Below are 72,089 nucleotides of genomic sequence, written 5' to 3' on the forward strand. Positions count from 1 at the left end.
AAGGGTTTTTTACATTCATAATTAGCATGTCATTCTGAACTACAGCCAAGGATATAATAACATGAAAATAAAGAGAGAGAGTGAAATAAATAATTTAAAATTACATTTACATTCCTTTTTATTTGCTACTGGTTATATCAAGTGGCTCTTCTAATGTTTAAAAAATTTTAGTTGCTTTTTCAGTATTCTTAGTACTGAAGGCTCATTTCTTGGTAGTGAAGGCTCTTTCTGATATTCAAAATCCAAGCTATGGGTTAGGATTTTTTTTTTCTTGTTGTTGAAATGAGTATGCATGACATTATATCATTCTCAGCTGCCATCATAGAATTTTCTGACAACAGAATTTAGCTGTGAGTTCTGCCATGGCCCAGGGATGGAAAAAAGACTACACAAAGCCAGCCTGCCTTCATCTATCTTCTCAACAAAGCAAAAAGAAACATGGCTCCATTTTTAACAGAGCACTTCCATTGAAGTGCTTCCTTTGTCTGTTCTTTGTGTTAATCAAATAGACACATTTTTCTTATGATAGCTGAAGTTATTTTCTAATTACTCTATTATCAGATGATATTAAAAAATACTGTGTAGGTGTAAGAGGGGCACACAATAATTACAATACAACAAATGTCAAATAATTGTAAGCCCTCCCTTTGTACACAACAACATGATACTAATGTCAGAGACAAAAAATGCACTTCCACTTCTAATCCTACCTCAAAATGAAAAATTGCCAGCAATAGCATTGGCAGGGTTCCACTTTTGTGTTTTTCAAAGGTTTGGTAGCAAATTCACACACAGATTTTTTTCCTCTTTATTTTATTACTTTTCAGCAGGGATCTGAGAATCAAGCTGGGTTTTCCATCTCCAACATCACCATTAGTAATAAAGGCTATGTTGGCCAAATTATGATCACAATAATCTGTGTGTAGTCCCTCTGTTATCAAGAGATTTGCTCAGACATTATTGGTGAAGAAGCCCCTGATTGGTAAGTGGCACACATGGATACCTTGGTGCATGAGGAGGATGAGCCCTACAGGCTCCCAGGGGTTTAAATGAAGTAGAAAGCAGCAAATGTTTCATTTCTGTCATTCAGGCAGGCAGATATGACTGAATACTCAACAGCTTGGTTCATGCAGCCATGCACGGCAGCACGCCCTGAGAAACGGACGACAGCCAGTCACTTATTCCTCACTTTGGAGCAAAGTCCATTACGCTGTCTGGGCAGGTAAAGCCCTGTAGCTGCTTTTAGGGCAGTTTAGGGCATCACTCCCCACAGCTCACACAGCCATGGTGTGTGCAGAGGGCACACAGGGTGCTGCAGGAGCTGGCATCACAGGCTCAGAGCAGCCTTCACAAGGGCACAGGCATGCAGAGTGGCACAGATGCCCACACCGAGGTGCCAGCCATGGGAGGTAGGGACATATGGAAACACAGCTTCCACTGTGGAGAAAACATGGCCACCTGCCTAGGGCACAGGGAGGAATTAACTCTTAAATGACTGCTAAGAGATCAGCACTGTCCTGTTGTTGGAGGCCACTCTTCAAACCCAGCCGTCAAGAGCACCACTGGCAAGGCAGGACCAGCACAGCTGGTTGGAAGGACAAACACAAGCAAGTGTCTGGGCAGTGTGAGTTCCACATGGCTCTGCATGTGCTGAGTGACACAGGGCTGGGAAGTGTGAGAAGAGGTTTTTGAGGGGCCAGGTGTAAGCAGGTTAGGGAGGTTTCCCCGTGACCCCTTTAGACACTCCTGCCCTTCACTCTACATGACTACACCAGTCCACCTCCCCCAGCAGCTGCTTCCTTTTCCACCAGCCTTTCTCCCCTCTGTCAGGGGCATGCTGAGTCTTTGGGTGTATGGCTGCACCAGTGAGGTGGAAGAGCTGAATTCTGCACAGAAGTGACCTCTTTTACCCACCTTTTGCAACATAAGCATGCCTAAAATGGCAGAGTCACTAAGAAGACACAAGGAAATCCCACAGGTCTATTCCCCCCCACCAGCTCAGCTGGTGCAGGCTGCCAGGCTCCCTCCTTCACCAGACAAGCCTGTGTCAGCAGGGAAAGGTTAGCTGAAACCACAGTGTTAGGTCACCAAACCAGCACTTCCTAGCATGACTTCTCCCCCAGGAAATATTGAACTTCCCCATAAATACCTTTTCAAAACAAAATCCTCCCTATCTTCCAATAAAAATTAAAGTGGCTAAGGAAGAAGCTTTTTCCTTGCTGTCCATGACAGGCTGATACAAGACTTGTTTTTTAAATACAGACTCAACTTTTCTCCATATTTAACACTTAAAGAACAGGCTTCTTTATAACACTACATCACACATGCTGAAGTGCAGAGATGAGGACGAGCTGCCTCCCTCACTCGGGTGACAAGGGACATCTAGCGGCATCGTGGCTCCCAGCACCACTGCCCCTGCTTGGCCTGTAGGGACAGCAGACACAGCCACCTCACCTGTCCCCAAGGTATCCCACCCCAGTGCAGGGAAAACCCATGGCTGGTACAGGGAGTGACAGCCCTCTGCCTTCCCCAGCCTCACATCCCACCTCTGTGTGCAGAGCTACACACCTGTGCATCCTCCTCTCTCCATCAGCTCTGCCCAGCTTTTTCAGCCCTGCTCCCATTAATTTTCCCTAATAACATAATCATATATTATACATATAACAATTTATTTTCAGTAAGAGACTGATTTTCTCAGTGGCAAAGGCCTGCCATGGAAAAGAAAGCATGGAGCCTGCTCCCTTTATTCAGAGAAATAAACTGCTTCAGAATACCTGTCTGTGTGAAAGTAAAACAAATGAGGTCATGGTTTGATCAAGACTCTTGAAAATTGCAACCATATCTCCTGGAAAAAAAATCTATTTTGTTTAATTAAAAAAATAGTAAATAATGGCATTACATCCAGCTTAAGTATTTACATCAGTAACAAAAAGTCAAGGTATTGTCATTGGAACAGACAAGGACATACTGAAAGATGTGGGTTTGGATTAGATAAGCAGAAATTCTCTACTGAGGTTTCAGTTACACAGAAGGAGTTTTGATGGTCCTGTCTATCAAGGCAGCATCAAAATACTGCTTTCATTTATTTATTTATTTATTTATTTATTTATTTATTTATTTATTTATTTATTTATTTATTTATTATTTCTGCCTGGTTTAGATTTCCCTATCCAAACCCCAAAACACTGCATGATTGAAAGAGTAACAGAGGGCTGGAAGCAGTGCTAAACCTGCTGGCTATCCAAAGTTCTGTGACTTTGATTTAAGAGACCTCCTGTGGTTGTGGTCCACCTGTACCTCAACCTGGATTTGTCACATATGTTTAAGAAGAGCTGATTTATTAGTTTTCCTTTCGTGTTCTGTTCCAAAAATAATGAAGAACATTTGTGGCTGAGAGGAAGTAAAAAAATGGCCTTTTGGGAGATGCAAGAAACCCACAGAAACCCTGACTCATCAAACTCGCTTTTAGTTTGTTTGGCTGCCTCCTATCCCTCCCTTTTTTTTTTCCTCTGCAAAATTCCCCTGATCATCCCTGCCAGGTTTATTGCTTTACCCATTCACTTTCTCCTTCTTCTGAAAAGCTCTCTTAATTGTTTCCTTTTATACTTTTTTTCTTCCCTAGTTTCCTGCTCCCCATATATGTGTCCTCTCTACCGTCACCTCCTGCAAACATTGTAACCCCCTTCCCATAGGAAACATTTAAAGAAACAAACTTGTCTTTTCCATTTGCTATTCCTCTTGAGAAAAGAAAAACAAAACACAAACTCAAACTATTTTTTTCTATTAAAACATTTCACTGAAATTTGAATAAAACTACTCTTATATGTACAGCAGTAATTATCTCATTTTTCTTACCTCCCCTTTTTTTTTTTTTTTAATTGAGTAGAAGTGCTGTGTGTACTCTGTGCAGAAATAAATAAATCACCGTTTTGTTTTCCCCAGAGCCCAGCCCATTGTGGCTATAACAATAAGACTGTCCCAAATACATAGCTGGCAAATTGCTGCCACAGCTGAATGATTAAAGAACTTTCAGACAGCACTTCATGGCACTCCACTGCTCAGACCAGAAACCTCCTCCCCTCTTCGAGCAGCCAGCCCTGGGAGATCGGGAGAGACACACAGTTTTAAACCAACATGAAACAATTAGAAATGTCGCCAGCAAAGGTAACCTGAGCTCAAGAGAATATTATTTCGGTATGGAAAAAAGGACTAACAAACGGAGATACTATTGCTAAGTAGCCAGACGGTCAGCAGCGGGACACTGATGTGTTTTAGACAGCACTGGCCTCAGAATGAAGCTTAGGGGATGGCAGGCCAGGCGCAGCAGCCAGCAGTTGGCACTGTTGCTCCACTGCAGGAGGGACGGGCAGCAGCGCGGGCAGCGCAGCCCAGGGACAGATGTCCCCAGGAGCATCACCTGCAGACACAGTCACGGCACACGCTGCCTGCACATGAGCACGCCCACGTGAAGCACACGCTCTGTGCGGACATGTCACAAGAAACGAGAAAAGATTTCCATCGTGCATGTAAATACCACCCTCGCTCGCTCAGACACTGCAAGTGCAAAGCCCAATCTAATCTGTCGGTCAGGACAGCTGGGAAAGCAGCGATGCACCGCGAAAGAGTTGGGAAATCCAGACTGAGGTGTCACAAAGCAGCCAATGACAAAGTCCTTCACAAAAGCAACGAGATACTTTCAAACTCACTGCAAGACCAGAAAATAGAAACCTTCTTCCAAATAAGAGGGATTCCCTCTCCTCCAGATATTTGCAGTTTGCAGCACTGCCCACAGTAGTGACAGGTGTTGTAGATGAGTGAGGCAAGGCCAGAAGAGGGGGTGTCACAATGAAAAGACAGCCCTTGCAGAACATGCTGATAGGAATAAAAAGGCTTTTGGTAATTTTTCCCATCACACAGCTCTTCAGTACCTCACAAGCCTTGGAAAAGTCACAGAACAGCAAAACATAAAATTAAGTCTTGTGGCTTTACAACTACCTTACCTGCTCCCCCTGCCTCCTTCCAAAAACAAACAAAAAAACCTCCAACTGAGCAACCAAACAAAAAAGGCAATTAAACTACTTACACCTGTATGGCAGGGATGGGAGAATCTCACCGGGAAAAATACTACCTCCATCCACAGAACTGCTCCTCTGGGATTTCAGTACACATAGTACATGTCTTAGCACAAATGTTAAATAACAAAGAATATATAAAGAATTAAATAGGAACAAGTTAAACATAAAGACATGAGAACATAATCAATTGGAAACATCTGGGAGGTGAGAAGAAAGGAACTTAAAAAACCAAACTAAAACAAACCCAACCACATTTCATTGTGAATCTGTGGAAAAGGAAACCACTTCAGTACTTCACACTGGGAATTTTATCCACCTCCAACTGCAGGAGCATGAAAACTTGTGTGAAGAAAGGGTAGGTGTCTGAGCACTGCCTGAGCTCCCTGCTCAGCACCAGAACTATTTCCCCACTGAGGGTTGCTCTGAAATCAAGGTTATTACTGGCCTTGAACACACAAGACAGGCAGGCAGAGAAAAGTCTGGTCTAAATGGATTAGATGGTTAAGGGCAAGAGGTTCTTAGTCTTTCTGCTGGTCACTGGCTTGAGGAGGGGAAAAAGACTTCATGACAGGAAAAGGAGAAAGACACAAAGAAGATAAAGAATTGTTGAGAAATAGCAAAGAAGCATTCAAATAAATTAATCTAGATTTCCAAAAAGAAAATTGGCAAAGGTGCTAGAGCAGAAGTCTCCCAGTGCATTAAAAAAAATCATCCAAGAACAACAAACAGCTTTGTTTAATAATGTGCCATAAGAAAAACTTGACAACAGGAGCAGCAAAATCCTTTCCTGCTGTGATTGCAGTAGCAGCAATTCCAGAGTACATTCCAGGGGGGAGTGTACACACTGCATTTGATTAAAAAGCCTGAAAAATAAGTAATTAGCTCCTTTATATTGAGAAAACGATGCATTTCCTAGAGAGGAAAAGAAAAGGAGGCAATTTAGCAATGCATTACCATGTCTGCCTGTTGCAATGATCCTCATCAGGGAGGAGCAGTCCTTTGGGAGCTGCACCTGAGTTTCTCTACCTGCTATTGGCACAGCCTCCAAGATAATTTTGTCAGAGAGTTGTCTTTGTGTGAGTACATTCCCTCACAGAGTAAGCTATACCACCAGCCGTATAATTGTTGCCATTTTGTAAATTCTAAAAGAAAACAGGATGACATTAATTGAAATAATGTTCCTCCTTTAATCTCCCTTCAGCATTTATTTACTGGGTTGTCTTGCACTGCTACCTATAGTTATATACATTCTCCTTAGTCACAGCAGCACATGAGCATCTAGATAAAGCTGATCAGTTTTGTGTCTTTTAGTTTTACCTGACATCAAGGCCCAGTTATTGCCTGAGGGGAGGTGATACATTACTGCAAAAATCAATGCACTGCACTGAGAAATCAGCAGCTGACTTCTGCATGTCTGTGTCACACAGCATTGTCTAAGCCATGAATGCTTCATATATTCTTGGTATTCACATAAAAAACTCAAACAACAAGGCTTAAATTCCTTGTGGTTATTTTCTGGGGTCTCTACTTGCAGAGAGAGAGGCAGAATGAAACCCATCAGGCCTGTCAGGAAGACTGCACCAGTTTCCCACCACTTTTGTCCATTGAAGCCCCACTAGCATCACAGGGTTTGCTGTACAGACTGACATGAGCTTTGCCTGTATCCAGTAATAAAATTTGGCAGTTTGCTTCACAAGGGAAAAATGGCACAAGATGCCTTTATCCTCATTTCTGACTCTGCCTATCACTTTCAAGGAAGCTGCATCAGTTTTCTTAGTGGAAAAATTAGATGCCTCTAGTTAAAGGGAAACCTGTATCCTAAAATACCACCACTAGACATCCTGTTAGCTTCAGCCAACCAAGCAGAGGTGCTCCTCTAGCCCTGATGGCTTCTTCCAGTCACCCTATGCAACACCAGCAGACAGGGAAGCACAAGGACTCTCCAGGAACTCTACAATTTTATCGTTTCTGGACCACATTAGCTGCACCCATTATTTATGTGCTACAATCACACCCCGTGCTTAGGTGAGACATACCTCAAGTGTTCACAGCTGGCTGAGGAGAATGGGTCCATTCAGGCCTGGTTGCAGCCTGTCTTTGCCTTTTTGACTGCCTGGGGAAAGCCACCAAGATGGATCTGCCCCAATCCTGATTCCAGCAGGTCTAGAAATTTCCTCTGATCCCCTAATGAAGAAGTAGAGGTTCAATGGGTGTAAGGCAAAGCAGCTGTCAAGAGAGCAATGCCTGCGTAAGCTCTCTGTGAATGGCCCTTACCTTTCAGAAGAGAAAATCTTACATTCCCCACATCCTGCCTGTGACATGAGGCTAGATAAAATATGTTTAGGAGGCATGGTCTGGCCTGTAGCCCAGCTGTCTGACCATAGTAACCACACTCTTTCCTTATAAACAGGACACTGTTTCTTCTGGGTATCTGGGATTTGCCAGTTCAGCTTTATTCAGCTCACTAGAATGATTTTTTTTGTTGTTGTTGTATTGTTCTTCTTTATCAATTTTCAAAAATCAAAGCAATGGCTGTGGAACACTGTTCAAAACCACTGATTTTTCTGCAGCTTTGGTGGAACATGGAAAAATCAGCTTGAAGTGGGTTGATTAGCTACCAGCAAAGGTTCTCAAGGAAACTTCTCTGAGAAATGCAATCATCTTCTGAGACTGACACCCACTTGCAGCTTATGTCATAGCTCACAGAACGAAATCATCACCATCACTTCAGGCATTTCAAGCTGAGACAGAAGGACAGTTGAGAGCTGAGGTAAGTTCTGCTCTAGCAGAGTGTCAGGAGAATACAGTTAATGACCCCAGGGAGGACTTTCTTTCTGGTACCCAGTTAAAACAACAACCACTAACCTCCTGCCTGATAGTTTTCACTCCCCATTCAATAACCTCTATGTTTACATTACTCATCATGTAAATTGCCTGGATACAGTTACAAATATTCCATTAATAACCACCACAAGATCTCCTGCTGTCTTGCTGTGCTCAGGTATTCCACGGTTGACTCTGGTCCACACCCATAATTTCTCACCCTGACCTGAGTGAGGCTGCAGAATCGCTGCCGCTCCTGCTCTGGATGGATGGCAGCTCACAAGCACCCACTAAGAAAATACAATTTGTAATAAACCTTCTCAGATTCCTTCCATTCTCACATAGGGTCCAAACCTTGCCACCTATTAAATACCATCAGTCTTAGGTGCTTCTAATCTGTCCTGGTATGGTAAGAGAAGAGTTTTTTGTCTTTGGCCAGAAAGGCCTCTGAGTCACCTTCTGAGGCATGAGCTGGTTTTCTTCTGTGCTCTCAGGAATTCAAACATTCTACATTAGAGCATATATAAAGTACACACAGTGGACTTTTTGGAGGTTAGGACAAAAAGTAATAATCTTTAAACCGTGGGAAGGGAGGTTCAGAAGGGATTTCCAGCAGTAGGGATGGTGAAGCAGAAAACCTGGGGGTGGTGTGGGGCCTTGAACCCTGCATATCCTTGAGGACAGGTCATGAAAACAGTCATGAGAGACATCTGCCTGCAACTGATTCTCCTTCTGGACACATGCCCCAGCCCAGTACCTGTCTGTGATACCTAAGTGTCACAGAGGGAACAGTCATGCTCCTCGAATTTAAAATGAGATATATTCCTCTGGGTACTGTGACAATAGAACTTCAGGAAGATGCAGAAACTCTCTTTCAGACCCCATCTGGGCTTTTTTTACAAGGACAACTTTCCAATCAAATAAGGGGCAGACCTAAACTATTTCTCTGCCAACTCCACCCTCCATGAGCATATACCAATCTCTCTTTGGACTTTGTCCCTGAATTGGAAAGGTAACCAGAAAGCACCAGATAAGAAACTGGACACATCAAAATAGTCAAACAAAGCCTGAAGGACTTTGACAATAAACACACATGGAGTGAAGACACTTTCACACAGATTCCTTACTTCAGTGTGTAGGAGGATCTACAGGAGGAATTTCATTTAGGAGAACGAAGTACAACATTGAGATCTTTATAGCAATCCCTAGCCACTCTCTCTGGTACTTTTTGTACCACACACAGACTACAAGTTTACAGAAGCATCAGCTTTTGGGCACCATACCAACATGGGACGAGTGCAGGAACACCCTGAGTTGTAACGTAATACAAACAGATAAGGGAAGAGGAGCAACAGTGAGCAAATGCAAATGCACTCCTGTTGACCAGAAAAGTCCTGACTTGCTTCCTAGAGAAGCTGTGGAGGCACCTGAACCAAAGAGGCCTTCTGGAGCAGAGTTCAACATAGTGTTAGTCAAAATGTGTTGGCTAAATAAATTGAGTAAGAACATCAGCAACATGACAAAGCAAAAAATATCCAGAGAAGGACAACTAAAATGTTCAGTGTACTCATGCCATTGCAAAAGGCTACTTAAACAAACTAAATGTAAAACAGTTCAGCTATTTCAGCTCGTTAGAGGATTCATAGAGCAGTGCTGTGCCAACACAGCAAAGCCTGCCCAGGGCCTGGGAATCATCCCAGCCCCATCCCCTCAACAAAATACCCCTCCTGGCAGAAGCTGGGTCAGAGATGCAGTAGTGCTGGTGGAAATGGGCTCAGTTGTCTCAGCCTGTGTCTCTTGGAGGTGATGCAGCTTTGCTGGCTTAATGTGCCCACAGCACAGCACAGCTGGGCTGCTGCCACGTGAAAAACATCAACCCACAGCCACTTACACCAGGTTCCTTCAATGGACCCAATGAACTCCTAAATCAGTCTGTAACCACAATCTCCTCTGCATTCCCTCCTAAACTGAATACGGTTTGTGTCAGGTCCATCCTTCCTCTTCCTTCCCCTCTCTCAATCACATCCATGCAAACAGACACACTAGAAATATATGCAATTCATTGTTTGTTCAGTGTGATTGCCTGAGTTCCACTTCCTAGTGGCATTCCTCAAGGCTGCTAGTTCTTCTTAAGGTTGAAGTATTTCCATTCTGGTGAGCTCAGAAAAGGTGGAGTTACTGCTTTTCCTCCAGCTATGGAAATTAACTGAATTTGCACACTACAAACCCCACGTAGGTTTGCAGTTGTAGCACTAACACATGGGAAACGGTGGCTCAGCTGGGAAGCCTTTCAGCTTGTGGTGTCAGAGAGTAACTCTTGGATCCATGAAAGGAATTACTTTTTTCTTTCACCAGATCTCTTTCCTACCACTTGGATACCAGGCTGCTGTCTCTACTCAAGTATGCAAATCTGAGCAAGCCATCAAAACAGGCATTAAAAATCTCCCTGGGAATAAAAGTACTGTTTGTACAAACTCTCACATCCTTCTCCACCTTCCAAGCAAAGGCTGCTCTCACAGCTGGTAAGATGAGGCTCTCCTGGTGAGGTGGGAGCGGAAACACGACGGCTTATCGTTACGCACGGTCTTCGGTGTTTTGCTGAGTTAGGAAAGGACAGGACACCAAGCACATTCCATGGCACTCTGCCAAGCAGGGCCCCAAAGGGTAAACAGAAAGTAATGTGCAGGATGCAAGTCTTTAAAAAAAATAAGAGGGGCACCAGATGGTCACTGAAATGATCCACAACAGGGGAATGTGAATGAACATTTCAGGTTCTGTTCTAACACCTTATTAAACATATAGGGATGTGTGTCTTAGGAGCAGGCTGCATTCTGGGAGAGCCATGTCAGGAGTATTTTGCAAATAATCCATCTCCTCCACAATCCCCAGTGAAGTCACCACCTCAGCGCCCAGCTGTCCTGCTCCTTCCAGCACTACAGTTGAGCATAATCACCTCAATCATTTCTTTTTCGCTGATTAAACTGACTTCCAGTGCCATTACAGTAAATTACCACAAGCAGGTTTTGTTCATTTGCTTTTTAACTGCGGACTCATATAACACAGCGTGCAAACCCTAACGAAGGGCATTTGTACGCCAGTGAGGGTTGATACTGCAGTTTAACAGAGAGCAGCTTTGTAAAGGGAGAACAAGGCTACTGCAGTGTGCTCTAGGGCTTTTACTTCCTATGGCCAGCACCGGATCTCTGTTCCCTGTTAATGAACAGCTGCTGTTCATTCAGCCGTCGAGGTGGTCCGGTGGGACAGGCGGCTGTGGGACAATTCAGAGGGGACGCACCGCATGCAAAGTCTCCCCTCTTATATGAACGCTCAGCGTGAACAATGCTCAACCATCCATGCATAACACAAAACTCAGGAAGTCATGCAGCATCCCTTAGGTTTCATGCTTCTTAGTTCAAAGGCACGGTGGGCAAAAAAAGGCTCTGCCTTTCAGAGAAATGAGCTCTCTTAGAGCCAAGATGTGGCCGTCACAAAAGCTGTGTCCCTTCAGTCGAGGATTCCAGAAGAGCTTTTGGGCTATTAAGAGGTCTCCTCATCTGGTAGGACACACAAGAAGTCACAACCTAATGCTCCTGTGATTTTCATTCACTGTCAACAAACCCTTAATTACTTAATAGAAATACATTTCTAAAATTTGAACGCTGGAAATGAAATTATCATGCTCCCATCCATGAGTTTCTCCATAGAGAAGCATGCATTTGTTCTTTAAGAGGTCACAGGCTAAAGTCTTGGGAACTACTATAAGGCACCACACACTGATATAATAGGAAGAAGGCTGGGTTCAGTGAGGCACAGCAGAGACTGCCTGGAGTTCACTTTGAATAAACAGGTCCAGAAAAAATCTTTTCCTCTTCACCTTTCTGGAAAGGAACCAAAGTTTATCAAGCTTTGTCTACCATGATTTTCTACAAGTTTAAACACTGTATCACACATTTTTTGGAGGAGATATGAAAATGGTATATTAATTGCAGTCTTCTCTTAATTGCTTTTCTTAAGGTAAAATAACCCAAAAGTCAAAAAAGAAAAAAGCAAAACCAAACCAAAACAAACAAAAAAACCCCCTACTTCATGCTGAAATAAGAGTCCAGGCACATGCCCTAGTTTACTGGAAACCTGCTTAAACACACAGCTTCAATTAAAAGGGTGTAGCTTTTTTTTTACACAAGCCTCGAGAGACAGCCTTGCCTAGGAATGGTGATGGAACAGTGGTTGAAGGCCAGCCCAAGGAAAACCTAGCCATGTGACCACATAACCTTTTGGGCTGTCATTTTCCCCCCAGCTCGCTGTCCATCCTGTCTGGGAACCTGGCTGCCTCCCTAAGCACACGTGAAGAGTGAGCCATGCTCCCAGCTGGTGTGCTGCAGATTCACTGACCTCAGGACAGCCTCAGTCAAACCACCCTTATCTTTTTTTCTCTCTCCCTTGAAGAAGCAAATAAAACTCCCAAGCCTCTCCAAAGCATTTGCCAAGCAGAAATGAGGCAGAAACCCCAAACAGAAACATTGCCACGAACTAGATTATTTACGTGCTCTCATGAAGAGAGAAATGCAAATACATGCATGGCAATTGCTCTATCCGTTTAGTTTCTATTTTCTCACCTTTTTGTTTTGGCACAAGAAATAGCCAGCATGTGACAGTAAGGTCAGGGTATCTCTGGTTACAGCAGTGCCCAAGAAGCGTTGTTCTAGTAAAACGACACCACGCACAAGCCACATTATATAAAAAGTGAAGGAGGCACAGGCGTGGGATACAAAGCACTTCAGACACTTACACTTAAATGATGTGACCACTGCTACAGGCTCTGCCCAAAAAGCAGAATCTTAGCCCATGCTGAACTTGGCACTGCCATGGCAAAATAATTAGGGATACTGGAGAGGCAATCCCACTTCTGCAGCTGTTGGGCTCACGCAGCCCGGGTCCCTATGCAGAGCTGATCTCTCCCACTGTATTGCAGGAGGCTCACATGCCTCATAGACCTCTAGTTTGGGCAGACAATGAGAGGCAGCACTGTCAACATCAGCCACAGGGTAGGGGGAGAGTGAGTAGGATGTGCTTACCCATAAATTTGAGAGGCAACCACTCCTCCTGCTCTGCACAGCACTCCTGCCAGTGCAACACAGCAAACAGCTCCTTTGGTTTTTGCAAGTGTCTGTACAAGATTTCACATCCTCAGCGTCCTTCTCTCCTCTTTTCTGTTTGGTCTGTATGCTCAAACTACTGATTTTCACCTGGTTCCAAAGAATCAGTGAAAAAAAAATCAGTGTAGGCTGAACAAATGTAACAAACACTCCCCAGAAGGTCCATAAACTTTTCACTAAGCTGGCCAATTTTCTATCACAGTGCCTGAAAACAACTTGTCTGCTTTCCCATTTCATCATGAGGCTCTTGCACAGCTCTTACACTAATATTGCAGCAAGGACCTTTTGAAGCTACTGATTGGCATGTCTTTTCTGTTTATTTTCTAATAAAAAAGAATCATATGCACTAAGCTTTCTAAAAAGCAACTGCGCCAGCACTCAGCCACAGAGAAAAGTACTGCAAAAGCCCCTGATGCTTTTACTTAACAATAAATTCAGACAGCTTTGTTTAAAAATGGGACTGACCTCTCATTTAACTAACTTCTTTTAAAAAATCTGGGAAAATTTATTAGTCCAGAGTCAAATATATTCTCTGAGCTACAAACAGGCCTCTGATCCCTTTTACTTACATCCAGACATTTCAAAAGCAGTTCAGTAGACATGTTCCAGTTTTCATTTAGTGAAGGCTTATCATGGTTTATACACTGATCCTGTTCCCACTAAAATTAACTACATCCCCACCAATATCACTTGGAGGAAAAGTCAAAAGGAGTGCTCAAAACTGTGTTCTCCTATCAAAAATCTCAGCTTTTTCCTTCACAACTTAGATTATCCCTGGACTCACCAATCAAGTTTCTATGGTATCACTACAGTAACAAAGTGCAAGACTTTACCAAAATCCCTCCTAAAATCCCAATTTGCCTTCCCCCCCGCCTCCATTTTTAATACAAACTTTGAACTATACTTGTGCAAAAGACCAGAAAATGTTGCTCAGAGGTATAATCAAATGAGAACCATCTTCTTCAAATCCTTTTTGCATTCTTGCAAGTGTTGGGAAGCACTTTATGGGACCTTTTTCCCAGAAGAAGGACTTGAGTGGCTGCAAGTTCCCAGCCCCAAGGAAAGTCTGGCTGGTGAGAAGCAGGATGAGCTTTGGCAGTCACAGGGATTACAGCACTGGAGGAGAACATGAAGGAGAAAGTTTAATTACTTTTCGTCACAGATTTCAGCAAAGGCTTCTACTTCTGTCTCCTACATCACACTCTTGCGCTCTCCTTCCATGATTAAGTTAATCACCATTTGTTTTCTCATTTTTCTTCTCACTTTCTACATCTTTAAACATTGGTCGGGAGGGGAGCAGCCCCAGCCAGCAATCTCACAGAGGCAAGGGCTTCAGGTCTACATCCAGGTCCAGCTGAGCTGAGGCTTGAAGTCAGTTGCCCCCTCGCCTCCCTCCCCAGCAGACAGGCTTTCATCTCCTGAAATCTCCCCTCCTCGGGTTTCTTCCCACCATCATTTACAAAACTCTGCTTTTGCTTTGATGAAAAATGAAAACCAGACTTGCCAATCCTCACTTTTTCATGAGGAAATCTTCCATCACCATGTCCTGCCAATCCCAATTGTTGCCTTATTGTCAAGCAAGTATTTCAAGGGTTCAGTCTGTCTCACCAGTACTGGAAAATTAGGTAGGAATTGTGGAGCAAGGACACAACATGCAACAACGAGGATCTAGGTGAGGAGAAAATTTGGGCTATCAAGATTTATACAAACGTGTTTCTGTAGTACCGATGACGATTCTTGCAGAGCAGAGAATATTTCAAAAAATGAAATTGTCCTGAAAAGAACAATAAAGGGAAAAGTACAAGCAGGAGAAGGAGACAAAATGAAGAGATTTGTAGAATAAAGGGACCTTTAAAATGCAATGATGGGGCAGGCTACAGTGAATTTAAATACCAGCCTGCAATGAACTCCGTGTAACATGATCCCTGCACACAGCCCAGCTCTTAGGGAGGTTTCAGCTACACTTTCCAGGCATATCTCTTCGACCTTGTCTCTGTCACATAAACGAACTGAAATGAACATATGTTTTTAAGTTTGTTTCTAAAATAACCAGACCGAAGCAGAAATACTGCACTGCCCACACTAATTCTCCCCCCACCTTCCTCAGGGGAGAGAGCAGAGAAAAACCATGCGTGTTAGTCACATCAGATGAAGTGCTACAGTGACGAAGATTTATACAAAACAGAGAGAAAAAAAGCCTGTCAGGTCCCAGCTGCGGGTGAGCAATGAGCTGTGAGACCAGGAAGGTGACATTGTGCCAAGCCCCGCTCACCTCCAGCCCTGACGGGCTCCCCAAGGCACACACAGCAGCCCTGCAAGAGTGCAGGAAATCACCAGGCACTGTGCAGGGATGTGCCAGCCTTCTGCAACACACAGAGCACCCTGGAAATGGATCAGGCAGGGGGGGAAGGTACTGCTGTCCCAGCCTCTGCTGCCCTCTCACAGACAGAGGCAGACCACATCCAAGGATCCAAGGCACAAGGCTAACAAAGAGATGTTTTTGTCTCTCAGAGGATGCTACATCAGGCCAAAAGGTGCCCTGACAGGCTCATCTATAGACCAAGGATTCTGGAGTTTTAATCACAGTTAACAACTGAAAAGGAATTACCCCTCGTATGAACAAAGGTTGGTGGATGTAGGGGTAGGGAGCAGCCCTGAGGAGGACTTTGGGGTACTGGAGGATGAAAGGCTGGACATGACCCAGCAGTGTGAGCTTGCAGCCCAGAAACCCAAGTGCATCCTGAGCTCCATCAAAAGACTCGTATTTCTCACATGAATGCAAGTACAACTCTACCTAGGAAAGCAAACTGTGACTGCATCTACATCCACCCATCTCCTTCCTACTCTGGACACTGAGCCCTGCAGATCCTTTTCTTGTCATGGGCTGCCTGCTCCTTGAAATGTAGGCTGAATGCTCTCCATGGGAAAAAAAAAAGGACACTTTACACCTTATGATAAGGGGAACTATATACCTGAAATGGAAGCCTGGTTTTTAATGAAATTCAAGAATTCAGACATATGGATTTTCTAATAATCAGTATAACACTCAGGAAAGGTCTCACTTCTCCGTTTGGAGACTTGAACGTTTTCAGAAAGGCTTATCTGAAAAACACATCATCAAACTGGTAGGAGAACCCAAACCTTCCTGTCCAAAATGTCACTTAATGAGGCTTCAATTAAGATTTAAAATACTTCTGTAAATGAAGGATAATAGGAAAAATGAATTTCTGCTTAGAAGCATTTTATTCCTTGTCTGGCCACAACAGTACTGTGCATAACTAGCCGAATAGGCTCAGCATCAGCAGAGAGTATACAGCAATTTACTTCTTAAATGGTTAAAAATTTCAGGATCTAGCACTTCAAAGGCACTTTGACTACAATGGAAAAAATTTACTTTGTAAAATCTTAGAAAGCTCAAATTGGCAGTGTCTCTTTAATTGGCTTTAAAACATTTAATAAAAGTTTTATGATACAATCCTACCCTACAGCCACCATTAATCCCATATGGCTGTAAGAGATACCACGCAGCCTACGAAAGCTGGAAGAGAACATTCTGTTTTCTTTCCCATCTATTAGTGTTTACTAAACCAATTACAGGAGATTTAACAAATCATCTCAGAAAAAGAAGCTGCTGCAAGTTCCCTTTCTTGTTATGACAGGCAGTCCCATGACTTATTCTGGGTTCTAGCCCCAGCTCTGCCCCAACAGTTCTTCCAGTCTTATGCAAACAAGGAATTGTTCACTTCTTTCTTTTTCCTAATCCCAAACTTGATCACCACCATTTGATTTGCAGAGATGCTACACAATGCCTTGGAGAGATGAGGTTAACATCATGTTGCCTCATTGCTCAAGATGACAAAAGGCATGGAAAAGTGGTGGGGCAGAAGGATGAGGCTTTCATAAAATTTAGATATTTGGGCACAGGCTTGAGTAGACCTTACAATGAAGTTGCAAAAGCAAGGTGGCAGGGAAGGTGATATGGAAGTGATAGGCTGGTAGAGCTTGGCAGAATATGATAAGGACATCTCACAACACATCAGGAGATTTCTCAATCTGCCAAAGTACATACAAACATCAAAAATTCAGTGGCAATTTGGGAAAAGAAAATAAGAAGACGGAAAAAAAATTTCTGTCTGCAAAACAGACAAAAGAAATGCAAAACTGAGAGCCTACTGAGTGGCAAAATGTAGCCTGTGGTCTGCATGCAGCACCTTGGTAGGAAATGTGGAATGAAGAGCTGCACACAGCTGTAAATCCCACCAGCCCTGACATAACCTCTGCTCAAAGCACGGGTGCTCAAGTGGGGCTTCACATCCTTTGGCAGCACCATTCTGCTCCCACCATCACTGCCCTCCTCCTGGGCTGCCAGCTCCAGGACAAGGATTAACCCATGCAAAGATGAGCTTATCTGTCCTTTTTAAACACTTTGGCGCAATATAAAAAGCATGCAGGCAGGCTAAAACACATCAATGGGATGTTTTAAAGCCTACTCTTCTAAATTGACACAGAGCATTGCCCACTAGCAGGTGGCACCAGCAAAACCCACAATACCATCTGTTTATAAAGCCTCCACAGGAAATACCTGCAAGGAAAGAAACCAGAAGGAGGTCAGACTTCACCTGTGGGGTTCTCTTTACAAGCTAATAGCTTCCTTCTCCTGACATTGGCTCCTGCCCAAGTGAGATGTACTTCAAAGAGAGAGATTCCTCAGTAGGGACTTGAAGCTGGAAGTGCTGTGACCAAAGGAGACTGGCTACTTTAAGACCCTCACCTCCAAGCCTGGGTTGCTTTTGTTCTTTTGAATAGTAAAAGATACAGAAAAGAGACTGCAAGTGCCTGCTCCCTTTTATTTCATCTTGCAGCCAATTGACATGTGGTGTGCTGTATGAAAATGATGTGTGTTTTTCATGCTGTCCTGACTGCAAGAAGGTGCTGGTGCAGCCCTGCTGCAATTAGTCACTTGTGTCTGCTTGTTGCTGGAGGCAAGGAAAGAAATAACGTGCCAGTGAGGCTCCTAAAGCAGGTAACATGGAAAACAGCTGTTTACCCAGTGCAAGGAAGTAAAACGATCATTCATCAGAGCTGAACTAAGAACGTCTGTACAGCCCCGAGATGGACCCAAGGGAGCTCTGTGAGGTTACATGTCAAGTAATCATGGGAGTTGGCAGGAATAGTGGTGGTGCACTGAGGTGAAGCCCTGACCCAAGTTCTGCATTAAGAAGAGGGAAGAGAAAGCTCACATTTTTGGAATGTACTAAGATCTGGTGATGAGTTTAACTCTGTCCCAAGAGCCTGATTCAAAGTAAGGAACTCTCAGTGACTCCCTCCCCATGAATCAGGAGTTAAAAAACCCCAAACCTCAAACTCTCAAAACAGCTTATTTGCATGGTACAGGCAGTATCCTCCCACGGTAGCTATCCCTACTCCCGATGAGAAAGAGGTTAAACAGAGGGAGACACCACCACTGCTCCCTTGGGATGCAGGAAGGGCTGTGAACACCCAATCAGCTCTTCCTGAGCTGCCCCTTCTGCCACTGCTTACTCAGCCCTGGGTGCAACACACACGGTATCTCCTACCAGCATCAGGTGAATGGAAATCATCAAGACAGAGCTTAGATTTGCAGGATGCCAAAGGAAAGGGGTTTATACTGGGCAGGATCAAATAGCAGGCCAGACTAATTGAGGTGAGATATGAGGACACTTACTCAGGGCCAAAGGTTAATGCCTCCCCACATGACGAGGGTCGGTATCCAAGGAATCCAGAGGCCACCATGCAGCTACTGACCTTTGGCTGGGGATCTGAGAGGCAGCGCTCACCAGCTCCCAGGTTGGTCACGTGCCAGAGCAGACAGTCAGGAGCAAAAACTAAGACACTGTTGCTAGAAGAAAGTGATAAATCCATAAACAGAGTGTCAGGGAAGGAAATAAAGCTGGCTTCTGGCTCAGTTTGCCGCAGGCCCTGCTAACACCAAACTCGAGCATGAAGACAGTGCCCAAAAAAAAGCAAGCTCATGAGACAGTGCCTGTATAAATGACACTGGCAAAGGACTAGAGCATTACCTTTTCAAAGGATTAGGAGGATTATCTTTTCGAAGTGAGCATATTTTTCCCTTTCCTAACAGTTTCTGATCCTCCAAAGGAGTTCCTCATCCTCCACAGGGATTTTCAGCCCATAAGTAACACTCCCTGGACACCAAAAGGGGAAAAGGCACATTTTAGGGGTTGTACTGCTAGTGCTGGCCCCTCTCCTGCTGTGCCTGGGGAAACATGGTGGTGGTGTATAAATAGCCTGACTAATTTGGCTCCTGTGTTGTGAGATTTTGCTTCCTCTACTGTCTATGTGGCTGCTGCTTCTGGTACAGCATCCACCACAGCTTCATCCAGGGATGAGAACCCAAACCAGAGGGAGGTTCAACTGCTGAGCAGGCTCTGGCTATTTGCACAGCCACCCCCCCTGGAGGAGAACCCCACAGCACCCAGCACAAGGGCTGTGGCAGTGGCATTCCAGGGGAAGCCACAGCCCGGCCCCCTGCACCTGTCCCAAGGCGACACAGGGACAGGGACAGGGACAGGGACTGGGATGGCCACAGGAGGCGGGTCCCTGGGGAAGCCCCTGTGCCTTGGTGCAGCATGAGCACATCCCCACAGCCACAGGAGTGGTGGGAACATAATCTGGAGCAGCTGCTGGCATTCTTCTTGTACCCCAGGAGCGATCAAAGGCTTGCAGTTGCTTCACTTTTCCAGTGTTACTAGAAGCAATGGAACAGCATCAAGGATACATCGGAATTTCCCTTTTATCACAGCTGTAGCCACAGAGCATTTATAGGAAGCAGAAGGGATAAGTGACCCAGCCATCAAGTATTTTCCTAAATCTCTCCACAGGCACAAGTGGTAGGCACATTTTCTCCCTGTCCTCATGATCTCCTTGGGGATCCAGGAGAAGTGCTGTACCAGTGCTAGAAAAGTCAGGCCAGGTGAGGTCTTTGGAGGACAGATACTGCTTTGCAGGACTTGCAGTGAAGAGTTTTACTAAAAGTGTACATATATCATATTCCCATCACTGGCAAGCTGTAAGTCTTGAAAATTTGAAAGCAATCTTTGGTCTTTCAAAGAAGAATTTACCAAGAATGTCCTTAGCAGACATAAAAGTTATTAAAATAAAAAAAAAAGAACACATCACTTAAGTGTTTCATTGTTTGCCACAGAGTTCACATGGACCAGTGGGAGCTAGGGAAAAAAAGGTGCTTGCACAAAAACTGCTAGGAATGCCCATTACATCACACTTCCCAACAAAGCCCAGGCTGTTATCCTGGCAGTGATCAGCCTCATTGTGCAACAAACATCACCAAAGGGAAAAGATCACAAATGCTTCCATATGAGGAATCCCTTGGTCACTAAATGAAGGAATCATGCAGGCAGTGTAAAGTACCACTCATCAGGTGCCTCAAGAAATATATTGGGATATATGTGATGATTATTGTGATAATCTCTGAAAATAGAATAAAAAGATTCTACAAGTTTGTTTTTTTTAAACCAGAGAAGTGTTCTCCAGGTCAGCTTATATCATTAGTGGCAGAAGTAGCAAGAACTAAAAAAGCAATCTCACTTCATGTATAAGCCTTCTACTAAGCATGCACAGACCTTACTTCTTAGAGTTTAAAAGTGAAGCTAGAAATTTTCCTTTATATGTGTTAATTTATTACAGATAATGGCAAAATAGAAAAGAAATATTAGTCTTGACACATGCTACCAAAATCTGTAAGCTAATAGTTGAAAATACATCAGGAGATATTCCACATGCAGGATGGACACATGCTATTTTATGTGAGTTATTAAAGGACTAGGCTGAAAATATGCAGACTTTAAGACCGTGTTTTAAGAAATTTTAACTAAAAACACATGCAGAGTATGCATTCTAGCAGATAATTACACAGAGTGGAGCACGACTCATAGAGAAAATAGAAACTGTAGCAATATGCACTTTTTATCAAACAAATACAAGTGTTATAAAAGTACTTTCCATTTTCCTTTTTAAAAAAAGTTCATTTTTAGGCACTACAGGTCATCCACCTCTAGAATCTCACTGATCTAATCTATAATGTGTAACACACCTAGATCAAGAAGATTCAGGAGAATTCTATTTTTAACATGCTCTCTCGTCAAAAACAAGTTAAAAAAAAAAAAAAGGGGAGGGGGACAAACCATGAATGTCCAAGGAAACATGAAACCTGAATGATGACAAGGCCAGTCCTTCTCAATCAATGACTCTTTCTCCTTCCTTCCAAGAACTGGGGATTCTATATTTAAAGGCTTCACACATTTTCTCCTGTTCCCAGGATACTTAGCAATTTGAGATAAAATGAGTAAAAAGGTGACCTCTTTACTTCTTTAAAAGATCCCTTACCAGTTTTGCCCAGGTAAGGAGGCCGTTAAGTACTTTCTTTACCTGAGATTTCAGCAAGTTTTTAACAGCAAGAATCCTCAAATGTCTGACCCACTTTTCCTGCAAAAAACTTAGATCTAATTTTTCTTTTTATTTTTTTAATCTACCTTATTTGTGTGGAGATTCGGGGGGGTGGGGAACAGAACACATATAAGATGTTGCTTTTGAAATCCCTGCTCTTTACTTAGGTCTGAGATGACTAATGCAATTCTAAAATCCTGCATCACCAAGACATGAATCACAAACCTACCTTAGTTGCTTCTGAAGGTATTTTTGTGTGATTTAAGAGTTTCACTAGAGAAGGCAAACTTGTGTTGATAGGATGGCAGCACTCATTACTTGCTAGTCAGGCCAGGCTGAAACTTCATTGTTTTTGTTTCCTAGAGAAACAACTGAGATCACATCTGCATTTTATAAAAGCTCCTGAATTGTTACTGATCGACAACAACCAGCAGCCAACGCTTTGCCTCTAGAAACTTACATTGTTTTGCAGTCAGAGTTGCTAGATACCGTGTCCTCATAAAAAGTCTGGTTAAGTCATTTATGCTCCGAAATTGAGAACTGCGCTTCTCTGAACAGCTAGCAGAAATTATTACTAACAAGAATTACATGTGACAGGCTCCAGGCTCTATTATTCAGCTTCCTTTGTTCTTTAAAAGATATTCATTATCAACTGAAGACCTGCTAGTATTTCTAGCTTCTATGAAATAGGTCAGTTTTTTAGTTAGCAACTTGGATGGAAAGGGGGAAAAAAAAGCATTTTCCTATCTGTTTTCATATAAAATCTGCAAAGTACTGGAACAATAGGGTAGGGAGTTAGAGCAGCTATGGGACTTTAAAAGTTTCATGTGTAAGAGGTGCACACTATTTGCTGTCAGTTATGGTGTAGGAGTGGAGGGAAGGACTTGCAGAACCATCTGCCGCTCTCCAATTTCTGGTGCAAGCACACTGGCTAATCTTGTAAGGACCAGTCTAGCAGTGAAGCTGGAAGTGAGGTGACTTTTGCCTGTTACCCTGATGAGTCCTGGGGACTCGGGACTGTGGCAGGGCAGGAGTACCTGGTGTGGCCAGCTTGCCTCGCCAGCGATGGACCACTTTGCCTGCCTGTTCCTAGAAGCACAAGTGCTTCTCCTCCCCAAGCTCCCCCATTCTGTGAATTATGGCAAGTCCATCAATCCTTCTTTCACAGTTGTTGTTGAAGGCTATCACATATCAGGCTCATGTACTCCTGCCAGAAAGGCTTCTTGCACTTGCTCTTCCCACCAGGACAGTCACCACAGACACAGCCGTGCTTTGCTTAGCTCGGGATCACGCGCAGCTCCAGGCACGCATTGCTCTCTTGCCAGGGCACATGAGTAAACTGGATGTGCTCTGAGCCCAAAGCAAATGAGCCAAAATTGTGCCTTAAAACTCCCCAAAATATGCTGGATTAAGAGGAATTATGAAAAAGCAGGTTGTGGAGTGGACTTGGAACATAGAAGTTAAGGGATAGGAATCAGCCGCTGGGCAGCAGAGTCTCTTCATGGAATGCTAGAATGGGACTGGAAATAAGTAGGTCTCTGAATGTCCTCTGTCACATCAGACTCTTCTCTACTCACTCCATTTCCACCTCTCCATGTGTCTGCTTCTCTGTTGGAAATACAACAGAATGATGGCTATAGCTTAGACATGCAGCTGGCATCAACTCATCCTCCTACGGAGTGTGATTGGCACAGAGAGAGGAGATCAGAGCTGCTCCTGGAAGAAAGTGATAACCAGTTACATGGGAACAACGGGGAAGCATGGAGGAGGTCACTGGTTTTCCTTCTTCCTGCAGGTACCCACAGCTCCCAGCAACATGCAGACAGGGTCTAACAGGATGAGCCTGCCCACAATAACTACAGCCAGGCTGCAGCCTGCCTCAGCTTCCCCCCTTGAGATGGAACCAAGCCACCTTAGAGGTAGCTCTTTGCACTGTGCTGTCCATGTAAAGCACAGGCTCTCAGATAACCTCAGTCCCACTCTGTCCACTTTCCAAGGAGTGTTTTACACACACCACCTTTGTCCTGCAGGACATCCTAACTTGAAATTTTTAGGTTTGGGTCTAGTTGGCTTGCGCTTAGTCCTGAACTTCTTGGAACATTCCTAAATGTAGAAGTGGCACTTCTCCCATCTCCTCAGGAGACCCTTGCAGGTATCTAACCAGTAACACTGAAAGGGTTTTGTGGCAGGGTATTGTCCAGCTAGCTTCCCAGCCCTAGCAGCAACTAACCCTTTCCCCGAATGCAAACTACTGCATACCTGTTGATTTCAAGAACTGCACAGAGAACTTATCATGATGGATCCATTAACCCCTCTTGGAACTGCATAACCTGATGAACTATTACCACGTACAGAAAGCCACGTAGGGTATTAGAGGAGATAAACTGCCAGGCAAAGACCATTGTTATGGCTCAGGAATAATGTTCCCTACGGGCTTAACGGATCTAGGAAGGTTGACCTAGGAACGCAGGTTGATCAAGGAAGGCATAAAAGACCACGCACTTCCAGATCAAATGGGGAGAACTTAGCATAGATGTCACAAAGCAGGTGGCTCAGAGTGGTGTAAAAGAATGGCCCCAAGTGTTTTATGAGGACCACAAAAGACAGTAAGAGCTGTGTGATAAATTTTATAAAGGATATTATATCTTTCTGGGCTATCAGCATTAGGAAATACATACATATTTAACACTGTGGAGCAGAACCAGACCGTGAGGAACTTGAGTCCATTCACTGTAATTTGGGACTCACACTGAGGGAGAGAAACTAGTCACCAGTCTGGGATTTCCTTCCTTCCCTCCTTGCCTCTACAGTAGTGGGTTTCAACCACTGGAACGGAGAGGTGGAAACAGTTCTACACCTCTGTGGGGAAATTTCCAAGACCTACCACCCCCAAACCACGGGAAGCCGGTGCCCTGCTGCCGGCAGCTCCAGGTAGGGCAGCCCGGGAGGGCCCCCTGGCCACTGGGGCAGCGACGCCCCAAGCCGCTCAAGGTGCTGGCGGCCCACGGGCCCGCCTTGAGGCTAGCACGGAGCAGGCTCTCCCGTGCGCGCAGCTCCCGCCAGAGCCCCCCGCGGGGGTCGCGGCGGGGCCGTCACGGCGCGGGGCGGTGCGCGGGGAGCCGGTGGCCGCGGGGCCGGGGCGGGGCCGGGGCGGTGCGCGGTGCAGGGCAGTCGCGGGCACACGTGGCTCAGCCCCCCAAAAAGGCGCTCCCCGGCGGTGGGAGAGGGCAGTTCGTCCCTCGGCCCCCTCAGAGCCACCGCCGGTCCGCTCCGTCCAGCCGTCGGTGGGTGCCGGTGCCAAGGGCCGCTTTGTTGGCTGCGAAGCGGCGGCTCCCGCCCCCTGCGGAATCAGCCCCAGGTCCGGGGCGGCCCTACCTGCCGGCACGATGAACCTCACCGCCGAGAGCCACCGCATTCCGCTGAGCGACGGCAACAGCATCCCGCTCTTGGGGCTGGGCACCTACGCCGACCCGCAGAAAGTAAGTCCGGGGGCGCCGGGACGCCCCACGCCGCGGGCGGGGTCAGGTGCCGCCTGTCCTCGCTGCAGCCCCCCGAGCCGCGGCTACCCTCCTCCTCTCCTCCCGTCCCGGCTACTTCTCTCTTTGCTCTTTTCCCCGTGCGAAGTTAGACCCAGCTCTACCATGAGCAGTGCGGGCAGTGCGCGGCCCGCAGATGAGGAAAAGGTGGGAAGAAATAAGAAAAAAATCCCGCCCGGCTTGCGGCGGGTGTGCGGCGGCTGCCACTGTCGCCCACCGCCCCGCGCCGCTGGGCGCACGGGCAGGGGCGCGGGGGACCTGGAGTCGGGACGGTGCCGTGCAATGCCCGGGTCGGGAAGGGATGGGACCCCCGGCAAGGTGGCCGGGAGCCCCCGGCCCCCCGGAGTCAGGAGGGACGGTGCCGTCATCTCCCCTGCCTAGCCCCCTGCGACAAGCCTAGATAGATAAGAAGAGGGATTTCGGATCGCCTTGCGGCTGCCCCCGATACTTTCCAAGTAATGTTCCTGAAACAAAGACCCAAATTCCTGCATCCTGATCCCTGCGGCTCCCACAGCTGACTGCCAGCGGCCAAACCACTCTCAAATATTCTGCATCCTTCGGTTTTGCGCCGGGCAGGCATCCCGCCTGACCGTGCCGGTCGGCTGCACTCGTGGACGATGGGGAAGCACACCTGATGCTTCTTCCCTCTGCAGACCTGGGAGCGCAAAGGCAATTCAGTAGCCACTGCCTTTTAAAGCTCTCCTAAACAACCTGATCTTTCATCAGTTCTCTTTTTTGTTTGTTTGAAGAGTTGGAAAAGAGGCATCGTGGCCAGAACTCTTCTTGTGTAATAGCTGCGATGCAATGTGTGTGTATGACTCCACATATCGCAAGGTATTTAAAGGTACCTTTGTAAAGAAAACTCTTGATCAAAGCCATTTACAAACCACTAAATGTACCACGGTGCATCAAAAACGGCGTCGAATATTCAACAATCGCTACTGCAGGCAATGCATGAGTGATGCAGAAAGGGTGTAAGATCTCCCCAGGACTGCAGATCTCACTGATTAACGATGCTGGTTTACATGGGGAGAATCAATAGGAATGCATGACTTCAGAGCCCGGGCATCGTCTCCCACATCTCTAAACTTTCAGGAGATATTTTCAGCTAGTGCATTCTTTGAATAATGGTTAGTGAAACAAAATTAAAGTCTCTAACAGGAGTTTTGATATAGGAAAGCAGAATGTTGCATAATTCAGTGTCAAAATAGCTCTGAGTGAACTTGAAGCATCTTTTTCCAGACGTGTACATCATGCCCCCAACCCTCAAGTTGCATTTTTTGCCCTAGTTTTAAGAAAAATGCAGCTGCCAGCACAAGAGCTCCTACCTTGCTGCACTTCCTGCCTGCAGCCCGGACAAGCCGTGGCCCAATACGGTGGCATCAGGCAGGGAGCCCAGAGTGGCAAGTAACCTGACGGAGCTGAGAGGGGAGCAGGACGGGATTCCTTCCCCTTGCAGAGGCAGCTTCTCGGCACTGCTGTTACTCTGTTAAGAATTCATTCTGCAGGAATTCAGCTGTCCCAAAATCAACAGAGCAACAGATCTGCTTCCTCTCCCCCCCGTCCTGCAAATCCTGACGGTTCCTTCCTTTGCCCTCCCGTGGTTCGAGGTGTACAGCGAGCCTTTGCATAGAGCTCAATGAGTCAAAATGAATCATCGTTAGGTAGGGCTGATTTTCAGTAGAATCAGCCCGAGGTAGTGGCTTTTTGCTTTTTGCATATACGTCCCTTGTTTTCTGCTAATAGAAGGTAGGGAGGACAGGATAATGCAGGCAGGGCAGGCATTGCTACGGCAACTCCAATTTAGAGCGATTGAAGCCGCTGTGTAACTGTACACTCAGTGGGATGGGTGCACATATCCAACCACCCTTTCTCCTTCCCCCTGCGTTTGTAGGAGTTTGATTTTCTGTGCTTTCTCCTTCAACACGATAAACACGTTAGAAAGTTAAGGGTGGGAGGAGGAGCTGAGGAGAGGTAGGGAAAATAGCAGTGATAAGGCGCTTGCCACAGTCTCATTTTCACAGAAGACCAGGTGAAACAATGTGTGTTTATCTGGCGGAGCTGGGCTCGGACTTTACGCTAGGATTAGGACTGCTATTTGAGTCGAAGAACTTGTCACAGAGAGCAGCTGGGGAAACGCAGCGGCAGCAGCGTGCTCTGGGATTTGTTGCAGAATTGTGCTGCCGGTCGGTGATGGGGCAGGATGTTTAAATAGGTCACGGCTTAAAATTTGCCCGTTTCAAAAAGGCTGCTTTGCTGATAACGGGGGTGGAAAGTGGAGGCTTCTGTCAACTCCTTGCTGTGGCAGTGGAGTGCTGCTTGGCTGGGACAAGCTGCTTTACCGAGTGCTGAGTTGTGCCTGTTGCAGCTTCCAACGGGATGCCTGGCGAGGTGTCTGTCCTCTTCCTCCTGCCTCAACAGCTGAAAGGCTTTATGGCAACCCAGGACCGTTTCAAGGCTTATCTTGAGGAGTGAGGCTATAAACTAGCGCTGACACGTTTCCCTTAAAATGCTTAGCTGTAGCCTTTTGTGGCTGAATTGCTTAAGAAGCAGCATCTGAGCCACCCATTCTCCAGCGGTGGGGGCAGGCAGCTGGTGGTAGCGACAACTCAAGCCAGCCCCAGCACTCTATTTCTGCTCATGAGTCAGATCCCTGCAACTTCTAGCTATTTTGTGCTTTGATATAAAATACAGAGCCATCCATTTGTCAGATTATTCATCTTGCTCTTGGAGGCAGGTTTTTGATTTAAGCTGGTTTGTTTTGATTTTTTTTTTTCCACCAAAGGTTATTCACCCTGGCACCTCCATGTCAGAGCAGTTTGTCCAAAACAAATCTGTTTTCTCAGCGTCAGGCTGTAGCCCAGTAGCTTGTAATGAGCCCGGAGTGTTCTTCCTGAAGTGCAGGAATGTGCTCGCTGGTTAAGCCAACCAGGCAGATCTAGTTAGCCATGGAACAGGGAAATCTGCTTCCCCCGGCAGTCGGTTAGAGGAAAACAAAGGCAGGAGGCCAGCTTTCACGTTTCAGGCTTTGTCTGCATAAATTGAACAGCAGTGCCTTCAAAACTGAAATGTGTCAGCAGCTTGCCTTGCTCATCTTAAATAACTTAATTGTTCTCCCAAAGACAACTTTGGGAGATAAGTCATGCTTCTCTGGTTGTGAAATACTCAACAAAAAAATACATCTATTGACAGAAAGTCCCCTTGTACAAGTTTACTGACTCAAAGTAGTACATCACTCAACAGGAACAGAGCTGGACCACTGTGGAAAAGGTCTGTTTGATAATCAGACTAATTTTAATTGAATGCTCTTTCCCCCTGGATGTAAGAGAGCCTTTCTTCTGACTGGGTAGAAGTTGGGATGACAATTCAGCTAATTCTTTGAGGCTGAAAAGTGCAGCATTGGGGGTTTCTTTTTGCTTTACTCTCCTACCACAGCAGGAAAGTACAATGAATCCATTGGCTATCAGTTCATCTGCTAACAGGAAGGAGTCTTCACTGGGTCACAGAACAGTATTAGTCATAAACTTGGGTTATTTATCAAGAGAAGCACATAAAAATTTTTTACAGGTTTAATTCATGTTTCCTGTCCTTATTTGAAAGTAAAGGAATGCAATAACTGCTGCATAACTATTAAGCTTAATTTTCTTTTGCAGGCAGATTTCAGTGTGTTGAAGTTGGTTTTGCATTCTCCTTCATGCAAAGAAGGAAATGTATGATTTGTATTAGATTCTTGCCTACATTAAAAAATTAGGCTTTTTATCCTACCAAGGATGGACACAAGTGAAAAAGTGGAAATCTCAGTCACTGACTCCTTCCCCTGCTCTTTCTTCCCTTCCCCAAACATTCCTTCTCCTCATGGGTTTGGGTGGGAACCACAGTGGGAACTGTGAATCAGGACTACCAATGCACTCCAGACAGCTTTAAAATTTGAGGCCAATTCTACCTCTGTTTGGCTCTGTGGATCCTTCTGGCAAAGCCCTGCGAATGCAGGAGTGGCTCTGCCAAGGCTCCAGCCGATGCACTGTGTCCAGCTCCCCCTCCCTGAGGGCCCCCAAGCCATTGACCCAATTCTCCAGGGTGGGAGGAGGGAGAGGGCAGTCCTACAGGGAAGGGTGGTAGATGAGGACAGACCTCTGGATGAGCCCCTGCCATTGCCCTGTGCTACAGCAGAACCACACCAGCCCATGGCAGGCTCCCACCACCTCCCAGCACTGATTCTCAGCTCCCAGTACAGCCCATTGAGTGGCACTGGTACCCGTCTGGAAGCAGATGAAGTGTGGGGACGAGCAGTCTTAGAGGGGAAAGGTGCTAAAAACACTCCTAAATCCTGGAAATCCTATGCCTCGTTAAAACTGCACTTATGCCCGCTTCACTTTATAACTCATCCCTGTCAACACAGCTAAGATCATCAGTCCAGTGTCTCCACATAAATACTTGCTGTTTCCCTGGAAGGTCAAGGGGCCTTGGCCACAGCTCCTCTCCTGCCTTCCTGTTTTGACTGAGGGAGGACAGGGCTTGGAGAGAAGGTTGTAGCAACCGCACTGTACACAGGCGCTGCTTCTGAAACATAAGATTGGGCAAAGTGCTCAAGAATAGCACTGGGTGAGGGCTGTTGGCAAGTTGCGACTTAGCTAAAAATGAGGTTCTGAGGTAGCCAAATCCATTCATAAATTGGAAGCAGTTTTGTGGAATAGTTTCAGGCAAAACAAATGGCAAAGCGTTTCATTTTGGGCACTGGCAGTACAAGCTGAGGAATCAAAGAATTATTAAAGCACTTGGAGGTAGCAGTTGCCTTTCCCTGAATAGCCTGCTGGTAAGGGAATCCACATGGGCGGTGGGAAACCAGATTCAGTCCTCCTCTCAGCCTCTGGGGATTAAACTCATATCAGACAGCGCAGGGAAATAACGTGATTGTGGGGTAGGTGATAGCTAGAGAGAGGCAAGAAGAAACACGCACAGGCTGGAGCAGGAGGAGCACCCTGCCCACGGGAAAGCACACTGCCCACCAGCCCCACAGCACTGGATGCTGAAGAACTTGGTATGGCATCCAGCCAGGAGGAAGACAGACCCATTTCCCCAAATCTTTAACTACCACAAAGTAACCCTTGTGAGTGCCCAGACAGTCTGGGTTTTGTTTAAGAAGAAATTGCTGGTTTGAATCAGGGAGAGGAAAAGTTCATCCAGGGCTCCCAGATCTAGTCTGAGTGATCAAGTTAAAAAAATCTGGTTTGGATAAGTAAAAATACTGTTTTGGCACTCTGAATTACTTTTTACACCCAAGCTAGAAGCTGAACAGAGTAATTTTTCATTGTACAGGTCTAACAGCTTCTAATGCTCTCATAGGATCACTTATGCCAAGAAGTTCCTCGCACAAGGATGTGCAGGCACAAACTTTTTCAATCACTGAACGGCACTGGCTGCACCCCTGCTGCAGGCTGCCTGCCTTTGGAGCTGTCATAGGCTGCTGTTAAGTCAAAAGAGGTAATAACCGATTTGTCCCCATGATGGGATCTGGATCTCTGAGCTGCAGTAAGGGAGGTATTACACACAACTTAATTCCCCCTGTTTTCCTCCTAGAAAGACACCATTGGCTTCTGAAACAGGATTGTCTGGAGACAGCAATGATTTCAGGTGATTTGTAAAGGAAGTCACCTGGCCTGACCCAAAGCTACAAAATGAATCATGTATTGAACGTTCCTGGGTGAAGCGAGACTGCAGACACTGCTGAGCTTAAAGGCTTCAGCTTCTTGATTTCTTATCTGTAAATTTACTCTGACTCAGACAACTGTCTTCCTCCTGAGGTAATCTTGGCTTCTGGACTTTTTCTTGAAAGAGATGAGAGAGGTAGTGACAAGAGCAGGAACTGTTCTAACATACATGTGTTCTTACAGCCTTACCTTATTTCCCATGACATGCTATTAAAATAAATATGTAAAGAAAATACCTTGGTCCTTTTAATGTAAATGATTACATGTGGCTATGTGTTTGAAATCAGCAAGTTTTGAGTATGAAGTTTGCTCTCTAATGAAGTGATCTTTATGAACCTACATGAAATTACCAGAGATGTAGGCCAGGGATGAGTGTAAATATTGGGAACCTAATTTGAACAGAGTTGGGGGATTCAGCTGGGATATTTGGTTACAAAAACTCTTACTTATGCTTTGAACTTAAGAAGTAAATGAAATTCCTGAAAAAAAATTTTTTTTTAAGGTTATTGGGTTATATCTCCTAACCAAGCATTTCCAAAAGACATTGTGTCCCTTCATGCTCCTTTTTGGCAACCACCACTGGCTTTCTCAAGCTCTTTGCTTTTTAAGCAGCAGAATTACTTCATCCAGTACTAGTTCTTCTTGTCTTCAGGGAGTGCTTTGGAGTGGCACAGCCACAGCTGGCTAACATGTAACAACATAAGGTCTCTCAGGGTTGGGATTTCTGAGGTGTTTCAGAGGGCAGCCTCACGCTCCCTCGGTCTCTGAGGATATCCTAAAATCATACATCCAAGTGGAGATTTGTACACTTGAATCAGGGGTTAAAGGAAGGAGACACATTACTGCAGCCCAGAAAGACAACTGTGCCTGATCTGCTGCATGTACTGGAGGGCTCCTTGCCTGTCTGTTAGTGAACTCTTAGCCAAGCCATCACACTGAACAGTATTTATCCTGAAACCCAATATCTGCAGCCAGATCGCTCACGGAGTCGTGACTCAGTTAGTTTCGTGCTTGAAGGACTAAGCCATACTGAGGCAATTCTGCTTGCACAGACTGCAGATGGCATGCCTTCCCTTTGGTGGCTGGTATCCTGGTGTTGAGTGATGCCCTCATTGATTAATTGCTCAGATTTTATTCCTTAACTACCTTTTAACTATTTAACTATTCCTTAGTTACTGGCAAGACCCAGTTGCCAAGAGCAGATAAAGGCAGGATTTCTTGATATTTGGTGCCCGGATGCCTTGAGGAGGTGCAGCTGCGGGCATCAGCTTTTAGCAGGCAACAGACCAACTTGACTCTTGGGCAAGAGTTTGTGTGAGGAGTTAAGAAGCTGCAGTGATTGGGCTCTAGTATTGCCTTAATTCAACCTTGCTGTTTGCTACAGAGGTGGCAAATATTCCAGGGAATAAGTGGTTTCACACATGAAAGAATGCTTTCATAGATCAAGCTCCTTATAGGAGGAGGTGAGGGTGCACTCTAGAAGGTTAAACTAAATCAAAAGGGTCTCAGAACAACTTCAGATTTCATTGATGACTTTTGCTAAAACCTTACTGTTGTGTGACACATTTTAAAATTCCCTTTTTATCTGCTCAAGTGGCAGGTTTACTACCTCTGATTTACCTTGCATTCTCCTTTTTTCCTCAACTGTACAACTTTTCTGTTCTTCCACTGGAGCAGTCTTCCTCCATTTCTTTGTCTTTAACACTTCCTTCTTCATGTTTAGCCTTGACCTCTCCTCCTCTGCCTGCGACTGCCTCTAGATGCCTCAGTTCCTGCTAGCTCCCTGTGATCTTGTGTTATACAATGGAACATTTTGGTTTGCATAAATGCAAGATTGCATCTTTATCTCATTAAGAAAGGAAACCTAAGTCATACAATTAGAAAAATCACATAATTAGAAGAGGGAGATGCTTTTTTTCCTGAAATGTGGCAGACTCAGAAAGTCCTAGCTTTTGTATAAGAACTGTACTTAAACCAGATTTTAAATTCAGATTTGATAAAATGACTTACCACACTCTGTCAATCTGGAGGAAAGATTCTTGCATGCAACTTTTTTGCAGACACGGGCTTTGTTCCTAATACTTTGATTTGCACCAAACCCATGGTTTTAAGACATTGTTGAATTTGCAAAATGCTCTTTTACCTCCATGTTTCTTCTCTGATGAAATCTCTCTGGTTCTTCATTTCCATGAAACCTGAAGTTTAACAGAAAACAAATTGATAGTATTAGTGATCTCTATTTTGTACTAATGGCTTCTGTTTCCAGTTGTGAACACAATTAGTGTCCAATCATGTGAAGCAGATTAAAAGCTGTGTTTACTGAAGTGGTCAACATGTAAAATTCCTAATGAGGAAGAGCCCAGCCTTGTAGATGAGTGTGAATGAAAGACTAACTTTCTAGCTACAGAGTTCACTACCCAAGGGAGGACTTCTGAGTAAAATGGACACAAAATTGCTGGTCCTGGAAGATGGTGAATTTCTTAGTTTGCTATAAAGAGCAGATTTTGGTCAGAACAATTTTTTGCCCTCTCCCTGGCCACCCCAGCATGCCTAAAACAAAGCCTCTTCCTCTTAAAATGGTAGTACCTCTTATCTATGATGACATCTCAGCTGCTACATGAAAACATTTTCAGACTGCTCCAGGACCAAGAGAGGTATCCCCATGCAGAGGCGAGGATTTGCACTAATGAATCCATTGATAGCCAGATAATTGCCTGGCCTTGTGCAGTGATGCCTGCCTCATCTAAGCAGAGGGGCTGGCTCTGGCAGCCACCCTGGCACTGTGTCATTTGGCTCCCAAACATGGTACCAACACGTGCAGACTTGGATACGGCAGGAGCACTCCACAGGAAAATGCTCCCAAAACAAGGGGGCCTTTAGAAGGTGACAACTTTGTCTGGGAGTCAGGACAACTTCTGGATGGTGGATATCAGGTACCAGCATGACCCACCAAACTACGTGTCTGTCTATAACACAGGGTAAAATCGTGTTTAATCAGTCCAGATCCAAAACTAACAGAGGGTTAATCCAGATAAGCTTTTAGGACAGTAGCACTACTCAAAACCGGTCACCAGGGATTCTTCTTTGAAAAGTAACCAAACAGAAAACAGACCTTTTCCATTCCATAGCTGCGTGCTGCAGTGACAAGCACTAGCTGTTTCAATATACCACTCTTCCAAAAACTACAAAGTTAGCTCTTACCAGTGCAATAATACTAAGCCAAATATTGACACCCAAAAAATAGTACTGTTATTCTTCTCTTTTCCTATAGCTTTCTAAATATGCTGGGTTTTTTTAAAGCCTGCTCAAAAGCCACAGGGAAAGCCTATCTATCTAAAGAAAAGTTAAGAAGATTGTTTTACAGAAGATGAGACAGGGAATCACTGGCATTGTTGAAGAGGGGAAAAACTGAACCCCTACGAGTGAGTAATCGGGATTACCACAACTGAAAGATACGCTTTTTGGCAAGAACATTTAGAGCCCAATTTTCCAGGCAAAGCTCCATTTTTAAAATGTCCCTGACCGACTCCCTACGTTAAACATGGCTGTGCACTCCTATGTGTCCCTGATTCCCCACAGTTCTCCAAAAAACAGTGTAAGCATGTTCTTGCAGCTCATGTGGGAAGCTAACATCTGGATTGTCTCTTTGGTTGACCTAGGAGGCCAGATTTGTCAAAACTTGAAAGCCCTGTGCAGAAAATGCCTCTCTAGGCTTCGAAGCCAACTCTTGTTGGTTCAGCTAACTAGGTGGTGGAATTCCCCAAGTTTTACATTTGCCTTTCCAAACACTTCTTCGAACTGGCGCCAGAAACCTCTCCCCTTTAACTCTAGGGAATGAAGCAGAAGAGCTACTGGCAACCTTTTCTTCTCATTTATTGCACAAGCTGGTGCTTTATCTTCTACTTGTACCTCACACATCCCTTTGATTGCATTGCTTGTCTGAAGGGTATTTTGATAGCACCCACCCTCCCAGATAGATCCATGCTTTCTAGACCCAGCCAGCTGGCTGTTGTGTCCTTCAGCTCTTCAGGAAACTTTCCCAGTCCACCCCCCAGCACTGTGAGCACAGGGACCCAGGTGTGCACATCATGTTCTTGGTTTGCTTTAATCCTCTAGCTGCCAGCAGAAAGGTATGGCAGCTCTTTAGCTTCACCGTGCATTAACTGACTTTGTGTTGAGTGAAAAGTTGCAGAGTTCCGAAAACTGAGGATTCTGCAACCAAGTATTAAAAATAACTCCTGCACCCTCTGCCAGCTACAATAATAAGGCTTTCCTGAAGACAGCTTTGGCTAAATCCTAGAATAACAATGTCACAGGAATTCTAGAAACGCTAAATCTGCAGTTATGCAATCTAATTTCTGTTATATGGACAAACCCCATGCCTTCAGGCCACTGATAGGGCATCAAGTTATAGGAGCAAGGCACCCCTTTTCCACCTTCATTCATGGTGTGACACAAGGCCACAAGTGACACCATTGTCCCCATCTTCTCTGCGCTTATCTGCTGTCCTCCACCTTCCAAGGCAACACAGTGCATGACATAAAGCAAAGTTCTGGGCCGGCACAGCAGCCTGTGGCTCTTATCTGTGTTCTCTGCCTCCATTCCCAGCTCTACCTGCTTTTGCAGAGAGCCCTTTGCTGGGTTTTGCTTCCTGGATGGTGGCTGCCAATGCTTCCGGGGGATGAAAGCCAGATTTTCCTGTGTACGAGAGAGAGGGATGTGCTGGCGGTTGCATTTTCCAAGAAAGAGGTGTACAGTACAGCTTCTCTTTTACAAGATTAAACAATTCTAAGAATGTACCCTTGTGTGGCTCATATCCTCTGGCTTTGTAAACTCAACCTGTGCTTTCCTGCAGGGCCTTCAGTACACATGCTTTCTATGCTCTGTTCCTAACATCTTAAGCCAACCCTTTTTGCCAGTTTGTCCAGAAAACAGGCAAATGGAAATAAGCAACTGGGCTTCTAGAAACTTGCATAAGAATTTGTCTGTGAGTGCTGAGCTCTGATGAAGGAGGCTCTGAGCCCAGGAATGTACCTACTTTCGCCTTCCTGTATTTAGCTGACTAAGATTCCTAAACAGCGGCTCCACATCCTAAATTACAGGTTTGGACTGGAGCACTTGGCCCATGGCTTGGATATCTTGTGTAATTCTGCAGCAGCTAAACTCAGATTTTTCCAGAAGATGGCCCTGTGTCTCCTAACACTTCAGGCTTTTCCCCCCAGGATCATTATGCCCAGCTAAGAGACTGCAAAGCAATGCACTAAACAGGTGAGATGCTCAGGACTAAGGTAAAGGGCTTCTTCCCTGAAGTGCTACTTCTTTTGCTCTCATGTGCTGCTGATACTGATGCAAATCTGTAAAGCTGCTCCTGTAAAACAGGGCAGAGCAGAATCTGGGAGCCTGAGTCAGACTGTTTTCCTTTATTGTAGGCACTAATAAAGAATAAATGACGATATTGATGTTTAGACATAACAGCAACCACCAGAGTAGCAGCTCACATGGTTTTGCAAGATTATAATCTACTGCCAGCGTGTCCTGTTAGGTTTATCTTTGGAAATAACCCTCTTAATCAGCTGGAAAGCCAATGGAAATTGCTGACCAGAAAAAGATGCTGTAGAAAAAGCAAAAGAATTGGAGGGCAGCTGAACTGTGACACTAAATATCAGTAATAAGTCAGACAACCACTAACATTGCTGAGCAAATACTGTTCTACTTGAGTGGGAAGAGAAAAACTCATGGGTATGCCTGCACAAAAATATTCTCCTGTGGCTTGGTCATGTGCACTCATGAAAGAAACTGAAGCTGAACCATTTGCTATGGTAGGGAGAATAGGTTTTGACAAAATGGGATGTGACAGAAGGTGTCTGGAATGAACATTAAAAATTAGGGAAGTTTATGGCCTCAGAGGAAAAAGAGAGCAGACCCTTTCAGACAGACAGAATTGATGAAGCACATTGCTTTTTCAGACTCACAGAAAGTGGTAACTGGCCAGTTGGCTACTTCATATGTGGAGAAGGGGCCAAATTGCTGCTTCCTTTCTTTCAGTGAAGGTGCATATCTGAGTCTGCTCCCCCAGCCCCTCTATTTGATTTATTTATCATGGAGCCTGAAGGAAACAGATACCAGTTAAATCTGTCGTGCATGATGGTAAATCAGCTGATTTACAAGCTATAGATTGATGGAATAATTGTGTCTCTTGTTTCCTTAAAGTTTATGATCTTAAAAATAAAACAGATGCTATTGAAGAAATTTATTAGTGATTGAGCAAGTCCTCCTAGTCAACCAAACAGTTATTCTTTTATCATAAAATGTGCAATAAATTTAATATGGTTCTTTGGCACAAATTAGTGACTGTCTGCAAAAGCACTGAAGATAAGTATCTGACTTAGAGTGCACAAGGGGTTATAAAACTCCCGTTCTAAAACAAGTCCTTGATCAAAGTAGCATATTTGCAAAGCATGCTGATTAGAAGCTGAAACATTAATTATGGCAAAGGGTCAAGAACACCTCTTATCTACACTTAAATAAAAAGTAATAAAGAAGCAGAGATTTGTCTTAAGGCCAAAGCTAGAGAGTCCTGAATTACTACTAACAAAGCACAAAGGTTTATGACACAGAGACGTTTCAGTATCTCATCTAGTATTTGTACTACTCTAAAAGTGAGCCCTGCTCATTCAGGAATGGTGCAAGAAGCCCTGTCTGGACTGAGCAGGCAGCACAGGCAGCTGCATTTTAGGTAATGTACAAAGTGAGTATAACCTGCAGGAAAGAGGGGGAAGAGGTCTGGGGTTCTGAGTAGAATAAGGTGGTTGCCCATGGCCAAACAGCCTGGGAAGTGCTGTTCCATCAGCTGCTGTGACTAGTGGTGCCAACCCTTATACAACATAGATGTATCACAAATTTCTATCTGCACTTAGATAAAAGCTGGTAACCTCTGATCTGGTCACTATTGAAGACCAATGAAAGACAGAAGAGATTGAAACACCTCAGGCTGAGCAGTGAAGTAGTGTGGAAAGATCCAGGTTTGTGCCTTCTCTGATGTAAAGATGGATGAGCAGTGGTAGTTTGAGTCACCCAACTTTGGTACGGGCTGTCAGGAAACAACGGAATAAGATATGACACCTAAAGCAACACTTCTAAAAAGTGGCAGTATCACAACATGACTAGCCTGTGCAACTCATCAGCACAGTTTACCACAGCCCATTACTGCAGGATTTGGAAGGATTAAATATGTGAAATGCCAGAAATGATAGTTTCTCCATTAGAATGAAAATAAACATATGGTATAAAGTTTCCAGACTCACAGATGTCTCAGACCTTCAGCTGGAATGGTTCAATAGAGGCAATATTTTCCAAAAACTATTCCCTAGATTGCTTTGCATTTTTATATGAAGCACCTTAGACCAGAATCTGTCAGAACTAATATACCACATCACATGAAATGGACTAGTGCAATAAAAACATACATATATAATGTAAACCCATCTCCGGCCATTGGTAATCAAGACCTGATCCAGAAAAAGCCACCCCAAGCCCCTAAAGAATAAGGTAATTCCTTGAGATGGAGGACTCTTTCAAAAGATTATTTGTACAGATGTAAGTCCCATATAAAAAAATTAAGAACTATACAGAAGTTCAGCTCTAACACAAGTCAACTGATTCAGCCAAAAGCAGATGCAGTAACTGCAAGCATTTTCCTCTATTCTACCCTCCTTCAATGTCTGAAATTGTGCTGTTCCCTTACCTGTGAGACCCTACGTTTCCTCACCTATTCCTTCTGCTTTTCTTACTGACTAAAATAGCCTTGGTGACTGAGAAAAGACACAACCCAACAATCAACATTTCCTTGCCTGGTAGAGTTTAGTTTACAGCATCAGGAGACAATAGGGAGCTGCGTTTGTGCAATCTCTCATGAGTGTGAAGAGGGGAAATTCTAGTACTGGGTTCACATCCCATTTTCGGTCTCTTCAACAAAAGGAAAAAGTAAAAAAAAAAAAAAGATTTTTTTTTTTCCAAAATCTATATTATGGTAATGCATCACCATCCTCCAAATGCTCTGCTTTCATATACTTGAGTGGCAACAGTCAAACAGGCTGGAGAAATCTAGAAGACACATTGTTTACAAAACCACATTTCAGAGAGAAAAAACACTGATAACGCTTTTGGAAATATACTTGTCTTTCAGATAACTAATAATCACTTAGGCTTGAGCTCCCCAGACTTTTCAGCTGAGCCCTGCTGCTCTGTGCCAGTCAGCCTGAGCTTTGCAACAGTGGCTCCAGCCTCGTGCAGCTCATTGCTGGGGCAGAGGTCTGAGGTTACTGTCATCAGTCACCACAGGCTTGTAATACTCGTGTCAGAGCTTTCATCCCGATGCCTCTCTCAAATCCTCTCCTGCAGGTTCAGGCAGGGACAAAGCAGAGAACATGTTGGAGGTTGTCATTGCTCCATGCCTCGCAGTTCTGTAACACTGCCCGGCATGCCCCAAGTGAAAAGTAGCCATTGAATGTGCCTGAAAAGCTGGTAGCTGCCATGGTCTTCGTTACATCCCACTAACAACCAGGAAAGGGCCCTGCCAGGGGCCAAGCGTGCTTTTGGGAGGCTTCCACAATGAAAGCAGCAAAGCACTGAAACAAGTGTTTCATTGTCTTCCTCAATTAAGCACACAGTATTGCATCATCACTGCTGTAAATACTCTGGAGTGCCAAATTGTGCCGTTTTGCTTCTAGGCCCTCATTCAGGTCTGTAATAAATCAGGGCACATGTGAGCAGTTTTGTATTTTAAGTAGCCTTTAGGCACTGCATGCTGGAGCAGAAAGTTCCTCCCAAGCCTGAACAGAAGTTGGTCCATTTTGTGTCCCTCAGAGTCAGCCAAGATGGGGCACTGAGCAAGCAGGTCCCACTATCCCAGAATGATCTGCCACCAGCCCACAGTTCTGGGACTGAAAGGCAGGGATGAAGACATCCCCAGGTATCTTCAGGAGTCCTACAAAGACTTTTCTTTCATATGCATGGAAGGGAAGACCAATGTCCTTAATCATTGAAGCATCCTATAGCAGCTATGAGTTTCACACCTTCTAGCTCAGCAGGTGGTGGAAGAGAAGCTGTTTCTTTCATGGCAAACTCATGGACAGCCAGGCCAGTGGCAGCTGTAAAAGGACAGCTAGGAGAGAGAGGAAGGAGAGCTATTGCTATGGTGAAAAATGGTCCGTCCCAACAACACTTACTGCCAGTCCTGCTTCTCTTCTTTCTTTGGCATTGTCAAAACCAACAAATCTGACATCCCCTCTTCATACTACCTCATTTCCAGATGCCTCTGGCATCTGTTTTCTTCACAGGAGAAGCAGTGTGGTCTTGGCCCTGCATCTGCAGATGGCAGAATCCAACTCTTGCCATTTGTTGTTGACAGACAGCAGCACAGCAGAGTTTGACTTGCCCTACTTCAGTTTTTCTTAAAGTGAATCAGATATCCCTGTTGCAGCAGAACAATGCCCACGAAAAGGATGGGAGAACAGCATTGCTGCATGCCCTTGGCCACTACGACTTAGGGCCGCTCTCTCATTATAAAAAGTGCAGGAACCATAAGTTGTTTTCAGTACAATTTTAGTGACCAGACAAATCATTTCAGTAACCAGTTTTGTGCTTTTTTGCTTAGTTTGGCCTACGTGTAATTTTGCTTGCCATATTGGCTTATGGAAAATATGGAAAATATGACTGTTCTGAAAAAACAAGCTTACTCTGAATTTTGGCAATGATGAGCAAACAGTACAAAAATGTCACTTATAAGGAGGTTTCTTGGGATCATCTTTAATTGAAGCAGTAAAATATATATACACTAAAGCAACTACTATTTTTTAACCCCACACCAAAGCAGCTGTTTAGAACTGGGAATATCAGTAGATAGTCCTGACCTTCAGATTATGATACCAACAACTGTAAGTTGATTTGAGGAGAAAGAAGTCACATCCGAATTCCTGCACTGCTGAAAGGTCCAAGCTATTCAAAGAGCCTCTGATCAGCAGGTGGCTGACCAGTTCTGCTCAACCAAAAATTCATCTTCCCCTTGAGTAAGCCATTTTATCAAATGAGTGTTGTAGGCAAGCCCTTGCTCACTAGATAAGAAATTCTGAAATTATTTTCATATCAAATGCACTTGATTCTACTTCCTGAGGACACTAGTATTTTCTCTTTCATGGAGATAGTGAGACAATTTTTGCTTTGCTGCCTTTTCCCAGTCTAATCCCACATGCTCAACAGTTTTGAGAAAAAGTGCACAGCCATCTCTTATTTAGAAGTTGGAACGTGGTTGCCTGGGAGGTAAGAGATGGTCACTCAGGATGAATTACACCACAAATCTTGCACATATCTCAGGGACCCTCCAGCACTGAAGGAGAGGTAAGCAGTAGGCTGACACTATGTTCATTCTTTTCCCTCTCCCACCAGACTCCCAAAGGTTCCTGTCTGGAGGCAGTGAAGATTGCCATCGATGCTGGTTACCGCCACATTGACGGTGCCTTTGTCTACTTCAATGAGCATGAAGTGGGACAAGCCATCCGCGAGAAGATTGCTGAAGGGAAGATCAAGCGAGAAGACATATTTTACTGTGGCAAGGTGAGAACCTGCACTCAGATTATTTACACTAAATCCCGTATTTCTGTGAATGGTCTTTCTTAAGAGTGCCGGCAGTCAACATCTGGAATGTTTCCTTCTAGATCCAACTTCCTTTCTTTTTCTTTCCTAGCATTACCAGAATGCTACAGATGTCTATGAACACTAGGTTTGCTGTGAGGCACAGGAACCACTGCTCTCTGTTTAAATCTCTGATGGCAGTGGGAACCACGCAACATCCCATCTGCTTAGTATTGTAGGCACCTGCAAGTGAAGACCACGGCTAAATTCAGCCTAAAGTGCTGCCTAACCTGTTACTGTGCCACAAGTGTTGTCACACACAGAGCCCCAGCTGGACAATGATCCTGCAACTGAGCTATTTTCTGTTAGAGCAATTCCCTGCACAGGTTTGCCATGAGGTTGCACAATGAAAGGGGTGGGAGCAAGCACGTGCATGCCAGTGTCTGTGTATGGGAGAAAAGCAAGTGCCTGCATTGGTACTACTGCCAGAAAATTACTCATCAAGCTACACCCTTAGTTACTGTATCACTTGTAATTAAAAAGTTCTAGGATGATGAATCAACTTGGAGAGAAGATGTAGACACTTCTGTTCTAGAGCAATGAGGCTGGAGTAGTGCATGAGCTATTTTATATATTCAAGTCTTAACTCTATGACTTGACTCTCTCCTAAAAGAATGAAATCCCTTGTCCAATGAAGTGTCCGACAGAAGCTGTCACAACAACAATGAATTATGCAGGTATAAGAGAGGTCATTGCACATTGTAGTGCAATGGTGCCTGTCCAGTTTCTAAGGGAGTTTATGGCCTCAAATAGTCCTTTCTGCAGTGCTTCTTTGAACACATCAGCCTAATATTTTCCCTTCCTCCTTTCCCAAATAAGACGTAATCCACAATTACTCAACAGACTTGCAAATAAACACCACTGTTCCTAGAGTGAAAGATCCCATGGGATGAGAGGCCTGGCTTACTGTGAGCAATTTAGTGAAGTTCTATGACCTGGGGAAATTAAGCTTCATATTGGATAGTTTGCAGACCAAGAGGACTTTCAGCAGCTAAAGACCAATTTCCAAGCACAGCAATTTCCAATTTGTAAAATATGCACCTCTTTTCCAAGTTTCCTGCTTGGTTCTACTGATAACAACCTTGCCATTCTGAGAAAAGTCTCATGTTCTCAAATTCTCTGCCTTTATCAGGGGAATTTCTCAGTCTCTTATATGCCAAATATGTTGATTTGGATCAGTGAAAATATTTGGTTTCAACAGTTTTATAGTTTCATTACTGCAAATTATCAGTAATATTACAAATCAAAACCACCAAGTTGTGCCAAAAGGTTAGAACCAGATGTCCTAACAATTTTGAGTATTTTAACTTTCTTAACTGCTTCCCCTGCAGTTTATTTGCCCATATCAACCTTTAGGCTCTGTGAAAGCAGATCTCCCGGTAAAATTTCCTAACTTCCTTTATTTATTAAGCCTCTCTGTATTCAGTTGTCTGATCTGACCACCAGATGATCTTCCTAGTTGATAATCACTAGTTAAACATTGAGTCATTTGGAAAACTGCAGCTCCTGCAAGCCACAGGGCTGCAACACACGGTAGCACAACAGCCAATGCCTGTGCTGCCAGCCTGCTGTGTGTCTGTGACATGACACATACATGGATTTCTCTTACAGTCATGTCCTCTTTGTGCTTGACAGAACATCAGCTGCTCAGGGTGATAGTCCCTTATAACATTTCTACGATCTTTAAAAGAGTTCAAAGGCAGAAATAGAAAATACTCTGCAACTAATTCAATCCATCACAATCAAGGATTTTCACAGGTTTCACTCAAAGCTCTCACAGAAGCTCTGAACTTCCCAGAAGGAGTGGGAGTGGGTCTCCCTTGCCTTATGTATCTTTAGTTTAATGCACCTCACAAACGTAGATAGCTTACAAACTACAGGCAAATCTCAACCCAGTAGATACTTTGGGCATTGATCAGCAACTGATTGATATGAACTGTTGCATCTTCTAGGAAACATGGTAGATACACAGACCATTTTTGGAAGTACCAGGCACTACAGAAGTTAGTTATGTTTTCTTCCTTACTGACAGCAGAAGTACTGGAAATTCCCAAGAGCCTTCAGACTCAAGCCCCTCATGCAGATCTTTCCTGAAGCAAAGATGCTGCAGATGGAAGGCTGATCCATCAGCAGGGACTGACGAGAGCAGCCCTGCTGAGTGGCAGCGTTACTGGAACAGTGACCTGGTGTGATCGCGCTGCATCTGCCAGTTGAAATCATCAGCACTTGCACTTGGCTCTCGCTGCTGGCTGCCTGATCAGGCAGAGCAGCTCCGCATCCAGAAATTTTAGAGGTTTTATATCAACTGCCAACATCTCACTTGGCTTATACAGCAAGACCTTTTTGGTCTCCTCTTTCATCCCAGGATATTTCTTTCATTAAACTAGAAGCAACATTTCCAGGAAATGTGGTGTCCTAAAATGCCAAAGCCAGCTGGCAGCTTTGACTGCTCAAACATGGGTTCTACTTAGGTAGATAATACAATAACTTGTACAAATCATGAGAACAGTTATAAAACTCTCAAGTTTCCATGGCATCAATGTACTGACATAGTACAAATGTTTTTAAACCTAGTACAGCTGTTTTTAAAGCCTGGTTCTTCAGAACCTCAGCAGTTGTTAGAGGGAAGTATATTCACTGGCAAATGCAGAGCTCAATAGAACTGGGCTTGAAAGGGCACTCAGAAAAACTACTTCTAGGCAATATATCTCAGGTTACCAAATTTCTAAAACACAGTAACAACCTGGACATGAAGGGTCTACAAAGTCATTTCCTTACTTAAATAGAAGTTAAGATAACTTTGCAGGTAAAATGCTTAAAAAACACATAGACCAATGGTTTTCCAGTTGAACAACTTAAAACTCTTGAGAGCAGGACCTTGGTCACTTACTGTAGTACACCTTAGCCTCTTACCACTGTCTGCTGATCATAAACTCTTCACATCTTGCAGCATACAGCTGAGAAAGGCCTAGTATGAATTTCCAGGTGTTTTGGTCTGTCACCTTAGGACAGGGTCAGATGTCCTGCTCTCAGTACAGCTTAACACGTCCTTGCTTCTGTGGGCAGAACTGAGCAGATTGTTTTCCCAGGGAATAACTATAACATACTTTTTAAAAAAGGTATCTAAAATAACTTAAAACTTACACAGGTTATGCCCTTTAACACCTATAATCAACCTCTTCTCCCATAAATTACAATTCAAGTTTTGTGTCTTTAGAGCAAATTTATTCCATCCTCTGCATGCAGTGGCTGTCAGTGTGGGTGGCAGAACTGACTAGACAATGACCATACCTGCAAACAGCAGGTTTTTCCAACCAGCAAAAGTGACAAAAACCTAAGTGTGACTCCACAGATTAGTTTTGTTAGTTGAAAAAAAAAAAAAAAAGTAAAGAAAACAGCCCAATTTATTGTGTGCATTCAAATGGTACTTAAAACCTTCTATTGTGTGTTAATTCTGCTGCAGTTAAAATCGGCAAAACTCAATCAGTTTACAAAGAGCTCTTGGTTACTAATTACCATGCTATGGTTTTATTCTTGCAAGAGACTTGCATCAGCGCAGTTCAGTTAAGATAGTGCTGAACACTCACCAGCTGAGCACACTCCATAGAAACCTCGGGGCATAACCCTGAAAGGAAGCAGTTTGCATTAAAGAGGTACAGAAGGCTGTGCTTTAACTACTCACACCTGCATTACAGTTACTAAACACAAACACATTTTCCCGTGAGGACTGGGGAATAAGAGAAAGCTTGCCTAGGTCAGGCAGTCTCTCAGGCTCCCTGACCACAGGAGAAAACCAGAAGATTCTCTTAGTGCTGGGTGCTTGGCTGCTCAATAGCTAACTCACATGATTCGAGCTTCTGCCTTCAAGCATAAAACTGACCACAGATTCCTTGTGGGAACAAAGTTTTTCAGTGAAAGCATATGCTTGGAAAACAAAAGGAATTTAAGTTCATTGAGCAAGAGTTTGTAATATACTCAGCTCAGAAGAACCTGTTTTGTAATAAAAAAATATGTAATGGCTTTACTGGGTCAACACTTCATCAGTCCTGGGCAAAAACTCCTGTCAACCTCTGCCCCTGGCTCTGACAGAAGGCAAGGTAAGGCACTCATCTCTGCCTTGCAGGGATGGAGACCACGATGTCTTTGCACTCTGCATAGTGGGCTCTGTCAGAAGGACAAGAGGGAGGGAGTGTGTGTTGGGGGTCTTCAGCTAGCTCTCCGTTCCTCCTGGCACCCAAAGAAAGCCTGTGCTTGCCTCCCCAGCTGTGGAATACCTGCCACCCCCCGGAGCTGGTGCGTCCCACGCTGGAGAAAACTCTGAAGATCCTGCAGCTGGATTATGTTGACCTCTACATTATTGAGCTGCCAATGGCTTTCAAGGTAAAAAGAAAAATTGCTTGGAAAAAGTGCATGAACTTAACTGAACCAAGACCTCCATCTAGTATATTCCTTGCAGCTTCCAGCCTAGGTTGTCAATAGCCTTTTGAGTAGATAACATATAAATTTTGATATATCCTGCATACATGTATTTCTGTGCACTGCCCACCCAAAGAGAGGCATATATCAGGTGGTGTGAGAACAGGCCAGGAGAGATGTTGCTTTGAGTGTTTCTGCTGGAAGGACAGGTCTCCCAACTGTGGTTGAACACTTCCTACTCTGAAAAATTACACAGCTGAGCAGTACATGTGTCTGAATCCCCTCTGAGCCATGAGGAGAGAGTCACTGGAGGAAAGAGCTCATACAAAGCAGCAACAGGCCAGGGGCAAAGTTCAGAGGGGAAGAGGGAAAGGTAAAAGTCACCAAGTTTGGTTTCCTTATTCTGCCTCAAATTAAAGCTGCTGGGAAAATTATGGTTATGATCTTAATCACTGTAACTGCAGCACTCAGCTTCACTGGATCCCAGCTGGTGCCAAACATGGGTTGTCTATCTCTCATTCTTAAACGATCAAGTCTGATATTCCCTCATACTGCTGGCTCTGGGCAACTTGTAGGCAAAACCTCTGAATGGTGGGAGCTCACATCACAGTTGCATGCCTCCCTCTTGCAAGTCCACAAACTTTCTGCTTTCACAGCTGTTTGTACCTTGCTTTACAATTTTCTCCTACAAGTACATGATATAAAGTCAAATGAAATTAAGAGAATTATATTAAAAACATTTAAGTGGTTTTGAACTAATGAAATCTTTCTTCTAAGAGAAAATAGGGTCAGGCAATTAGTTGGTTAGTTGTTTCTGAACAACGTTTGAGCTCTAAACTAGCCTCTTTTTGCAGGAAAGGTAGATCTCTGATTATTAAAATCATATTTTGCTGCAGACTCCAAATTACCAGAACGATCAGATAGGAAGCAATTTACCAATGAGGTTATCACATTACACTTGCAGCCCTTTTTTTCCCCTGAGAAGGCCATATCCTATTAAGACCTGTATAGGAGTAACCAGACTCCGATATTAAAATTTTATTTATACAGTCACACGTATGGAATCCTTTTGGGTACATTTCTGAAAATTTCCCACCACTAGCAATTTCCTGTTTCCCTTTTCTTGTGTTTGTATTCTTTAGTAGTTCATTCTCCCACATAGTGAAGGTCATTGTCTCACAATATAAAGATATAGACAGCTGGCTTTAAAGTAATGTACATCTGACTCCCTGAGGCTTGTATCAACAATCTTGAGTAGTTAAAGGAGTAGCAGACCTAGAGACTCATTCATGTTTCTCATGAGAGGAGAGAAAAAAAAAGTCACTTTCTTCCTGAAAAATATACACTTTTCTATATCAAATACAAAATGAAAAAAACCCCCACCCTTTTGCAAGGGTGACAGGTTTCCTTTCTTTGCTCTCTCTCTCTCTCTCACAAATACACCCATCCTGCCTGTGATGCTTGCCTTTGATGAGGAGCATGCAGGTGTAACTCTAAGAAACTCCTGCTCCCCCCTAGTCAGCAAGCACTGGTGCTTTCCTCCCCAGAAGTCTAGCAAAAGCAGTCTCTGGTTAGAAGTGATGTACTTCAGACAGAACTTACAGTACCACCCTGAAAACAGTAAGAAACATACCCCTGCACAGCCCAGCCAGCAATCTGTCACAGGGCTTTCAGGCAGAGCAAGAGGACTATGGTTTCAGAGAGCACCACTCAGCAAAGCCCCTCTGCTTTTCAACAGCTCAAGAATAGCCACCACGTGGGCTGCAATTATTCGCTGACCTACCAACATTAGCCTATATCTCCCTGTACTTTTTCCCCACATAGATTCCCCATTCAGGACTTTTGTCCTTCCTGCCTTTAGCCCCAGTAGTGTTGCTCAGCCCCACCACTCTAGCAAGGAAATAACCAGAAGAAACAGTACTCCTCCAGGCCACCACGTGCCCTCCCTCTGTCTGGGGAGCTCATATCCCACAGGTATTTTAGGGGTAAAAAAACAGCAAGTTTTTGGGGGATTCTTTTCCCATTACTGATTCCTCAGTAAGCACCAACTTCTGCACTAAATGGTCTGCAAATCTGTCCCAACTAATGATTCTGTCATCTGATAGGAAAGCAGATATTTTAGTGTTACACTGAACAAGTCTCATCTAAGCATCTTGTAATTTTAAAAGAATAACTCAAAACAGACCATTGGCATCACTATTGGACTTCCTGTTGCCCTTCTGTTTATAGGACAGGCATTCACAGGTTGTTAAAATTGCTCTCTTGAGAAAGCCTGCTCGTCAAAGACCATTTTATGAAAGCAAGGGGATGTGCAGAATTGTCTTCCTGCATGTGTGTTGGTGAGAAAATTATAATGGCAGCAGGACTCTTCCTCTCAGTGGTTAAGAGCTGCTGGGTTTTAAACTAGCAAGTAAGCTGTCTGGTATCTTTTGGAGTGCCTCCAGACTTCAGACATGACATGATAAGGTGTGATTCCTTATCTTATAATGGCAGTGACTGTACAGTGTTGCCACACTAATTTCAGTGCTCATGCAGCAGCATAAAGCATACCTTCTACCCAGTGTAAAATACAAAACTATCTCCAAGAGAACTGCAAGAGAAAAAGACATCAGCATTTCTAGGATGACTGGTGCGGTGTAGTTCTTGAGAACCCAGGGCTAAAATACATGACCAGCTTCTGAAAGACCTTGTCACCACCCTGTCACCACCAAAACATTGCCTTTCCCTCAGCAGTTTATCCATCTACATGCAGTTCTTCCACTAAGAAATTCCCTTTCATAAAAAGATAGCTTGGTAGAGAAAGTTATGCCTGGAAACTATTGAGCAGAGACAACTGCACTTCAACACTTTGTAGAATTCTCTGCAGGTAGGAGGAGGAATTGATCACTGTAGAAATCCACAGTAGTTCACACCACATCTCAGTCAAGAGAAGTTAATCTTCAAGCACCATTCATCCTGACTTGGTTAATTTTTAAAACACAAATGATAGAGGAAAATAGGAGGATTGTAAATTAGCTGATATAATTGCTGCCTATTGACTACTATAAAAAAAAAAAGTCAAACAGAAGTGAGGGAATTAGAAGCAGGGCAGAGTAAAAAGGTCCTGAATTCAGACTCATTTACTAAAATTAAACAGGTCCAACTGTTTAACATGTTGAACTTACAGTCCTTGGAAAGTGTGCTGGGGTATGACGGGATGAATGGTTTGTTCCAAAATACCATGGGATGGTTTGCAAATAAAGCTTTTCCACCTCAAGTTATGATGGCAAACACTTTGCCTTCTAAGAGAAAAAAAATTGTATTCAACAGCCACCTACCTCTTTCTAGTCAAGACATTCTCTTTCCAGCAAGACAGAGCAACAAAAGCAACAAGTTGTCTTTGTGGAATTCTCTGAGGAAAATCAGCACATTTGGAGGAGAGAGGCTTATGCCTGTAACTGAGACATTGAAATCTGAGGCCCTCTGAAATCTGAGGCTGTGTTTTCCTTAGGCTCACTTTTCCCATTAAATGCCTTGGATTTGAACTTAACTGAATTGGGAGGTGATAGTTACTGATCATATTAGTCACAGCTGCATGTTCCCAAGGAGTTACCACGTCAACATCTTGTACCCAGGCCTTTGAAATGTAGCAGTTTGAAGTCAGATCAAATGTCAGACATCAGTGAAGGGTTTTCGTTCAGAAAAAAGAAAAACCAAACTCCAGCAAAACACAAAAGTGAAATTGTGATCAGACACAAGGGAGGGAGGTGTTAATGCATTGCCTGCAACAGCAGTGAAATAACCAGCAAATAAGAGAAAGCTGTGCTTGTGAGATATCAGCTCACAAATAATCTCTGAAGCCTACAGAGCACAGAGATTGGAGGAAAGAGTTTCTAGTGCCCAAAGAAAGGTGGATAGTGCACTTAAGAGGTTAGCTGTGCCAATAGCCCATTACTGCCAGTAGCTCCTGGACCCTCCAACCGTTGGGGAGAGTACCAGCTCAGTCCAGTTCCCAAGTGCCTAGGACACAAGCAGGAGACAAGGGAAGGGCCAAAATGAAGAGGAAAGAAGCAGAAGAGAATACAGGCTGGTACTCTAACCCAGCCCTTTGGAAGGAGATGAGTCTTCTGGATGCCATAACATAAAGGTCAAAAGTTCACTGAAAAACAAGGCCATCCAGGAACTCCTGAGTGTACTCTCATGTGACAGCTCAGGAGTGTGTCCAAGGACGATCCAGCAGACGAGGATGTGGTAAGCCCAGCATGACTGACCTGCTGAACTTAGGGTGTTTCAGAAAACTACTCAATTTTTTTTGTTGTTTACTAGTAGAAACAGAGTCCATGAAAAAAATTTTGCTCTAAGGACTGAAAATTTTTTCTTTAAAGAACAGCAGTATGGTTTTACTTTTCAGCCTGGAGATGCACTCTACCCAAAAGACGAAAATGGAAAATTTATCTACCATGAGACAGACTTATGTGCCACGTGGGAGGTAAGCAAACACAACATCCATCCATATATGCTTTAAACCCACAGATATTCATTCTCATTTTTACTTGTGGTTTTCATAAATATAACTAAAGCAAATTGCTAGGGCAAATGGATTGAATTCTACTAGCTCCATGGATAAATTTTACTTCTATCCTTAAGCATTCTTTAAGCATGTTTCTTTTTGCTGTCATTTAATTATTTTTATAACAAAACACTGCTGAAACATCAGACATCCACATTCCCTCTTTAAGAGAGTGCACTCTACATTCACTACTTGAAGCTTTTATCATTAGGTTTTTACCAATCCTTCCCCTTTTTCAGATCTTCACAGAAAGAGAAAGTTGGAGCCCTCAGAAGAGACTAGGTCATCTTGAAAAAAATAAAATCTTTTCACTTGCAGGAATAAAACAGATTTTGCCCTAAAGCTCACCATAAAAAAAACCAAACAATCAACCAAAAAAAACCTATTAAAAAAAAAAAAAGAACCAACATCTCCCCACCCAACCCCCCCCCACACACACAAAAAACAAAGCCCAAGACCTTGCCATCCCTTGCCATTAGAACAAGTTCACTCACTTCTGAATTTACTTATCAGATGGGAACACAAGATTTTTCTGTAAGAAAACTTGGAGGGAAGTAGCATTTGCCTGAAAGATTGCACCCTAGATTTGTTTGTGATGTGCTCTAGCCCTTTAGGCAGATGTCTCACTAAGCCTAGTGTCACTTGGCTTCAGGATCTTGGTGAGAGAGAAAGTGAGTCTAGCAAACTCCTCACATTTCTGCCTCTCAAAGCCACGGACACCTCTTTAGTTCATGGCCAAAACTGCTCAGCTCTCCCTCTGCACCAGGCCTGATGAAATAGCATCACTAATTACATCCAGTTCACACCAAGAGAGATAAGAGGTGCTACTACGTGCTCTACTTCAGCTTGCACTGTCCAGATCTGGATAGTCATGTCCCAGTTTAGCTCTACTTGAGGTACAGCACATAAAGAACAATGGTGAAATTCTGAGTGAAATTTTGAAGGGGGAGAGAGCCCAGAGGGGGCCCTGAAATTTCCCTTGGCAGCTGACTCATCCAGGCTGGTTCTCAGAGGGAAGGGGGACTTCCATGTTAGCTGTTTATGTTACATTTGAATTTGGCTGATGCAGTTCATTCCCCTCTTTTCACAGAACAGTTTCTCAGATGTTAAAAGCAATAGCTCACCCAACACTGCTATATTTTTATCTTTAAGCTGGTGTTTAATGTAAAGGTTATTCTATAGCAGGCCACTCTCTTCAGCTAATAAACCAAGAGAAAAATAGGTGGTGGGGAGTATCTGCAAATAGCAGCATTAATCTGAATTAAAATGGCTCAACTCAATCCAGATAATTTCACTCTCTCAGTGAAATTAAGCTAGCTGGCAAAAATTAATTCAGATGACTGTATCTGCTGACTTGTCACTGAGTGATAGAAGGCATATGAGGCCAACTGGAGGTCATCAAACAGAATGTCTCTTACCTCCCTGCTTTCAGCTCCTGTAAGACAGAAAGAATAACAAAACCTGGAAGGGCATCCAGCTCCATGGTGAGGTCTGCTCTGTCTCAAACAGTCACTGAATTATTTGTGTGCAGAGTTTCAGGCAGAAAATGAGAAGACCACAGGAAAGGACCCCCTTTCCCCTTAACAACCCAGCAGAGGAAGCAAACAAAGACCAGGGAATATATTCATGTCCAGTATTCATAAGAGTTTCTCAGCTACTAGGATTTGTCTAAAGTGCAAAATATCTAGAATGCCTTTCTCCCATCCACATTTTTTTTTCTGCTTCATATTGTACTGAAGTTTTCTCTGCAGGTTTTGTGATGTGCCTTGCCAGATATTTAGGGGATTTCACTGGCTAAAGACTTCATATGAAAAACTGTCTTACAATCAAAAGGAGTGAACTGACTTATCAGGAAAGCAGTCTGTTTTGTTCTCTTTGCTTTCTCCAGCTTTGAGGCACTGCTAAAGCAGCATAAAGTAAGCAAAACTCTCTAAAAGCGGTTGCCTGGCACTTAAGTATCTATATCTCAGTTAAATCTTTCTGCTCTCCAGACAATTTCTACCCTCACAGGAGGTAAAAAACATTAGGGCTTGGTCTGGAAAGCAGGTCAACACAGGAATAGAGTTTGGTTTGTCTGGACAACGCCCCTCATGCTAATAGAGCTGTTAGTTCTGCTGCAGCAAAGGGTCTCGATAATGGTCTATCTTCCAACTCTTTCTATAATGCACACTCCAAGAAATCAAGCCAACATGTGGGATTCCTCTTGTCTTTGCTTTCTTTGCAGGCTCTGGAGGCATGTAAAGATGCTGGCTTGGCAAAGTCTCTTGGAGTATCCAATTTCAACCGCAGGCAACTGGAGATGATCATGAACAAGCCAGGACTTAAGTACAAACCTGTCAGCAACCAGGTATGACTGCAAGCCAAGGGCAGTGCCTGCCACGGTGCCACTGCCCTTTGGGGAATGCAAACACACAGCCTAAGCCACCATGTACAGAAAGATGATGTGTACTTTGCCACAGATGCTGGCCTCCATGCTTCCATTTCTAGCCTGAAAATATTATTCTTCCTATCTAGGCTAAAAATCAATTTTTGAAGGCTCTGGAGCAATCACTTTCCTCAGTTTCTGCTCCAGGACTATAAAACCGGTGCCTCTGTGCCAAAGCTCCATAACAAGATTGAATGCTGAGTCAAAGCAGATCTTAGATTTCTGCCATGTACCTTACTTCAAGTCCAAAAATCCCCAAGAAAGCCATCCAGAGCTAACCAATGCTCAATGAAGCCATGTCTACCTTAGTTAACACCAGCACAACCCTACAGATCCTCAGTCACTCCAGGCTTCTCAAGGGTAAAAGCCATTAGAAGCAACTCCTGAATTTCCTGTACTTGCTCTCTTGTACTTTTCCTGTAAGACATTTGTAAGAGATAGAGAAAATGTTCAATTAAAGGAGACCCTGTTACGTGACTGGCCCGAGTGGAACAATCCCGTGAAGATGACAGGCACATCCGAGTTAAATTATAGCAGCGGGGCTCTGAGGAGGTGACAAGTGGCAGCGACCCATCTGAGTGCCCAGTACCTTTGGCTCTGGCATTTGGCAGGTCTCTGCATTTCCTAGAAATCTCTGGGAAGCCCTTCTGACTCGTCTGGCACAAATATCCACATTAGCAGTAATAGAGACGAGGCCAGGGACCAACCGGGACCAACTTCCCACTCCCAGCACGTGGCCTGGAGGGCTGGAATGGCCATGAGGCAGGGCAAGGAGGCTGGCCACAGCTTTCATTTCTGTATTTGGCCTGGAGGGAAAGGCTGCCTGCGAGAATAGGAAATTCCAGCACCCTTCCCTGGTATTAACATGCCCAGCGGGTGCAAAATGCAATTGCTGTTTCTGGTGTGCCCCTAAGACTGCACTGAGCATTGCTGATGCTTCCTGGGGTCGAGGAAAACCAGGCAAAAGATTAAGCTCGGCTTAGGGCAGCTGGCCAGCAAGTACAGAAGTGCCAGATAGCTTCAGACTTGCCAGATAGCAACCACTGCAAACAGTGGTTGCTCTGTCACCTTTTAGACATCAATTTCCCAGAGTCTGAGATCACAGCCAGAATATCCATGCCTGGGAGGGAACAGTGTTTGCAACGTGGGAGGGCACAGCTCGCAACAAGGTCATCATCTCACCTTTTGAATAAACCCCCCCCCCCACCTTTCTAACTGGGACAGTTTATGCCAACACTTCCCTAAAAACAACATCAGATTAGTCATCCTGAATGCAAGAGGCAGAGAAATGGAGAGCTGACCCACATGAGATGGGTTTCCTTCTCAGTCTGCTTGTCTAGTGAGCTTGCCTCACCTCCATAATCCCCACTTACTGCCACCTTTCCACTGCAAGACAATAAAAGTTCCCTGCAGCCAAATTATGGTTGCAAATGTTAATCTGCTGTCCAACAAAAACCCAAAAATATTAATAAAAAAATCAATCATCCAGCAATGTACAATTAGAATATTAACCACAGATGGTGTTTCCCTATTCCTTAATTTACATCTATCCTTTCCTGAAAGCATCACCTGGTCTGTAGCTCTCACAAATATTGGGATATCTGTTTCTGTGTCTGGTCCTGTTGATTAGTCATCCTTTCTGTGCTACTCTTGCAGGTAGAATGCCATCCCTACTTCACCCAACCCAAACTCCTAGAATTTTGCAGACAACATGACATCGTTATTGTTGGGTACAGCCCATTGGGAACCTCAAGGGATGAATCATGGTAAGTCCCCATGTTACTTTCAAATAGAGGGACAATATCCAGGGAAACATAGTTCTCCACCTCTGCCCCCATTTTTTAAAGTGGTTTTGAACCTCAGTGTCTAAATATTGCTGTTGTGAGTGTAAACTTTCAACACTCCTGCTGCATGCTGTCATCAAAGAATGCTAGGTGTCTGCATAGGAGGTTGCCTTAGGTCTCCGCTAACAGAAGGCAAGTGTTTAGAATGGGGAATGTGTGAGGCTTAGGTGAGGAAGAAGAAATTAAGTCAACGTTAGGACATCACACAGGAAATTGCCTTTGACAATGTGCCAACCTAAGAGCCAAAGATTTTCTCCTGTCTTTCACTCTACTTGTCAAAAGGTGCAGTGTTCTGTCCACAAACAAGTAGATGCCCCTATGTTTTAGCATTAAAGATGAGGAGGTTTTTTGTTTTCCTTTTCTTCTCACTTTTTTTCCAGGGTAAATGTGTCCTCCCCTCCTTTGCTGAAAGATCCTGTGCTGAATGCCATTGGCAAGAAGTACAACAAGACTGCGGCACAGATCGCTTTGCGTTTCAACATCCAGCGAGGGGTGGTGGTGATCCCAAAAAGTTTCAATCCACAACGCATCAGAGAGAATTTCCAGGTAAATTCATACCTCAGTAGTACATGGACAAATCTACTTACATTGGCTTAGCCCCTATAGAAGGTAATTTCCCTGTTTTTTCTGTAGACATAGGTAAGGCTTTACCAGTGGCAAACCTTGCCACATTTGATGCTTCTTGTCCCCACCACTAAATGGCAACAAGGTATGATAATAACAGTGCACAGAGGAAATTTTGGTGTCTTTTAACTCTCTGGAGCAGCTAAAGCTCCAGCTGGTGGTATGTTCCAGAGCAGCAGCTGCTGCAGTGAGCAGGACAAGCAAGATGAGGTAAATCAGTAGGTCAGCAGTGCAAGGCTGCAGGAGCTTAGGAAGGACTGATTTTTCTGCCCTGTCTTCAGGTATGGGACAGCTCTGCTAGGGAAGGGTTGCTGCACACAAGTGTGACAGAAAGGTTCACAACCACACCACCAGAAAACGTTTGGTTTGAGTACCCCCCAAAAATAAGATTATTTTGTTCTTGCATCCCTTGCAGCACTCAGTACTCACACTGCTCCCTACTTCCCCTGGAAATACGTTGCTTTCAAAGCTGGTGGAAGGTAGTCTCGCAGTACTGAGACACTTCTTGCAAAAAAGGTGTAGGCAAATGTGACTGGGCTTATTCATGTCCTTGAGACTCCTGCAAATGCAAGTAAGCATGGGTTTGTGGGAGAGATACAGGGAGAAGGAGGGATTGTATTTCTGGAATCTGGAACATATTAAGGTTTATGATGACAAGAAATGCTAACTAACTCATTCCTAACATCTCTTCCATTAGATCTTTGACTTCTCCCTCACTGAGCAAGAGATGAAAGAAATTGAAGCCCTGAACAAAAATGTTCGTTATGTGGAACTGTTAATGTAAGTACAGGAGAAATCCTAGATCTGCATAGGGCATTCCTGTTCTTTCAGAGAATTATAAAAAAAAAAAACCAAACTTCCTTTAAATATTAACTTTTGCATAAACAACCCTATTCTAAGGTAAGGCTTGAACATGAGAGACTTCTAATACAGCCTGAATATGCTCCTGGACCCATTGCAGAAATAAGTGTACAATATTTGCCTGCAGCTCAGGTTCTCAAAGCCCACCTAATAGAAAGTGAGTGTATCTTGCTATTCCACCTCTCCTCCATTTCCTTAAACTCTTTCTGCTATGTGGTGAATGGTGGTCTCAGACTCTGATAAGGCATAGCATCATCCCTGTCTAGAAGTGTGGATATTGGAGCTGAAATTCAAATGAAATTGAATTGTACTTTCTTCTAAGAAAAACAGAAGAACAGAAAGCTTGTTTGACTGCTAGACCACTTCCTAATTATCTCTTCTGAGACTTATCAAGACTTGATCTCTTGCTGCTTGTCACCTAAAGCTTACCACCCAAGACAGTTTTGCTTCACCTGAAAGCTCAGACCTAGCCAACAATCCCTCTCTTACAGAGGATAAGGCTGTTTGTTTATCCTTCACCTCAAAAGCATCTACAGCTTATGGCCAAACTTTGTTTTCCCCTTTTCAGGGCACTCAGTAAGTAGCCAAATGCTCGAGATTAATTTCCATGCATTTCTCCTTTTATCTTAGATTATCTGTGTCCTGCTAAATTGTAGCGTGAAATGAAAAGCATTGATACAGCATCAATAGCACTCTAAAATGTTGACCATTGCTCAAAAGATACAGTGAAATGTTGCAAAGAAACAAACAAACCACTTACTGTGCTGCATAAATATGACCAAAAATATGCACTAAGTTAAAAGCATCATAATGGAGTTCATTTTTCACATTTAAGCTCAGCCAGGTGCTCTGAAGCTTTAATTTCTTAAGACTTAAAGTAGCCTTCCATCAATTAGCAGTACTTAGTTCCAGAAGGCTTCTCGCAAATGGCCTCGGAGATTCTTAAGTGTGTTTTGGTATCTGACACAGTTTGGTTTTATATAGCAAAATTGAGTTATAGCATCATTTAACTTTTGAAGATCATATACATCAAATGTAACCTTGGTGAAAATTCAAGAGCCTTTCCCAGAAGCAAAGTCAAAGGCTGCAAATGCCCACAGGGGAAGAACTTTCTAAGCTACCAATCTAAAAAACTATTAAGTTAAATGCTTTGCATTATTAGACTGAATTTGGTCATAGGAGGCCACCAAGGATATAAGGAAAACAGGATGCATAGGAGGGGCATTGGCAGCTCTAGTTTTCACAAGAGCTCCCTGTTTGGGGAAAAATGTTTAAGTACAATCTGATCTCAGCTATGAAAAAAGCCTTATTGGAAAAGTGATGTTGCCATGTAAGAAGCAGATATATAGATTTATATATATAGATATATATGCCTACTCTGCGTTACCACACTAAAGTGTCTGGAATTGACACTGCATCAGACAAATCACCAGCCTAAATACATTTCTTATTTCATCCAGCAATCTGTATCTGAAAAAGTCAAACCACGATACAGAAAGACTTTCGGTTAGTTAACTTTGTGCAAAACCTTTGACTGCTGCGATACACATGCCAGCAGGAATGGAAAAATCCAGCTTTTCTCTGGTTCTTCCCCTTATCAGCTACCATAAAGGGTACTGTGTGCAAACCTGTTGTTCCGATGGTATGAGTAAGCACATGCAAACAGGATAATGCAATCAATGGAATGAATTAGCAAGTTAAGCATCTGAGAGGAAAATGGAGGCTTTATAAAAACAGGAGTACTTCAGGAAATCTTAATCTGAAGTTGTTTCTTCTCCTCTTGGAGAAATCTGGAAACATTGTGCAGGGCAAGTTTTACATTAATGTATCTGCTTCATTTATCTTATGCTCCCATTCTCTGCTATGGATGTTTTTCCTTTCCAGCCATGCCAAGCTGCACTGACTCCCCCAAGTGAATCATTTTCACTCAAAGGACTCAGACTTTTGAATATGTGAGATCTGATTAGCAAGCATGCTCAATAGATGAAAAGTAGAGATAATGACACTGGCAACTCAGACATCATTAAATTATACTGAAGTCAAACAAGCCAAAGTGTTGTGGCTTGTTTTGTTTTTTGGGATTTTTTTTCAACCAACTCAATCTGTTAATGTGTAAACACTTGATCTTGGCTGAATATTGGAATGAAATGTTTTGACACAACCAATTCAAAATGTTTGAGGCCTTCCAGTTAGTTACCTTCAATATTGTGAAATGTGTCCTTCCCAGACTGGAACGATTCACAGCTGGAAAAATGCCAGTATTTGTTGTGCTGTGCTGTAAGGCAAGGCAGCCAGCTGCCATGGTGCACCTGAGAATGCTCTTCAGAAATTTTTCATTTAGCTAATGGAAAGTGTTTGTCAAGCCAGGGCTTGTGATTTAGCATCAGCTTCTCAAACAAACAAGAAAACCCACAACAGAAAACAGCTACCTCTCTCTTAAGTCTGCCAATAATGGGCAAACACAGTGTTATTTTTTTCACCTGAAGTTGACCCTGGAAATTTTCTTCTTGCCTTTCATAATGATCCTGGATTGTGCATCTTCCCTGAGGATGCAGTTTCTAAAACAAAGCATGAAATATCTCTTTGTTAGGATGCGCCCATGACCAACCCTTTCTCCACTAAACAGGGTCATCCCAAAGCTTATTTGCAAATTCTCTGCCACAGTAGATAGTGGCAGAATATCTACATGTAGGCTGAGCTAGAGGACAGCCAGATCTAGTTTAGGTATGGCAGCTGCTTGGGGAAAGCACCACCCTGTACCCAGACCTGTTCATGCCAGCTCTAAGGGCATAAGACAAAGTAGAACTGTCTGGTGTCTCTACCTCTTCTTCACACATAGCCCTTATTTCTAGGTGTCTTTCTAGACATCTGAACAAAGTCTTCCCCTTCCACAGTACAGCACACATGATGAAGCCATCCCCCTTTCCCAAAACACTTCTACTCACCTGAGTTAAATAGTGAGAATAGCTGACATCCAGAGTCCTGTTGATTTTCCTCATGTCTCCTTAAGATATGCAGTCTGTAGGCCTGTCACTGTCCTCTCCTTAAATACACAGGCTTGCTTCCATCTCTGCAGGGGGCAGTTATTCAGAGCAGAACAGTTTCTGGATAAGTAGGAGAGCCTTCCATGAAGGCCACATATATATTGCAAGGAAGAGGTTTGCTGGGCACAGGTCGATTGCAGTGATTTGATATCTTGATTCACCCAAGGAGCTCACTTGCCCAATCTGACCTTTCCACAGGTGGCGTGACCATCCAGAGTACCCCTTCAATGATGAATACTGAAAAAGAGGTGGCTCTGGACAGCCAGCCAATGCTGTTAGGCTTTGCTGAGAGACACTCAACGTTTGGTGCTTTGTCTTCATGTAAGGCTGTTCAAACCAGCATTAAAAACATGACCTTTATTTCTTTTTGTCTTGTCTGTCTTTTCTTGTTATTGGTGACCAAATCTATTTCATTCATTGAATTTCTGGTTTTGGCATATCAGGCTATAATGCTGAACACTGAACATTCAAGACTGATTGCTGATAAAACTGAAGATTTCTCCTAAAAACAAGCTCGCTAGTTCAAGCCAAATCAGTTTCCCTTAATTGGATATTCTTCACTTAATCTGAAACAAAACCTTCCACTTCAGTAGGTGTCAGGCAGAATCAGAATCACAGAACGGGCAAAGTTTGAAGAGGCCACAGAGGGGTCATGTGGTCCAAACCAGTACCATTTTCTCTTGCAGCTCAAGTAAGAGAAAGTCAAGAGTGGTCAACTAACTGAATCTGATACATATGCACATATTTTCGCTGATACGGACTAAGTATGTGCACTGCTTTATGCAATGAAGCCCATTTAACTCCGACTAGACTGCTCTGCAGCTGCACACGTGAGCTTTATTCCATAGGTACATCCCAGCTGGCTCCACATGGAACTAGTTCAAGCCCTAAAGCATTACAAGTACATTTGTATTCCCACACACACACCCCCCTCAGCTGAGGACCTCAGTAAAACACATGACAGTGTATGACACTTGTATTACATTGTACTTGTTATTCAAGGGTGGCATTAGCTAGCATTGCATACACAACCTGCAGCTACAACTAGGGAGGTCCTCATCTCATGAGATTAAAACTCCCTTAAACTTCTTTCCTGCTCCACTAACTGATAGTAAACCAAGAAAATTTTTGTTCGCTTAAAAATTCTTATAAACATGAAGGCAGAAGCATGTACACCAGGGTAAGGAAGACTGACTCCTTCAGCACGAACTTCTTTTTCAGACCACTTGTTTGCAGCCTGTAGGTGCATCTGCCCATACCCACACCTGCAGAAGGCTGCTTTGCCTCTCTCCTGAGCCCAAGAACCCCAGTTTCCTGCCATTGAAGGAGTACACTGGAGAGGTATCAGAGAAGAAACGAAACCATACAGTCATAGAGAGAGAGTACTTCATGTACTAGAATGTGCGTACATTGGAAAATGTGTCATACATAAGCTTCAGTCTATAGCATCTGCTTTTATTTATTACCATTGCTATTTATTATCCCGGGAGTGACTGGAGCAGGAAAATGCCAGAGCGTACAGTTCACGGAAACTCTTCTGTATGGTCACGGTGTGCTCCTCAGAGCTGAGACAAGAGGGACAGGGATGACCACTTCACAGGAGCAGCAGGGAAGGCTCCCAACAGGGTCAAGTGCAAATGCATCCCTGGATGACCTCAGCGGGCACCATGGGAGAAGTCAGGCCCCTTCAGCAGGGGTGGCCTTCATGTAGCATTTATAAATCAATTCATAAATCTATGCCAACAAAGAAGAATTCTGCTTCATGGTGGTTACCCAAGGGCAATTCCCATTTTATTCTATTACCCACTTGACCAGAGGGGGATATAAGAAACAAAAGTGGGGCAGATGTGTCTTTCTCCTCAGATACATTAGAATTCTCCTGGTGTAGATCTAAGGACAATCCCAAGGTCAGGTGGAACTCTGCACCCAGGGGTGCTCAGAACCACTGTCACAAGTCCTGCTTTGCCCCTTTGCAAACAGGTGAGGTCCTGGTCAAAAACTGAATAAAATCCAAGTCTAAATTCAAGTGCCAGAGAGGAGGAGTTACCACCATACCCAACATGTTATTCCAGTTGCTTCATAAGTACAAGCCCTAAATAGAGCTCACAAGGCTCAACTGCTTAACAGTAGCACTGTACAAATTTTTGCACTGTAACTTGACCAGGTGCCATTCTCCAATCACAGCCAACATTCAGGCCAGGTTTGGCAAAGCTCTTGTTGTCTACAACTGCAAATGTCAATGAGTGCTTAGCTTAAATGCTCACACCAGCCCCTTCTGCAGCTCACTGCTCTTTCCAGGCATCCTCCCTGAGGTCAGGCAGCACTGGAGATTCTAATAAAGCAGGTGACCTTGTATATGTGAGTAAGGAAGACAATACAGTGAAACCTCTCTAACAGGGAATACCATATAATTAAATATTCAACCTATACTGATTAAGTAACGCAGGACAAATTGTGAGAGTTCCTCCTGCCCAAGTCATGCCGTCAAATTCCTCCCCCCTCTAATTTTAATGGAATCCTCCTCCTCCTCCTTTGCATTGCCTCATTTGTATCTGATGAAAAAAGATTCAGCCTCTTCCCAGGGGCAAATGCACCCATACTAGTTTCCATCAGTTATGAAACTGCTACTGACATATAGCCTACTTTTCCCCCCACACTCTGCTCTGTTTCAGACCATTGCTCCCCATTGCTCTCCAACCTGCCCTACAAAGAAAAGGTTTAGATGGAGGATATAAATGGGCCTGCAGGTGGGAGCTTGGGAAACCCATTCTACCAGCAGCTGCACAAGGAGAGAGAAAAGTCTGAACTGCAGCCCCAAGTATGATTTGCTTCCCTCTAGCACATTTCAGAGTCTTACTGGCCTCACTGCCTGGTGTGAAACACATCACTTGGAAGGGTCCAGTGTGGAGAGAGGGGCCTTCAGCACCTTCTGCTCTGACAGGACTCACACAGGACAAGAATAGACCCAATCATGTACTGGAAAATTTACTCACTTTTATGGTAAATAACCTGAATTGTTTGTGACTCTTTGTATAGCTGCAAAGTGAAGTGAAATCCAAAAGATATTTGCTTCAGCTATGCACAAGTTACTTTACAGCAAAGAGAACAAACTATGCAGCACTTCAGATTCTTTTAGCAGACTAAGAGTTGGCATGGTCAGCAGAAATCCAGGTGATGCGCTAACATCCCTAGCAGCATAGCAGTCGCCACAGCAGTTGATTAGAGCCCGGGCTTACCTGGCATTCCCTGCTGTTACACAAGCTGAGGGCAGAGCACAGGGCTGTGGATGCAGCAGCCGTGGGCATGTGCATGCTCACGTTCAGCAGGTGAAGCAACAGGAAAGCACTGGCACAGGTACCACACAACGTGCTGACACCACCCCACCCTGCACTGCACAGGGACAGGAATTTGTTCCTCTATGGGGAGGCAGAGCTTCCTCTCCCCCAAGACTAAGCATCTGGAATAGGAGTCTGTTTCAGAAAGGACATGCATCCAATTTTCCCTAAAGTTGTGCAAGAGAAATAGGGAAAATAGTAAGAGGCAAAGTGGGATGGACACTACATTTTTACAGTCTTACATTAAAGAGTGCCCCTTGGAATTATACCCTGTTTTCATACCGCAAAGCTGCCAAGAGACTTTACAAGAGTGTGGAGGAAAGCGCAAGTGGCCATATCAAGCCATCAACCAGGATAAGGATGCAATTTTGGGTAGACAGAAATGGACACAGGGAAAAGAAGAAAGTACCTCCTGTAGTTTTCACCCGTTGCCTGCCAGTAAGGCCTGGGTGCAAAAATAAGATCTCTTCTCCTGGTCAAAGTGTAATGATAACTGAGGGCAGATAGTGAGTTTTGCAGTCAGAGAGAATAGGTGACCACAAAAGGCAATGCCTTTGGCTGCATTCTGAAGGGTCCTCATTTAATGACACTTTTTCATTTCATTCTTTTCTGGAATCCAACAAAGGCCAAAAGCTGCTCACCTCCAGACTGGCAGAATATTTAACCATTACCACTTTCTTGGGAAGTAAAAGGCAATTCAACAGCAGGGAGGCTGGTACATTCCTTAACTAATTAAGATCATCTTGCAACTAGAATCAGAGTTGATTCGTCAATTTGGTGCAAATTGTTTAGGTGTGGAAGCAAAGTCAGTGTTACAGGGACTCTTAAAGGAAAAGAAATCACATGCCTGTGATGTGCAAGACGTATCTCAAATCTCCACAGCAAGCAGTGAAGACAAACTCATTCCTTGTGTAGAACAAGTCGAATTTGAAGATTTAAGATGAGATGACAACCTTTCTACTGTGAGTAAAACCAGTGTCTCCTTGTTGCGATCTGCCAGACCAAAACACTTTGAAATAAATCAGTTTTGTATTTGCAAGACATTTTCTTTATTTTTTGGGGGGGGAGAAAGGGAGGGATCTGCTGCTCCAAAAAATTTTCCCAGCTCTCAACAAGAAAATTCACATGTCTAGAGGTAAGCACTGGGGTGGAGAAGAAAGTCTGTAAGAGAGTGACGTGTTAGAATGAGATTCAGTAGGCTTATTTCACTTGTGACCTAAACTGCAAACACATTTGCCTTTGGGGGCACAGTAATCAGCACGTAGTTGGGCACTAGAGCAGTTTTTAAACTAATTGATTCTCAGCAGTGCCATATTTCAGCTCTTCCCAACATCCTACTACCCCAGAGCAAAACCCCCAGTTTATAATAAAGGGCTTTAAGAGTGCAAAAGCCAAAAAAACTTAATTTTCCAATGCCAGACAGACTCCTTGGGGAACCCTAACTCAACATGCATGAGCAATACTCACAACAGGACAACACATTGCAAATAAAATGCAAAGCAGAACCAAATGGAAAAAGAGGACAGAAAGAAGGAGCTGGAAAGGAAGACAACACGTGTGTATAAACACTTACACATGGACACCAGGGGCACCACTGGAGGAAGCTGCTCAATTTCTGCTCTATAGACTGCAGAGCTACCTGGGTGGAGGTCTCAGATCAGTCCAAGATCACTGAATGCAGCAAAGACAAAATTTGGCATCAGGACAAATGTACATTTAATTAAAGATAAATGAGAGCTCATGCTGCCCCAGAATATGTCTCAGAGAAACCTCGCACATAACAAAAGTCCGTGCTAGGGCAGGGTGCTGAGGACATTGGGTAGGATCCTGCTGACAATGCAGCACATTAAAATCAGGAGTGACTTCGCTGACACAAGGTACAGATGCACAAGCCAGAGGCCCCATGCCCTCACTGCAAGGAAACACATCCCAAGTTTTCTCCTCCTGCAATGAACCAGATCAGGGTTGTTCTCCCAAGCCAGGACAGACCCTTGGGAAAGGTAGCCAAGGGTATTTTGCCTTTGAGACCTCTTCAGAAAACTATTTTGCTCCTCATGCCACTACCTCAGCTTCCACCTACAGAGTGACCCCCTGTGCTGTGTGCAAAATAGGGAGGTTTCCCAGAAAAGCAATCCTACTATCCCACATGTTCAGCAGTGATGGATCCAGACAGTCCAGAACAGCCCAAACCAGCTGTTTGGCAGCAGTCAGTCCCTGCTTTTCCACTGTGGTGAGATTGCAGTCCCACTTTTCTTTTCTTCAGTACTATGAGGAGATTGCCTTTACATATTATTAGCTACATTGATCTGTACTTGAGGCACTTCAAAGAGGAACCTCCAACATTCAGAAAGGTTCTTCTCTGCGAATCAGAAATCCACACCTACATTCAACATGTTATCTCTCTGGTCCCCTGTGAAGTACAGTCCTTCCAGAACAGAGTGGGAGAGAAAAGCAGAAAAATTGAGCACTGATTTAGGATTTTTACTAGTTTTTTTCTATTCATGGCATTTAGAGCACACCAGGAGTCATGAATTTCCTTGGCAATCTACACCTCTCCAGGCCCAAGACCACCAATTTACTTGGCTCACAACCCTGTGTTTCAGAATTGGTCTTTGAGTGTGCAAGACTTTGAGGCCATAAGAGCAATTTCAGAGTGCACAGTAGGAGGAAGGGGGGCACTGTAGTTCCCTTTCCTCAGCACTCAGAACACTGAGAAGTGGCACAGGAAGTCAGGTTCAAATCTTTATGAGGGTTTTAACCAACATACCTCACCTTATCCAGTTACCAAGCCCTACAGTCTCATGGAAGGCATCTGGCTCCATCTATACTGAACTTTTCAAATTTGCATGAGCAACTCTTCAGGGTAAAAGGGGGAAATAGCTGAGAAACATAGTGTACCTTCTTGGGAAAGAGGGCACTCGCAGTGCAGACCTCACCCTGGTCACTGGTGACGGGAAAACACAGAACAGGGATCAAACCTTTCCCCCTTTGTACTATGGCTCATCCCAGTGCTATGTGAGTTGCTCTCTTTGCTATTTCTTTTGGACACAACACCAGTTATGTCATCAGAGAGGATCCTCTGAGTTGGAAAGGATGATATAAGTATCAATTCCATCACAATATGAGTAAATGTGAATTTCACTGCATTTCTGGCATTTATTACTACAGTGACAGCAAGCCATTCAGCGTCCCTCAAGTACAGAAACAACTGAATTGGTTTGCAACTCTTTCTCACTCAATAGCTCCAGCACTCCACAGACATCAGTGATTGACCTTCTGTGACTTTCTTTGCCTCCTCTAAATCTTATTCCTTGACCCTCTTTGCAACTAAACACATCCATTCTTGTTCTGTCCCCTCTCACAGGTTTCTTTTTGCCACATGTATGAACAACTAAATCAAACTTGGCTGTTGAGTGAGGGTTCCCTTTACACACTCTCATTCCCCGCAAAGATTACTTGGATGCTTGCCTTCATTTTTCTGGATTCTTCCTGTTCATTGAGGAAATAGGACTTGACATGGCCCACCTCCAGGCAAAGGTTACTCACCTAAGGTACTTCCCAGGTCGGGGAAAACCCAGCATTTAAAAACAGTATTGAGGGTGAAGTACATCTTTCCAGTAGCATTTATGACGGAAGTGTGGATACGCTGTGCTAACCATGAGAAATTACAAACCAAAACTGATTAGGAGAGAGAAAGCACACATGGAAAATACTGCTTTTTAGTAATTTTGACCCTGTGAAGGTTTATGAACTTTGTGTGGAATAAAGGTCTCACATGCCCAACAGAATCCATTCTCTGGCAGAATCAAGACTGGAAAAGGGTTAAAATGGTGGTGAGGAAGCCGGCTGATGGATCATGGAGACTGACCTGTTTAGTGTGGTATGGAGAGAAACAAATGTTCTATTGCAAACCATATAATATGGGAGCTGCACTAGCCTCAACATTTATAGCCTATATCATGGTACAGGAATGAGAAAATATTCATACATTTGAGGAAATATTAAAAAAAAAAGAAGAAATCAAAGATAATAGTATTTTCATATTTTCATAAAAATTAATTTTTTAAATTAATTTTTAACTATGTAGGGCCACTTTCTGGAAATCATGGCTACACTTATTAAAGGGTATTGCAGTCTGAATACATTACATTGGCTCCTCTAATGGCCAGTGAACAACACCTCCACATCAGATACTACCTAGTCACCCAGACAGAGGAACATGATGAGAAGAGAAGAACTTTCCCATCTTGGCCTGCATGCTGCACGCAGGATTACATGACTGAGGACTCTAAAGGGATTTTTGCAGTGCTAGGGTCATGTGCTGCTTGGGGCTTAATACTTTCAAGTTGTATTTCATTAAAGCACCTTAAAAAAAAATGCTAATGTTCCAAAAGGAAGACCAGAAAACAGAGATATTTGGAGATTTTCAGCCAAGAGTTTCAATGTATTTATGATTGCAGGCTCCTACAGTTATGCACACACACAGGCTGGGAATCCTGCCCTCTACAGAGTCTTGCCTTATGTTCCCACAAGCAGGTGCTGGTATGAGGCACATCAGATTCCATAGGCACCCAGAGCACCCCAAGTACAACGCTTCACTGGCACTAAGGAATCACAGCTTGAGAGCAACCCAGCAGCTCAAACCCAGCAGTGGCACCAGAGACAGCGTCCCAGGGAATACCGCTGCAATCAAAAGAAATGTAAAAATTCAAACAAAATACTGAAGCCCTTTGCATTCTCTTAGCACCAGGTTGATATTAGGCATGGTTTAACCAGTTTGTCTGCAGTAGATTGTTTCACACCCACTTTGCAGTGTAGCTTGATGCTTTCTGTTCACAGAAAGGTCTTCCACAAACAAGACACCTGAAGCAACAACAAGAAGCACATTTTCCCCTACATTTATCCAGTTTATCTTCAATTCCTCAGTAGTCACTGCAGTCACCTCACAGACCCATCCTCTTATAAGGCAGAGACAGGTTCCTGCCTCCCCAGCAGGAGCTCAGCAGCCCAAGCTACCAAAACAGATTTATTACACCTGACACTCTTCCTTTTCCTTTCCACCTGCCCTGCAAGGAAAAGTGTCTTACCTGAGGGAAAGAAAAGGTGCAGTAAACCCAGCAGCCTCCATCTCAGCAGAACTTCAACAAAAAAAAGGAAATAGGCCACCCCAACCCTCCCATCTGAGAGACCCAGCAGCTGTGGTGAGCTTATGTGCTGCTAATTTCAAAAATCACAGGTGTAGGTAACCTCAGATAGCCCAGATTCCTGAGATGAGGAAGAGGTAGAAAAAAAGAGAAAAGCCCCTGAGCAAATTTCTGTGCCATATCTTTGGTGTTGGCCATGGCTTGTACTGGGAGGTAAACCACTGAAAGTAGGAGATAACAGTCTGTATATGGCTTTTAACTTATTTTTCCTTTCCACCACATGTGAAATTTAGCTCGACTGTTTCTGGGTCATCAGCCTGCAGATCTGCCTTAGTCATCTGGCTAGGGCGTTTGTAGAAGAACAAAAAACTGAATCACAGTCTCTGCAGGAATTGCTGCAAAGTAACTCCCTCCCTCCTTGCCTTTCCTGTGTTTCCCAAGTCGAGGAAGATGAAGCTCATAGCTGTGAGTGTGCCTGGGTCAGGGACTGGCTTACCAGGCAGCTTTGCAGGAAAGCAACCTGTGCACAGCTCTGCTGCTCCTGCCTTTGGGAGCAGCTCCTGCTCATGGGCAGTGGCACCCCCAACACCTGGGCAAGGGCTTGGATATGCCCACCAGAACCAGGAGACAGTGGGAGAATTCATCCTGTAAGGGCTGCACAGTACAGGAGCACTCACACAGATCCCCTTCCTCTGGGCTGGGATGTCTATATATGCAGTTTCCTCAGACCTTGAAAATTAAAGCAGGCAGGCAAAAAAAGCAAAAAGAGAAGTTTGAGATAAATGACATTTAACACTCCAAATTCCTCCTACATGTGGGTCCCAGGGGGCTTAAATCCATGCTCTGCACTGGGCGATTCACATACAATTTTGTGAGTTATCCTCCTCAGTGTAGGAGAGCAGTAGGTGGAAGAAGATTTGTTACAATCTCTATTTGCAGGGTGAGGGCCTTGGATGTTGTAGGGCCAACCACTGCAGGGCTGACATTTGATCCCACAGGTTTTGTGACTCTAAGATTGCATCTGGGGCTGTGGTGGGCAGCAGGATCTCAGAGAGCCCCCAAGGGGCACGGCTGTCAGAAGAAAGTTCAGAGAGTTGTAATGCTCAGCCTACTTTCAGAGTGAATTAAACATTCATGTTTTGGTTCTAGGACGGCTCCTATTTGCAATTTACCTTACTTCTTGAGAAAAACATTAAGGCTTTCCCTCTAAAAATCCACAGGCTAAGTAGTTGGCCTTTCAGAAACTCAGTGAGAAGAACAAAAAGAAATTCCACCACCTTTTAACGAAATCACTTCTCCAGTCAATAAGCAGAGCAGAGCATTAAGCAAGACTGTAGAACATCTCGGTTTCCAAACTTTTTTAAACTTAAAATATCTGCTCTCCTTGACATTTTTGGAGGAGGTTTCCTACACAAGGTTTCAGGAGCTTTGTTAAACCTTTGCTTTCACAGCTTTTTCAGTTTATACAGTTTAGACAAATGACAACAGCCTCTGCCAGGGAACTCTTGCAGCCTTCTGAGCAACTGAGTTCAGGGCTTGTTTATGAGGAAAGTTAAACTTTGCTTGTCTTTAATGCCTATTGTTTATAGCAGGAGACCCCAAGAACACTCCCAGGATCCTACAAACATGGGTCTCACCTATTTGGAGCTACTATTACGCATTAAGATGGAACTTTCCACCCATCTGGGAAACACTCCACTTTGCTGTAATTTCCAGAAGATTGCTTTCCTGCTGGGATCAGTCTACCCACAAAGGTTTTGACAGAAGGAGCTACACAAAACAGATTTTGCAAAGCAACATCGTTTTTTTTTTTTACTGGTTTCTTTTTCTATGCCATAAGTGATCACCATTAAAAAATGTATTTTGCTGGTTACTGGGTGCGATGTTCATGTGAACTGTCTGTGAATAACTCTCTCTAAACAAGTTCGGACAAGTAATTCCTTAGGATTTGCCCACAGTTAATTGTTTTCTGGATTTCTAGTAATTCACAGAATAAAATTACTTGGCCTTTCATATTTTAATAACATTTTCCTCTTCCAAACAATATGTAAAAGTTGTCACTATGTTGCTACAGCTTCACCGAATTTTCTCCTCCAGTGGAAAATTACTTCTCTGGAAATATTTTGGCTTTGGTCATAAATCATCATAAAGTTATGAAATTTTATTTATGTATGTATCTATGCTTAAATTTGTCACTGATTAACACGTTATTTACCCACATTTCTCCTCAGTGAATTTGTGTTGTTCTTTAATAACAGGAAACATTATACTAGCACAATGTAGAGAGCGGTGCATTTACCCAGTGCCTTGATACTTACTGCTATCTTCATTCAGAACAGTCACAGACATTTAATTAATACTCACTGTAATTCTAGCAAGTTTTTTTTTAAAAAGCATAACTGAAAGGCCATGAATCCTTATGTATAACAAACATGCCTAGTAGCCTAAAGTAAGCAGTCATCTGTCTTTTCAAATGATGAAATAGAATGAAAGACAGCTAGCCATAACATATCCAGTCTTATTTACTTGCTCCTCTTCCTGTTCCCAGCAATAGGCACAAATGGATCTCAAACTTTACCGCAGTGATTCATTTTGCTGGTGTCAGGAGAGCAAAATACTCTAATGTTCCTCTCAGAGCTGCAGCCAATGTCATTGCCCTGCCTGCACTGACCTCCACCACCATGTGGATCTCTAAATCCTCTTGGAGTCACTTCTGTGTCATTGGCACTCATGAGTCCCTGTGCATTGACCTTATGCCCACCAGCAAACTCCTGGATAAAGCATCACAGGGAGTTTCCACTTTCATGAGAATTGCTACTCAATTCAAGGTGTGTGGATAGTGGGATGAGCAAGGCTGGAACAGATGTACTTCCAGAAATGGAAAAGGTGGCACATGGGCTAATTTGGGATGGTTACAAAGATGATGTGTGAAGACATGGTCCTGGTAAACTCTTTGAAAGCCATAGCTTTAGATCCAGGAGATCCTCAGGGTGCATATAATTTCTGAGGATTTCCTCTGCCTGTGGATATGATCTTAGATAGGTGATCTTCCAGCTGCTATTTTTTTCCTCTGATCAGAGGCTTAGAGTGCTAACAGGCAGGGAATGCTGCTTCTGAAGAAATAGTGGAAAATTGCTTCAGAAGTGAATCTGAATTTTACCACTGTAGGTAAGTCATGGCAGAAGAGAACAAAACAGCTAACAAATATTTTATGAATCATAGAAATAGTACAGAGAAGAATCTGGACAGGAACAGAGAAAGATGTCCAACCCCAGAGTGAAGCAGCCATACCATTTTGACAGGTATTCATAAAGACTTTCCTGAATGGGATCCTCACTCCCCAGCAATCTGGAGCAGGGCTGAATTGTCCTTATTGGGACAAAACATTTCACCTAAGTGTAAAGCAAATCTTCTTTTACTGCCCATCACAGTCTCTGCCTCTTGTTCTGACTAACAGGGACATGACCCTCTGAGTCAGGATGCACTGACTCTCTCTTCTTCCCATCAAATAACACACAAAGGTGACAGGTTTTTTACCACATTCCTCCAGATTTTCTTGGGGCAATTCGGAAGCTTTCTGAGTTGTTGGAGTGCAGATTTTTGAATTGGATATTTACAGCTTACTAGCACAGTGGGGGATAGATCTCAAGGAGATGCCCATTCTCCTTCCAGCACCGTGTTTTGGTACTCAGCAGCTTGAGTGAGGCATCATTTCCATTTCATGTCATCTGAGCCCTCAAAAAAGCATACAAACTGCCACATCAGATCAGGTTGTTTAGCAAAAATAATAAGAGAACAATTATGGAAAATCTAATTTTTTTCTAAAAAACCAGCAAGTACTGGGCTGAAATGGTGAGGGAGTCATACTGAAAGGTGGGTGATGGACATGAGAGGGGAAAATAATGTTTTGGATTAGTCAAAAAAATTAATTCTTTCCAGCAAAAGGAAAAAATTTTCATAGGATGAGTTGTCAGCCTTCTCCAACTCAAAATGAAAGGACATTCCTTAAGGGAAAATTGTTTCAAAAGAAAATAAAAATTGTTGTACTTAGGAAATCTAAACCATTGTAACTTTCCCCAGCTTGCTTTGTTTGCTTTAGCTTAAGGCAGTCTGGATTTGTACAACATATGCTTCATCACCTACCTAGGCTGTCTGTTCTTTCTCTGCACTTTAACCTTGGTTCAGGCTATCTACATATGGTTTTCAAAGATCTGCCTTCTTTTTCATGTAGCAGGCACTCTGGACAGGGTTTGTGGAAGATGTCCTAGAGATAAAGCCTCCAAAGACATAGGAGAAAATGGACCTAAAGCCTCTTCCCCAGCTCAGGACCTTTACAGTGCATCCTACATTTGCTGCCAACACATGGACCCTGGGTAAACCTCATACAGACTGAAGGT

General features: G+C 43.8%; 1 protein-coding gene across 1 annotated transcript; it reads left to right on the top strand.

Moving 5' to 3' along the window:
- The first annotated feature begins 24,791 nt into the window (after positions 1-24,791).
- Positions 24,792-59,522, top strand: AKR1D1 (aldo-keto reductase family 1 member D1). The gene is made up of 9 exons (XM_084206241.1): positions 24,792-24,996; positions 41,205-41,372; positions 45,714-45,830; positions 50,257-50,334; positions 52,640-52,762; positions 54,497-54,606; positions 55,065-55,230; positions 56,006-56,088; positions 59,412-59,522. Exons 1-9 carry the CDS (start codon positions 24,904-24,906, stop codon positions 59,452-59,454), a joined length of 981 nt encoding a protein of 326 aa, XP_084062367.1. The 5' UTR covers positions 24,792-24,903; the 3' UTR covers positions 59,455-59,522.
- Positions 59,523-72,089: the final 12,567 nt, after the last annotated feature.

The sequence above is a fragment of the Fringilla coelebs genome (genome assembly GCF_963513975.1).
Source record: "Fringilla coelebs genome assembly, chromosome: 5".
NCBI lineage: Eukaryota > Metazoa > Chordata > Aves > Passeriformes > Fringillidae > Fringilla > Fringilla coelebs.

Coding starts and splice junctions, on each gene's coding strand:
- AKR1D1 (XM_084206241.1), top strand. CDS start 24,904: ATGAACCTCACCGCCGAGAGCCACCGCATTCCGCTGAGCGACGGCAAC. Junction 24,997..41,204: donor CCTACGCCGACCCGCAGAAA/GTAAGTCCGGGG, acceptor CTCTCCCACCAG/ACTCCCAAAGGTTCCTGTCT. Junction 54,607..55,064: donor ACCTCAAGGGATGAATCATG/GTAAGTCCCCAT, acceptor CTTTTTTTCCAG/GGTAAATGTGTCCTCCCCTC.